The following is a 71173-nucleotide window of genomic DNA, read 5'->3' as shown; positions in this document are numbered from 1 at the left end:
CATGTGTAAGGCGGTCGTTCCTGAGTGCAGAACTTGAACACTGTGGAGCAGATGCCCTCCATTTCCTAATGAGTCTTGAGTCTCAACGACTTTTGGTAAGAGTTTATTAAAATCTACGGGACTGATGTTCATTGGATATGGAAATTAGGTACTGATGGTTGTTTAATTCAATTTTTAATTCAAACAGGACATGATAGGTAGGTGGATGTATTAACTCCAGAGAATCAGTATGAAGCAAATATGGGTAGAAGAAAATAAAGAATCATAGAATCACAGAATGGTTAGAGTTGGAAGGGACCTTAAAGATCATCTAGTTCCAACCCCCCTGCCATGGGCAGGGACACCTCCCACTAGACCAGGCTGCTCAAAGCCCCATCCAGCCTGGCCTTGAACACTTCCAGGGATGGGGCATCCACAACCTCCCTGGGCAACCTGTTCCAATATGGCATTAATGCAGTCATGGAGCCCCCCTGCTCCTATAGCAGCAGTGCTCGAGCTCTCAATGGAAAAGCTTTGTACACTTGTTCACTTGTCTGAGATCGATCGGATTTACATCTGCAAGCATAATATAGAGTTTCTGCATGCTGTCCATAGGGATACAAAGAATAATTTAATAGTCTCATCTGCAATGGAAATTTTAATTTTGGACCATAAGACCTACTCTCATATGTATATATATATATATACACACATATACATATATATATATATATATATACACGCACACACCCCCCAACAAAAAAAAAAACCCAGCCATTATTAAGAGACCCTTAGTGTTTCCTAACACAAAGGAGGCCCTCACCTTGTATTGTCTCTTGCTGTCATCCTTTGGCTTAAACTTCACTTGTGAAGCTTAAACAGCTCGTGTCCCTCACCCGTCTCAGTTGCAGTGGGAGGAGAAGGGGACAGCCTAAATCCCGGCGCAATGGCCAGGGAGCAGCATATGCTGGCACTGTTGAGTTTTCTATGCCTTATGTTAAAGAAAAGAGTATGGTGTTACCAAGTAGCTGTTAATCCTTTCTGAAGTGGCTACCGGGGGAAGGCAGTTATGAAACACAGTACTCAATGTGAAAAACACCAATTAAAACATCCATTTCGGCATTCCATCTGTGCAGGTTTTTAGGAGCGTAGCTTGATTAACTGCCTTTACAGCTGTGTTGTAACCCACCAGGGTTTTGTGCTTTTAAATAAGAACTGTGTTACTATATTTTTTTCATCAGCATGTTGTCACGGTGGTAGCATCCGATATAAATTCTAGTTAGCTTTCTGCAATGATGGGTGTTTTGGGTCTTTCTGTTGACATTTCCCCTTTAAAATTGCAGTATTTCACATTGCAGTGCTTCTGTTGTTCTCTAATATTCCAAAGCTCAAGAACAGTAGGATGAGACACACTGGCTATTTAAATAAAAACCAACGTTGGTCTGATTTTTTTTTTCCTGGTCTATGCAAGAATTCATATTTTCTATGTATCATTTAGATTTACCTGAAATAATAATTCTTCATCATGTCTAATCCAACAGTATTCAGCAAATAAACTAGCCATTAGGAAGTGAAGGCTTCTTATCTTCAAGGAAACAATAATTGTAGTAATTAGTCACTGTCTTAAGATTTGCATGTACTGCGTTTCCAGAATACTTTACCAGGAAATTTTGTTTTGTAAACAAGGCAGAACTGTTTTGTGTCAAGCAACTTCTAGGAAGAACAATAAAAATCTGTTTTCCTGAAATTTCTTAAGAGAGTTAATTTAGAGAGAACAGTAGTTTCTACCTGCTTGTTTTAACACAAAGACATGGGAACTCTTGTCATTATGTCATAAGACTGAGTTCTCAGCCTTTTCCTGCTCTTGCCCCTGCCTTCATTAAAAAACAAAAAAGCTCTCCAAAAACCAAAACCAACCAAACAAAACCCCCACAGCCAAATTAGGATAGAAGACCCCGGGGAGCCCGCTCTGCTGAGTGTAAAGCTGGCTATATAACATTTTAAATTACTTGTCAAAAATAGTCATATCAAATCAGGGTCTGTCCCTTTTCTACGCTGCGTGTTACAGCCAGGAGGAAGTTTCATCTGCTCTTTGTTTTGGTTTTGTAACCCAGCACAGGTAGGATCTACAGTAAAAAGGAATAAAAATAAAACAATTCTCCTGACTATTTCACCTTTGCAGCTATAGAGTCCTTTGCATAAAAGGTTAATGGCTTAAAACTCAAAGCGCTTGTTGGTCAGATGCAGCAGCTCAGGCAACAGTTGGGTATGGCAGCTCCATTCGGACGTGTCGGGTACCAGCATGGAAAAGCTGCTGCTGCGTTTTTGCTTCCTGTTAATAAGCAATCGATATCTTTTAGGAAGGCACCAAAACTGTGTTGAATAAATAAAAAAGGAAGAGGCTTTCTCACCCTGCCTGCTTTTTTTTTTTTCCTGCTTGCTGGGAAGCCCAACAGATTGCAGCATTATCAAGATAGCATGGGGGAAATCCATGCATGAATTAATAACAACTACTGTAATTCTTAGGAGGTTCCCAGCCCACTTATTGCCCTGTGGCCTCACGTGGGGCTTTGCTGGCACCGTGTAGGGAGTGACCTGTCTTGCTCCTTGCCTGCCCCGTGCCACCCTGCCCTGGCACCCATCTTTCCCCACACTGGTACAGAGATGACAAAACTGGGGGACCCAGTCTGTGGCTGGGCCTCCTGCCGCATCTCCTTCTGGGAACGTGCGGCACAGCAAGAGCTGCTTCTCCCCTGCGGGGCAGGGGAAGGAGGCTCGTGTGCCTGCTGGGGGAGGCAGGACTGCATGAGCTGTCGGAGCCCTATTTCCAGCTCTCTCTCTGGCCTGATGTGTCTTCTCTGCTCAGTTCCTCTTTGTACATGCCACTTGTCCTTTGGTGTAGCGCCCGGTGCTCATGCTCCGGTTTGCGTTCTGACCTCTCGTATCACGCTAACAGAAGTGACGGGTATCAGGCTCTCCCCGCAGATCACAGAACGGTAAGGGTTGGAAGGGACCTCTGAAGGTCACCTAGTCCAACCCCCTTGCCAGAGCAGGGTCACCTGGAGCAGGTTGCACAGGAACGCGTCCAGGCAGGTTTGGAATGTGTCCAGAGGTGGAGACTCCACCACCTCTCTGGGCAGCCTGTTCCAGTGCTCTGCCACCCTCAAAGTAAAAGTTTTTCCTCATGTTGAGATGGAATTCCCTGTGTTCTAGTTTGTGCCCATTGCCCCTCATCCTGTCACTGGGCATCACTGAAAAGAGTTTGGCCCCATCCCCTTGGCACCCACCCTTTAGATATTTATAAGCACTGATGAAGTCCCCTCTCAGTCTTCTCTTTCCTAGGCTAAACAGACCCAGATGTCACTGGCATAATACATCTCACGGAGCAAGGTGTGCAGTTGCACACCAAATAGCTCAGTAATGAGAAATAGAGAATTCACTCTCCTGTTAGGGCTCTCTGAGAAGTACGTCTTCCCATTCCCGCACTCATCCGTCATTACTCGGTGAGAGATACCACGTCTTTCTTCTGCAGGCATAGTCAGACCTGCATACCTTGTGTGCATTTCCGCTCTTTTTGTAATTGTCATTGAGAATCCAGTTGATCTTACTTCCCTGAGACCAATTAACAACATGCACAAAACCTATTGGTCAGCCTATGTAAAAACTGTGATTTTTTTAAAAAAATAAAGTATTTCTTAAAATAGATCACATCAAAGTTGCAAGAGATGAAGAAAGGGTCAGGAAACAGTGCTGCCTGGTAAGCAATGAGCGGCATTGCAAGCGTGGGTGCTGCTTTATTCCCGAGCGGGAGGCGTTAGGGCTGAGAAGCTATTTCACCGCTTGGACGTTGGGTCCTTTCTGCTGCCCTGAGGAACAGGGTGGTGGTGAGAGGGCTCCCCGCTGATCAGGGAGTGAGCCTGGCAAAGGCAAACACACCGAGACATGCCGACAAGCTGAGGGAGCTGGCTGCGGCTGGCCGTTGTGAGGATACAGAGAGAAGGAAGTCTTGTGACTGTGTTCCTAGCTTGTTTTTGACATCTCTTCCTGCTCCTGAGCTGCGGGCAGAGGAGCCAGGCAGGCAGATTGTGTCACCGTGGCTGGGAGCTGATCCCACCCTGGCCACCTCTAAGCCGCGGAGGACTTCTGTGGAAGCACATGCCCGAAAAGCAAGCCTGTGCTCAGGCTTTACTGGCAGGGCTGCTCCTGAGCTGGTCCACCCTGTTCTCAGCAGCGTGCTATCTATCTAAACCTGCACAGCCGCTGCCCACACCCAGCTCACGTCAGGCAGGCGCCCTGTCGGGACAGAGTGAGCTCCTATCTGCCTGCAACGTATCAGGTAGGCGCAGCCAAGTCTGCTCTGGCTGAATGAGGTCCCTCAGGGCCTCAAACCAAAGGCAGTTTAGTCCCGGTGAGCGCTGGCCGCTTGGTTTTAGCCCTGGCAGGAAGAAAGGCTTCTCCTTTGGGAAGAGACGTGGCTGCGTCACCCCTGCAGCGGGTGGTACTTTAGTGAGCCCTTACTCATGCAGGAGGTGGTAAGTCCTGTGAGCGTGACCCTGTGAGGACATTTCTGCCCTGCTCCCTAGGTAGAAGTCACTGATTTCCAGCTCACCTGCCCATGGTTAGTCAAGTACAGCCCCGTTTACAGGAACAGTCCTTCCTGGGGAGGGTAAAGGCAGCCTGGTTTTTGCCCCAGTGTGCTTTGCTTTGTCCCTGTGAGTTTTTTGCACTTAGCTGAGATGACCGCAGCGTTCCCAACTCAGCTCATCTGCTTACAATAAAATTATGCCATTCAGGAGGAAAGCTTATCTAAATTATCCTGATATAAAATCAACAGATAAGCTGAACAGACAGGAGTAACAAGGGGCCCAGCAAGATCCAGGGGAGGAAGGGGAAGCCTTTCTGCATCCGAGCTTCCAGCCAAGCTCCCCTGAGAAGCGAGCAGGCCGCCTCTGCGCAGGGTTACCCGGCAGGCTTCTGTCCAGGTGTAAAGGAGCTGCACCAGCCCCTGCGTGTGCTGCCATGGGTTGGGTTGGTGCAATCAGCAGATCTTTCCTGAACTACAGCAGAAGAAACATGCAGTGACCAACACTGCCACGAGCCAAGCAAGAAACTTCGGCTGAAAAAATGCAAATATGTTTGCACTGGCAAAGTCATTTTGGAGAAATGTAATTAGTGTTTCACTGATTGGGTTCTGCATCCCTATGACTCTCCTGACTTCTCCCTCAGATCTCTTGGTGACCAAAGATGTCACTGACGCTGTGTGCACACAGAGGTTAATGAGTAGGACCTACATGAGGAATGAGGGCAGAGGAGCCGTCTGCTGCTCCTGCAGAACATTCCGCATCATCAGAGTGCTGTCATCTGCTCACTCACCCTAGGGCGTGTACTGCGAAAAGCTTTATTCCTTCCTCTTACCATTTGAATTCATTTATGTCCCATTTCAGATTATTTGGCTAACTCCTTGAGGTAGAAACCATGCTTCTCTTAACATTTGCAGACTGCCCAGAAATTTGGGGCTACCACGGTATGAAGTCTTCCTCCAGCAGAAAGTAATATGTGGGATTAGAAGTGAAAAGAGAATTAATGCCATCTACTCTAACTTCTCCTAGGAAAGAGAGACACCCGTTTCCATGTTATCCTTACAGATGTCTGTTTCCTGGTGCAACGTGGCTGCCCATGGAGAAAGCTGGATGAATTTTAAACTGAGAAGCTTCCAGTGAAATGTTACCATGGGTAACATGGTATGTTACGTGGGTACGGCAACCCATGTGGATAACCACTGCAGAAGTGTCCTTATTAGAGCTAGGCTGAAGCAGCAGTGTTTAGGTTTGATAGATATAGTCCAAGATTTGAGGTCAGGGTTGCAACTGAGCCAAACCCATTTGGGATGCTTCACATCGGAGACCCTCACTAGGATCCGTGGTTGCTGGGAAATTGCCAACTGGTTAATCTCAACTTGATCTAGAGGGAGAAAATACCGGCGGTCTCAGTGTTGAGAGGGTAAGCGTTGGCTCCATCTTTAGCAGTCGTGGCTTTAGTGGCCGTGCAGCTTGCTCATCCCTCTGGGGAGCCGCATCTGTGGGGCCGCTTAGAGCTGGAGCCTACGGGTACATTGTACATTACTTACAGAATCGTATTCCTGGCAGAGACGTTTAAAGTGATCAGCAGCTTTTACAGACACACGATGGTTACAAAAGTTGTTTATTGCCAGCACCCTGTAATCACTGAGAAGAGTGGCTAACTGCTAACTCCTTAAGAATCAGAAAATGTAAAAATTTTGCACAATTTTCTTCTCTGATCCTCCCTTGGCAGTTCTTTAACACAGAGGTTGTGCAGTTGGGAGTGAGGAGACTGATGTGGGTGTCATCCAAGGGATTTCAATGTGTTTTGCAAAAGGATAATGAAAAAGCCTGCTTGGTGCGGTGTCTTCCAAAGATGGAGAGTCCTTTCAGATGATTAGTCCCCTTCACCTGTGAAAAGACAGACATCGTTAATATTCTTCTAGGACATTCTGAACAGTAAGTACCGGCATGAAAAGAAATGTCAGGCTCCTATGTGTTTCCTTCTTGTTATGGTGCTTTTACATAAATGAGAATACATTTAGATGGGCTAAAAAGGGGTTCTTAATGGAGTAGAGTAGATAATAATATAAGTCTGAAAAAATGAGAAACTGGAGAAGATAAAAGGTTTCAGATGTGGACAATGTGGGAGATGGATGGAGCTGATGCAAGCTAATGAATGAATTTTGGGGCAAAAGAGGGTAATAATCATGTCTGATGTAAACACCACAGCCGTCACGTAGCATAAAACAGTCACCTGGTAGGCCTGCGCATCTGCCATTCTTGCATGCGTTGAATGCTTAATTGTAATTTAGTCTAATGAGGCGGTATGCAAATTTGTATGCTAATCTAACTGCCAAACCTACTTTGTTAAATGCTGTACTGCAACTTGAAAAACACACCGGCAGCATGAAGGCATTTAACTCTTGTGTCCAGGTGGCCAGTGCTTCTTATTTTCTGTGTTGGTTACTTGGCAGTAGTGCCCAGCACATTGTTCCTTAGTCAGGGCCAGCGCAGTCCTCAGGTTTATTCTTTAAACGCAAAGCCCAGGTAAGGGGGTACCGGTGCCCCTTCTCTCTCTGGCTTTGTAGTGCTGTGGCACTGCCGTGGGAGGTGCATGTTGCATGGACCCCATGCAACAGGAGGTCCTCAGCAGGGATTCTGCTGCCCTTCCTGAGCCTGACACCCCGCGGTCTTAGCAGCACTGGCCGAGCAGAGGTGAGCAGCCTCAAACCGGGGACCCGTTCCCTCTAGGAAGGCTGGGGATGAAGCTGGGGCGATGAGATGGGGATTTTGGGGGTGCTGGGTTTGCTTTTTCCATTGCTCTAGCTGCATCCCTGCTGCCAGCTTCCCTAGCTGTTAGTGTGGACGGCAAGTCTTGATGATTAGGGGACCGGAACATCTCTCTTATGAGGAAAGGCTGAGGGATTTGGGTGTTTTCAGTCTGGAAAAAAGACAACTGAGGCAGGATCTTATCAATGCTTATAAATACTTAAAGGGTGGGTGTCAGGAGGATGGGGCCAGGCTCTGCTCAGTGGTGCCCAGTGACAGGACAAGAGGTAACGGGCACAAACTTTAACACAGGAAGTTCCACCTAAACATGAGGAGGAACTTCTTTACTTTGAGGGTGGCAGAGCACTGGAACAGGCTGCCCAGAGAGGTGGTGGAGTCTCCATCTCTGGAGACATTCCAAACCCGCCTGGACGCGTTCCTGTGCAACCTGCTCCAGGTGACCCTGCTCTGGCAAGGGGTTGGACTAGATGATCTCCAGAGGACCCTTCCAACACCTACCATCCTGTGATTCTGTGAAGGTCACAGCGGTGCTGCCATACCTAGCAGTATCATACCTTGGTCATTGTCATGTCTATCACCCCAAAAAAGGTGAGCTGTGCAACTGTGGTGCTTTCAGGGGGCTGTCCTTGCTGGGAGTGCAGACTGGAGCACAAGATCCCCTTTTTGCAGACCAAAATGCTCTTGCTGTGCCCTGAGGGAAATGGTAACAGGACTTGGCTGCTGATTACCCTCTAATGCGTACGGTGATACCTCCTCCCTGTCTGCTGGGCAAGGAAGGAATGGGGAGCCCCACAGCACAGAGCATCCATGGCTATGCTGCCAGTCACCTGGTGGTAAAAATATAGCGACAGTTGGGATAGTAGAGTAAGGGCAGCATGTGCACACATGCCCAGCGCTGATGCAGGCACTCTTATCTGCTCTTGATTATCTGACTTGTTTACAGGGAAGCTGATTTTCCAGGCAACAAGTTGGAGGCACCTGCCCACAGCTTCAGGAAACCTGCGCAGTCTAAATGCACACTCAGAGGGCGAATTCTGGTAGAACTTAGGGTGGTGAAACTGGCTTTTTACTGAGCTCTAAACAAGGCAGGGCTCAAAAAAGAAATTTAAAAAAAAATCAGGCAAACCCTTTCTGGCAAACAGGCTTTGATTCTGACACCACTGTATGGAGAGCAAATCCTCCCGTGCAGCGCAGTGCAGGATTCATCTCTTTTTTGAAAGAATGTCCCAGGGGTTGTTATTCTCTTTTACAGTCTGCAAACACCATTCTTGCTCTGTAAACTTTGAGTTCCTCTTGTAAGTCACGCTACCAAATCCCCCTCCATGTGCAGTGTGTCCTTCAAGGTGATTATTGTCTCCCTAGTTAAATTTTAACAGCTGGGATGAGAAAAGACCTTTGTCCTAGAGATAAATTCAGAGGTGTTATAAGGTTATTACATGGGAAATAATGGATTTAATCTCAGTTTTGAAAAAAGTAAGCCTCCTATGTTAGCCTGCACAGTTGATGTTTGAAAGAAAGAGCTGTACCACACTAACTGGTGCAAACTTTTTATATCAATCATCTTCTAACTTTTTCAATTTAATTTTATTTATTTTCATGCAAAAGGCACATGTTGAGCCTCGATTCCGTACAACGCCTAAAGGAAGCTATTCAGTGTGGTTCAAAACTGTGGGTGCCACTATCTGTGTGTTCACAATTTTCCCCTTAGTCAAAACAGTTACATAAATACGTAAATAAAATAAGATGAATGCATTTTTGCTGCTTTTTAAATGTACTTGCCAGCAGCTGAAGCAGGGTGACCTGTCGTAGCCCAGTCTTTCATGAAGGTGCTTGGCACTGTGCAGAGATCGGGCAGCAGCTGATGCTTTCTGCATGGATGGAAATGGAATTGTGAAGCACAGGTCAATGAGTAAATCACCATACAGGACGAAGAAATGAAACAGCCGGTAGGATGAAATGAAACACTATAAACAAAGGGGAGATTCCTGTACTTTTTCTCCACTAAATCCTACAAACCAGGATCCCTCTGGATGCAGGCTGGCTTCCAGATGGAGAGGAAACTCGCCGCTTTTCTCTGGCAGAGCATGGCCAGCCTCCGGCAGCTCTGGGTGATGCAACTTTGGCTCACCTTTCCTAAAATGAGTGGCATGTCCTCTGCAAGCAAAGGAGCTAGGACGAGTCACTGCAGCTGGAGATCTGCCCTTGGCAACACACACAGTAGCCAGCAATATGAGAAGGATCAAAGTCTTGAGTGAGGAGGAAAAAAAAATAGAGCCTGGAAGAAATGAAATTGTCATTTATGACACGCACATCGCCCTGGTGAACTTTCTGAAGTACATGGTGTTTTAGACTTGTTATCCTGTAACCTTTGGGAACATATTTGTCCAGCTCTTCCCCAAGATAAGCAGCTATCTCCCTGCAGCCAAACCCCAACGGCCAGCCCTGCTGCGAGTCCAGGTGCCATGGAGGGTGCTGGGAAGCAGTTGGGGGATGGCTGCTGGTGGGAAGGGAGGCCCCAAGCTCCTGCTGCAAGTGGTGTTTGGGCCCACCAGTGCCCGTCTCAGGCTCTTGCCCACCTCCCCTCGTGTGCAAGGTGCTTACCCGCTGCCAGCACAGCTCCCACAGCCTGAGCCCCATCCTCTGCTCCCCACCATCTTCCACAGGGTCCAAGGGTGCCGGAGGAGGGATCCCAGACGCTGCTAAGAACCACCATGGCATTGCCTGTGGGCTGAAGTAAATTGGGCAGGTTGTTTCCAAGCAGGGCAAGGAAACACAGTGGAAAACATTTCTAATGGGGACATCATGGGTTTGTTTGTTTCAGGAATAACTTCACCTGAAATTAATAACATTTTTTGGAAGGGAAACAACAGCTCAAAAATGAAGCAACACGTAAGCATTGCTCTGAATGTTCATTTCATTTAGCTGAGGATTTTTTAGTAAAGAAAATGAAATTTCAAGTTTTCAAGTTAGTACAGAATATTTTTTTTGAGGGGGGGGAATTTGCTCATCAAAACGGAAAATCTTTCCACCTTCCTAGAGAGGCAATGGGTGTCCCATGTCTGTCAGCATTTAAGAGGCATTTGGAGAATGCCCTTTATAACATGCTTTAACTTTTGGTCAGGCAGTTGGACAAGATGATCATTGTGGTCCCTTACAACTGAAATACTCTATCCTTCCCTTCCCTTCCCTTCCCTTCCCTTCCCCCCCTGCCCCCCACCCCACCCCCCCCAACACTTTTCCCGAAGACATGAGATGGCCGGCAGAGAGTTTCTACCCACCACTCTCCTCCTTCCCTTCATTTACCAACCCGTGTGGCTGAGCGGGAAGGCTGGGGCCAGCAGCCAAGAAGCTCCCATAGTGGCCTAGAGGCACTCTGCTCCCTGTGGTCCCCCAGGGGGCTCGGTGCCTGTGGCAAGGGCTGTGCTGCCACCGACGCCACCCTGTCTGGGCTGCTGCATGGCCTGGGCACTGGCTCTGCCTCACCACACGCTTTCCAGAGCCACAGGCCCACTTGTAGGCTACATCAGAGGAATGGAGCACCTCTGCTATGAGGACAGGCTGAGAGAGTTGGGGTTGTTCAACCTGGAGAAGGCTCCAGGGAGACCTTATAGTGGCCTTCCAGTACCTAAAGGGGGCCTACAGGAGAGATGGGGAGGGACTCTTTATCAGGGAGTGTAGTGATAGGACGAGGGGTAGCAGATTCAAACTGAAGGAGGGGAGATTTAGGTTGGAAATTAGGAAGAAATTCTTTACTGTGAGGGTGGTGAGACACTGGAACAGGTTGTCCAGGGAGGCTGTGGATGCTCCATCCCTGGCAGTGTTCAAGGCCAGGCTGGATGGGGCTTTGAGCAGCCTGGTCTAGTGGGAGGCGTCCCTGCCCATGGCAGGGGGGTTGGAACTAGATCATCTTTAAGGTGCCTTCCAACACAAACTATAAATTAGACTACAAGAGGGGATTTCGGCCTCCGGTGCCATTTTATGTGGCCCCAAATGTAAAGGCCCGACAAGCTTTTGTGTGACAGAAGGCCTGGCTGATCCCCCGGCACTGATGGCAGCAGTACGTGAACATGGCCGCCACGTTTCCAGCACGTTAATTTGAAAAGCAGACCAAGTGCTGCAGGGCCAGGTGGAATAGTGCTTGAAAAATACCAACCCATCCAGCCCAAAAAAGAAGCTCCCCTTCAAAAAGCAACCTCAAAGAGCTTCCCTGATACAAAGCCGGAAGGAGCAGAGCAGCCTCAGAGCCATCGTCCCCTTTGTGTGGCCTTCACTTTCCCAGTCGTTTGCATTTACGTTGAAGCCCTTGCAATGCTGGCTGAGGGTGGTCGTGCCTGGGCACAAGAGTCACAGTGGTCAGAGCCCAATGTGTCCGTCAACAACAGTCCTTTGTGGGGGGACATCTTCAGCTCTCAGATGTGGGGAAGAGGGGAGGTCAGGCAGCAGATGAACAGCTGGAGGCACCATGCCAGGAGCGAACCACGCACAGCTAAACACTAAACCTAACTGGGAAAGCCTGAAAAAAAACCCTGTAATATATGAGGCTGAACAATTAGAAGGGGATGCTATGTCCCCATACCACGCGGTGACCTGGCTGCCCATCCCTCTGACTTGGTGTGCTCTCCTGGTTTAGGCCAGGCCATGGACAGGTCTGGGTCTGCCTGTCTGCTGAGATGCATGCGTATCTAATGGCTTACAGCTTAGTTGTCCGTACACAGGCCCGTTTGTTACGGGTGCCTTAGAACATCCTTGTGTACTCTGGGGTGGCTGCGGAGCCTGGCAGCCCTCCGGCGGCACGAGAGCTGTGGGACGAGCTGGAGAGGCATCTGGCTTGCAGGGGTTAACCAGGGGAGCTGTTAGCTCAGCATGCTAGAAGGCATGGCTTGGGCACACAGATTTGAGGAGGATTTATATATTTTCGTGTTGATTTTCTTCTTGCGCTTTTCAGCCTGGAGCACGTCCCAGCTGTCCTGAGCCCAGAACACCATCAGCGGGCTGAGAGCAAGCTATTTTCCTCTAGAAAGAAATTGAGCTGCTCCAAGTGCCTGTCACCTTGGAGCTTCCTTTAGGGCAGAGGATCTACCGGGTCTGTCAGCCAGGCAGTAAGCGTGCTTCCACACAGTTTGGAAAACAGAGATTTTTTTTTTCCCTCAGAGACATTATAGCAAACGTTGGCTGTGACTAATTTACACTTTCCAAACCCTCCTGGTTCTAAGTTTGTCTTGCAACAGAGCCAAGAGTGGTATTATAAAAGTGTCTACAGATAGCCATTTTGTGTGTGTGTGTATGTGCCTGAGTACACCTGTAATTCCTGATAACATGCCAAAATAGTCAGAAAGCTTTTTGTGTGTGTGTGATAGTGAGAAGCTGTAGCAAAGAGCTGTATCTACTACAACATGCTCACAAAGAAAGAGATTTTTTACTTGTCAGTTACAGTTTCTTCATTCGTGAGAACCTCTAACAAGTCTTTTTTGGCTAGAAGTTTCTATGAAGTAACATTTTCTGAAAATAGTAACTCTTGGTTCTTGCAGTGAGGAGCTTTTTACATCCGGATACCACAAGGTGCTTTACAGAGGTGGGTCTGTGTTTGAAAGGAGAGGAAAGCCCTGGCTTGGTGACTCGCCCCAGGTGGTATTTGGAGCCAGTGGTAGAGCTGGGTTTATTATTAAGACTTAGTGGTTTCTTGTGCTATCATAGCACCCACACACAGACCAGGACCCCAATGCGCCAGTTTTTCAGAGTACAAACTTTACCTCTGCCTAGACACTCCCCTGGAAAGCTGAGAGGAAGGAGAGGTTGCCCGCTGCACTGCCATGTTCCTAGAAAAGCAGCATCCAAGCAGTTTTAAACACATTTCGGAAAGTCTTTGCTTCACTTTGCCAGCACTGAACAGCCTTCATCGCAAGGGTGCTGCATGGCAGGGGGTTGCACACACAGGGGAGTGGCTCAGGAGAGCAGGACCTGCCTGGTGTCCTCTGGACCACAGCCTGGAGCTGGGATGTGCCTGACTCCAGAGCAACCTCTTGGGAAATAATTTTTTTACCTTGGGAGTCAGAGCAGCGGCTGGATGGCCCTACATCAGAGCTGTCCTTTCACATACGTCCTTCCTGCAGGCTGGGGCTGAGTGCTCCTTGTCACCTACAGGTGTGTTTTATACCCCAACTTGCCACAGGGAAATCGAGGAGATGATAGTGTGGGAAAGAGGTAAATACGGGGAGATTTTGCATTAGTAGGGTGGGTCATTTGCCCTACTGTGTCTGTGCTCTCACAGAAACCTTCACAAAATCCCCCAGCACAATATGCTAGAAGGATAAAATGAAGTATGTGTGTGCTTTTAATACTGCAAAGCAGACGGAAAGGTAAGACTTGTTCTTCAGGTGTTTCCAGACAGAAGGGGTAGTTTGCAGTAAAAGCCCACTGTTTAAACAGGAAAATGGAATACTCCTTGACAGTGCTTCTCCTGATGGGATCATGCTCTGCACCAGCACTTTGCTTCACTCCCATATGGAACAGATGCTGTTATTATTGCTGCTCAGAGGCAGCACTGAGATTAACAATCTCCATGTACAGATACTTCTTTGGCATTACATAACCCGTGTATTTAACACACACTAAATTTTCATTGCAAATCGGCTGCTGTGGGGGTATCCACATTTTTAAAAAGCTGTTTCCTTCCCAAGACACGCAGTTATACTCTAGCCTTAGTTTGATCCGATTATGAAAGCCATACTGAAAAATGAAGTGAGTATGGGGCTGTGGGATCCCGTCGTTTGAAAAAAATCAGTAAAATCCCAGGGCTCATCATTAGCTTTCTGAGCTAAATGGTGTGGAATAGTTATAACCTGATTCATGTTCATCTTTGATCACAAGTGTAAGAGTAGGGCTGTGAGGCTGGGATGCCTGTGGCACTGTCATGATGCTGAAAAGATGCATCCAACAGATCATAGAAAGTTCTTTGCAAGGCATCTACTGTAACCTGAAACAACAACGCTGAGATATAATAGTCACTCTTATTCATTGGATTAGGGAGAGAAAAGATTAAATCACACTTGAGACATCTGTCTGGCTGCCTCAAAAAATATTTTTTTCACGCTAAGTGTAGTTTTAAAATGTCAGCCTGAAAATGTGTCACATTTTAATGGGCTGATTGCCAAGATTCTCAAATCTGTTAATTTGCATATGAATCACTGCATCAAATATTATGGAAAAAGTGTAAGAAACTAGAATTATGAGAGAATGCCTTGCATTCCTCTTGGTTAAACATATGTTGGGAGGATTGTCTCTTAGAAATCTAATACTACAAAGGCAAATGAGATTAAAAATGCTGTGGTATTCCCATTTATACCAATAGCTGGTTGTGATTGCATGTAGTCTTTTTTACAGCTGTCTCTGAAGAGCAGCCTGGATGTTGCCTATTCTTTCAATAAGCTGCACAGCGCGTTACAGCGTCGTGGCAGTCACCAGTGCAGCCCTGAGGATGGGTCGCGTTCCCTTCTCCATCTTTCTGATGCAGCTCCAATAAAGTCAGCGGGATTTCACCAATGTCTTCTGATCATCAATAAACTGATTTCGGGTTACCCTTAAAAATGATGGAGCCAAAACAAGCACCAAGGGCCATCAGTTCTCAAACTCCTGCATTATGCAATTAGCTACTGTACGCCAGGGTCCGTGACTAGGCTTGTGGGAGTTAAGCACATGCATAAATACTTGTTGGATTAGGGTTTATGGTCCGAGAAAATCCTTCCAACTGAAACAAAACTTCCTATCAGGATCTAACTCAAACACTTTTAGTGGGAGGAGGGTGCAGTCAAGCTCCTACAGCAGGTTTTCTCATCTACTGTAACTAGCTCAATGCAGGACTTGGCATACCTTAAGCAATTGTTTATAGCTCCTGCACAGCTCATCTGCTTTGGGAGCTGATTTGTGTCAGAAAATTGCCTGAATGGAGATGGTAAATTTGATTTACTTGTGAAAAAGAAGTGAAGAATTCCACAGCAGAACAATCTGGGTCACCATGTACTTTGGATTTTAAGATTTAGTACAGAAAAAAGGCCCAAACCACATAATTCAGATCCAACTTTCAAGCATCAAATGTCTGAGGTTAAACAATACTAGGGCTTAGTCCATCCATTCATGAAGATATCTGTGTAGCTTGGAGCTGACCCTGTGCCTGGTTGGATCTACCCATCTCTCTTGGAGTCCTCCAGGACTATTCAAATCCAGGGATCAGATGCCTTTCTGGTTTGCAGCAGAAAGCCCAAAACCATACACACACAAAGCTGTTTAAAGGAGAAGGCAGCTTGGGCAGAAAGAGGCACCAGCAGAGAGAACTAGCTGGGGGGTCTGTCCTGAAAACGTGCAAGAAGGAATAGGGCAGAGGGGTGAATGTTTCAAGGTAACATTGATCTCCCTGAGAGACTGGAGAGCGGCTGAAGTAATACAGTTTTGTGCAAAGGAAAGAGACCAAACACAGGAAATGGCACTGGGGGGAAATAAGAGTTAAGATTGCAGTTAATGTGCAGAAACAACAGGAGAATAAATCTGAATTTCCAGAGGAGGAGGCAGAGTTTGTTGTTCAGAAGTGAGCTTTGTACTAGACACCTGCCAGAGAGGCTGAGCTTCCTAAGGTGTTTCATGGAGGGCAAGATTGTCCCCCACCTGCTTGTCTCTTTCTGAAAAACAAGCTAAGACAACACAGGCGGCTTTGGCCTTTGCAGAGGCACAGCACTAGTGTTACCTTTACTGCTGGCACACCTAGCAAAGTCGATGTGGCAGCCTCAGGAGATGAGCCAAGGAGGACTGGAGCAACATGTAGGATGCTTCGCTGGCTGCATGCCTACGGGGGATTTCTCCCAGCCTCCCCTCTGGCGAGGCAGTGCACAGGAATCCATCACAGTATTGCCTGCTGGCCATTTGCATGACTGCAACTGCGGGCAGAGCTTGGCTCCCAACCTTTACAAAGTCATCAAGGGAAGTGAAGCTCTTTCGGTATTGTGGCTATGATGCAAGTATAACACAAAAAATGTTTCTAAAGCTTCTCCTCTTAAGGAGAACTGACCGTCCCCTCTCCTTTACAGCTCCTTACCTTGTATTCATTGTGAAAGCATTTGTTTTTAGGAACAGAGCCAGTTCTCACCTGAATGCATACGCAAAAGAAAACAAGTACAACACCCGTTTCTGTAGAAGAATATATTATTTAGCAGATCAGTTTAAAAGTAAAAAAAAACAACTGTACATATTTGAACGTTTTTCTTGTTGTTGCTTTTTGCATCCATGAGGATAAAAATATGCTTGCACAGTGGTTTCAGCTTTGTGCTCCCTGCTTTGCTCGTGCTTGAGGATCCCGTGACAACTAGCTGCACCAGGCCACAAAGCGAACAGCAAACTCATGAAGGTTTCTTCTGATTTCTTCTATTGTACAAAACAAAAAAAAATTGCATCCACTATGCTGGGCTTCTGCATGTACTATGAACACTATAAAATTCAGAGAATATTACAGAGAAATGTGTCATTAGGGCCTACTAGGCAAAAAAAAATAAAATGCCAGTACCCTGGTCAGAATATAAGCATCTGTTAAGCTATGCTGTAATTAGCATACTGCTGTACATATATATATACACAGTATCTTGACTAAAACAATTTTTTCTTTTGTTTTTGGATGCCAGAAAAATTTGCATTTTCCAGAAAAGGCTCCTTAGCTAAACTTCGCTTTGTCTCTACAGACTGTGGTCAGTGTGGTCACAGAAAAGGCAAATCTGCTGAAGACTTGAGCATTGCTGCAACTTCTGCAATGTCCACAGGGTTAAGTCCTGCCGGGGGGGGCTGCGATGGGCCTGCCGGAGTGAGAGGAGCCCTCGGTGCCTGATGGCTGGCGGCAGCGCCTGTGCGAGCAGGCTGTAGACAAGGTGCCTGGGCAGGCAGGCGGGCAGGCAGGCAGGGCATCCATGCCTGCCACCTCTCCGCATACATCGTCCCAGTTGGATTTTGACATAGCCACCATGTCTGTTTGGCAAATACAGCATTTCTCAAAACCAGAATAACCTTAGGGCTTATGTTTTGCTCAAAGGCTTTTTCGTCTCACTTTTCAGTACTGCTGGTGGTCAGACTTTCGCTTTTCTTTTTCTGCAACTGAAACAAAGAGCAAAGCAGGATTAATACCCCGACTCACACTGTGCTGCTTTACACCACTGCTGAGTCAAACACCCATCTCTTTACAACGCTTGTGCAACATTTCCTGGGAAATAACAGGCAGAAGCTTGGTATATCACTGGCACCTTTTCATCTAAACAGCTCTGGATGTACGTCCTGAGTAAACAGCACTCAGTCTTTCTCATCATCTGCTGTGCTAGGCCCTCAGATTATTAACTAACTCCTCCTGTTTCAGGATATTTACGAATTCAGGCATCTCCTATTTTCATGAGGCCTTTTATGCCCATATGCCATAATTAAAGCTCCCTCAGTTTGTGTAAAATTTCTGTTTTGACAGCTTCTGTAAACCAGAAGTAAAATCTCGGCTCAACTTGAAAGATGAATGGGACTCAGAAAGTGTGGCAGTCATATTTGAGTAGTTTTCTCTCCTTTGTGAAAAGCTCCACACTAAACTGAAGAATGCCTAAAAGACTTTCTTCTCCTTTATAACTTAGTGCCCTCAAAGCATGTGCTTTTTTATAGAATCATAGAACCATAGGGTTGGAAGGGACCTCTGGAGATCATCTAGTCCAACCCCATCTAGTTTTTTGATTAACCAGCCTTAGTGTTTGTACTGCTGAGGGGCTTTTCCTCCAAAGCACTTGGGAGGAGGTGGGAGCTACACCAGAAAGCTACTATTCCCCGCATCCAGCCAGGGATGATCAAGTGAATGAACTTTCATTTCCCACCTATGAAACAATACCAGCACAACTAGTGCTCCAGGGCACTTCCTAATTTATGTTAATGACAGAGTGACTGATAGCATCCTGTCTCCATGCTTAATTTGCTCATGTCAGAAAACCCCTACACGGTGATGCCATTTGAGCAGGTTTTGTCGTGTGCCTTGGCACGGAAAAGGAGGGCTGGAAGAGGCGTGCAGGCCCAGCGTCACAGGCTGCAGGGCACTGCAGGACCCAAGTCAGCATGTCGGCTGCTGCACTGTGGGCATGGGGCACCTGCGCCCAGGGCCTGGCCTCAGTCTCCAGCCTGTCAGGCAACACAGATGTAGCCGGAGAGACCAATCGTGGTTACATGTACATCCTATCTCCCCTAAGCCTCATGTGTCAAAATGAGAGACGCTCTGCAAATGGAGGTCCCCACTCAGCCTGGGACATAAAATGACTCCACTGGTCGTGTCTTTAATCCTACTGGGTGCTATGCATTAGAGGGTAATTCCTTGTAGAAGTTCCAGCACATCCTTGATGATAGACATGTGAGCGGAAGTTTCTGCCCAGAAAATAAACTTATGCGTTGGTAGTGCAATGCCTTGAACTGCCCAATCCCCGGACAGTTTGCTGCAATCTAGCCCAGGATAACTCTGTCCCGGGGGAAGGCAGCTCCCTCCAGGAAGAAGCTATTTGCTAACACGCTCCCCTCGGGTGGTTATCCCCGGGGTTTGTCTTGAGGTCTCTCTCTTGGAAGCAGCTCCCTTCCCACATCCATACTCGTGTGGTGCCCGGTTGACTCTGCAAGGGCATGCTCTTGTGCAGACTTACTGCAGACTTACACACGCCTTTCTCCAGCCAGGTGTAATGAATGTGTTTCTCATGATTATGATTATGCCATAAACATTCCTACGGTTTTGGAATTAAGTGGCTATAAAATGATAATGTTTGACTTATTCAATCATAACCTTTGCTTTATCAAAGAGATATTTAGATCTTACCTCTTTCATAGCATCATCTATCTGTTTTAATTCCTCATAGCGGTCCCTGGATTCCCAAAGGGGCTGGAGCATCACCTCCTCCACTTCTGGGAATAGCTAGGTGAAAACAAGAGAGTCTCAACACTTCCTTTTGTACTCATTAACTTGTACGTGTTAGAAATGGTGTGAAAGACAGGGTGTGAACTGTACATCCCCATTTCCCTGGCTAATTAAACACCCGTCAGAGCAAACACTGAAGCGCTGCATTCCCCCACTTCTGCTTCTGGCCTTGGGTGACTTACCTTTGTTACTGTTTCGAACATGGGGATGAGAACGAACTTCAGGAAGCCAATCTGTGCTGTCGGCTTGGTCACTTTATCGCGGTCCATGAACGGTGCCACTGGAAGCCCCTCAGATTTTTCTCGGTCGCTCTGGAACAAATCCAGAGTTAACAAATATTAATCTCAGCTAGAAGTCTGTGAGGAGAGTAATGCACCAAGTAGATCACTAGCAAAAGAGCAGTAGCCTTCAGATACAGATCTCAGTGGTGTCTGAAGATAGCACAGAATAGCAATATGCTTCCCTCGGGCCGATGTATCCTGCTTTGTCAAGAGCAAGCATCTGAATAGAGAGAACTCTGTTCAGTTAGATCTGTGCAGTTCTGGCATGAAAGCATTCACCTCCAGGCTTTACAGGACAATGAGGCCACCTGGTTCCCTTTGCAAACCCATGGGACTTGTGAGGTAAAATACTTCTGAGCATTCAGAAAAGTGGTAATGGCTTATGCCATTCTGGAAGAGAAGTTCTTTGATTTCCTCATCACTCCCTAGAGGGTGATTATTTTCAGTTGTTCAACCAGAAATTACATATCCTTCTGTAATAATGATTAAAACTAGTTCTGGCTAGCTAGGTCAATGGAGAACAGTTCCACTGACTGCAATGAGTTCATCAAGCTACCTACTTGACTCATGTGGGTTCTATGTGGGTTCACGTGCAAGGAGGTCACAGACTGTGCGCGCAAAACGGATATCCTGTAGCAGACTTTATCTCTCAATGATTGGATCTTTTGGCACATAGTGCTTTTGCTGGGTGGCCAAAACAGTATGGCACACAGATACTGCACTTTTGAGTAAAAAGCTGCAGATGCAGTGAGCGAGGAGTGTTTCTGACACATCATTTAAGGTGTCCGTCTCATGTGAGAAGACCTCCTCAGCATGCACCTATCAACGCGGAGACAAAACACACAAGAAAGCTCTGGCATCTCCTCCTCAGAGCACTGCAGCTGTGTGTCTCTTGAGATCCCACTGCTGCAGCACGTACACACTGCTCGGGAGCCCGAGTGCAGGAGGCAGCTGAGGGATGCTCTTCCAGGGATCCCTTTTTAAGCAATCAGAAACTGTGTCCAGCTGGGAATCCAGTGAGGAGCAATGGTTTGGGGACCTTAAAGCGTGACTTTTCACACCTCAGCAAGCCATCTGCTTTCTCTTTAGGCAAATGTTCACACACAGTGAAAATGATCTTAAGTAGTTGCTGTGTAAAATTTGATATCATTTACTTGACAACTTTCTCTTGCCAGTGCTCTTGCCCTTTCAGCTCAAAATCATTTATACGTCAAATGAACTTGCAAAGCAACCACTTTACAGAGAACAAGCTTCAGCCTGCTAGCTTTAGGATTTCTAGGTTGCTATTGTCTTTCATCTGCAAATTACAGTCAATTGCATTCACTTGTTTTTGGAACAGCTTTTCTTGCTGACATCCTTCTCCCAGTTTCTGTAAAAGAAGCCTTTCCATCCTAGAGCTAGACTGGGCTGTCAGACAGCACAGCACCTATAGCTGAGGTGGGATTCAGGAAGAGCAGCAATTTGTGCAACTGCATTTCTCCCTCATTCTTACCTGCATAAAATATTCCTCTAGTAAGCAATCTACCCAGGGCTCCGCTACTTCCATCGGGCGGACTTCATTGGAGATATCACAGCATTTTATCAGTACCATCTTCAGCTGAAAGAGAATAATACTTTAATACTGCAGTCTCATCACCAGCCCTTTTTCCCCTATCCAGAATCTATGCCTTTAAAATGCAATGGGAGGCAATATTTGCAAGCAGAAAGGACAGTTTTAGAATTAAATCCGAGGCCTTAAATGATCTGGATTCTTTTGCACTCTCTCAATTACCCTGTGTAATTACCCTGTATCCCCTCTCTGCCTCGCTTTCCCTGTCTGTAGCCCTGGGATGTGTCAGAGTAGGACACGTCCTTATCTGCTGCATGAAGAGATTCAGCCACAAATGACCACGAAGTTGCTTGTGGAGCACTCAGAGGCAGCTGGGGAGAGGCTTCCCTGGATGTCAAAGACGACTGGGTTAGGAAGCCGAGGAGACTAGAGTCTGTACTCTTGTGGATACTTTTTGCCCCACAGTAATGGACAATAAGAATTTGTTTCCTGATAGAGTAAATTTATTTTTTTTCTCAGTGGGACTCCAGGATTTCTAAAGCTGGAATAATCTATTTTATATAGAGCATTTCCAAATTGTAATTCTTTTTGGTGGGGCAGAGGATGTAGGAATGATTAATTTTTGATAATGTATATTGAATTTTGGTTTTTAAACAAATGAATGTTAATCTACAAGCTTTAACATTACGCACAGAAAAATAATAATCTACAAAACCTCCTTACACAGGTCATGTGTTCTTCATTTGAGTAATCAAAATTTTCCATTTTTTCCTTGAAAGAGTCCAGTATTTCTGCATGTCTCGCCATGTCTGTAGCCAGGATTAACGTAATTATGCCCTAGCAAAGAAAACGTGTTCACATATTAACTTGACATTCTTTACAAAGTCTACTGTTGCAGAGCAAAGTAGGGTCTTTCTTACACACAAAAAGCCTCAAATGCATTACATTGTTAACACTGAAAGGGGAAGTGTCTGACTTGAAACTGCCAAGCAAACTGGAAGAGGGCTACAAGGAGTTCATGGTATATTAAAATCATGGCTGGATCGATCTGTAACACTGGTGTGATATTCAAGAGGCATTGAGGTTTTTCCTTTCTCATTGACTAATTGTGGAAAAACAAACTGTACAACGGGATGTTAAAAGCTACACTCTGTTTGCCAAGATCCACTTTTGGCTCCTTGGAAAGCACTATAGGTTTTGCTGCTGACTCTTAGTGTCCCTAAGAAGAGACAAAGATCAGTAGATGTGGATATCCTCTGTGCTTATCCTCCTTGGATTAAGGGCTTTGAAATACCCAGATGCAGCCAATGTGTTAGGAGCTCCATATCCTCCTGCTAGGCAGAGTTTATGATGGGAAAACATGTGGTTAATTTAAAGTTGTGCGTTTTCATACCGGTCTATCCATTTTGGGCCCATGCCTGCTTCCCATGCACTGTCAGAATCAGTAACTCCAGCCAGACCAGTATCTGAGCCCTTACATTGGTCTGCTTTTTCATTTGGTGTGTAAGGAAGGTGTAACGTGGAACTATGACTGAATTTTGGCCCTTAGTGCTCTAATGGGAATTGTAGCATAGTTCACTGTCTCAAAGATAGCTGTGATGACTCCCAGTCCACCAGAGCCTCTTCCAACAGTACAGTGTTCTGCTGCTGCAGATCTTTTCCCATTTTGAAGCCCCTGTTACAATTAATACAATGTTCTCTTAAAGCATAAACTTCTGCCATGAGAGCTTAATCCTTTCCCAGTCAGAGCTAATTGGCTCCTTCAATAATATAAATATCTACCCCAAAAATGTCATAGGCTTTAATAGTCAGGATGCACTCATTATTTCTCAGCAAGACATTCCAGGGAGTGCTGCTGTGGAAGTTTTCCAAGAATCCCTCTTGGATCCTTCCAGTGTGAGGGGCTTTTTCAGTCCTGCCCTCTAGGGAGAATGATTCACTCGCATCGTACAGCAGGGAGTCTGTGCGTGCTTACATCTTCAGGAACAGTTTGTATGACACAGATGGGAGCAGCATTCATACCTGTCTTATCTGTTTGAATTGGTCCTGGCTGACATTGGAGAAAATGTTGTATTCTGGCTGGGAAATGATCTGGAAAGCCACAGCACAGTGGTGGTTCTCCAGTGGGGAGATGTCATTGTAGCGTACCGCAAGCTCAGTTCGTGCATTTATCTGATAGCTGATGTGAAGAAAAACAATGAGAACTCCTGCAGACACACACCAGCTGCTCTAAACCGTGCTGCTTACTTTTATTTACATTCTTTTCAATATTTATTCAATTAGCTGCAGTTTATTTTTTGATTGTTAATACAAAATCAGATTTTTAGAGAAGATAGATATTACTTTAATATCATCTCAGGCATTTTTCCCCTGTAGTTTTGTAGTTTTGTTGTTTTCTTTTTAAATTTTACCAAGTCTCTGTAGCTTAAAATGACATAGAACAAACACAGAAGGAACTGTCTGGGCTTCATTCAACCCCCACTAATGACAACGGAGAGATTTTCACTGATCCCAGGCAGAATTTGGTTCTGCCCTTATTTAATGAATGGCTACAAATAAATTAGATTCTCTCTCTCTCTCTCTCTTTCGTACACACATACACACACACAAAAGTGTCCATGGGTCAACAATTCTAATTTCCTCACATGATAATAAATGGAATAACATCCACTTCATGATTTATGACATAATGTTTAAGATAAATCACTCTTTGCATTTCAGTGTAATTATTCCATTTCAGTCAATGGAACTATAATCATTTATGCCCTCTCAGCTGAAAACATTTCACCTTGTTTTCTCAGAGGTGGGAGAAAGTGTTGGAATAGAAACCTGAAAAAGCATTTTCCTTTACAGAGCCAAGGACAGCTGGTAACCTCAACGCAGACCCGAGTTTTCTGCATGAAGCTCTGCCTTGGCCCACGTGTGAGTGAACAGCAGGGCCTTGGGGAAGGTCATGGCCAGCTCAAGCTGTGAGAAGGAAAACCTGATCTACCAAAAAATGCCAGCTGGTATTACCTTCCCAATATATTATAAGGGAAAAGCAAGCAAGGGACAGACTCACGTATTGTTGTAGCCTGGATGGTCTAAGTCGTGGCATACGGCTGCAGTCATGAGAATCAAAATGTCAATTTGGGAGAATTTCTCCTACAAAATACAAAACATTAATGTAGTATTACAATTTCTACTTCCTTTATCCCCATAAATGAAAATACATGAAAAAACCCTACATTTACTTTTTAGAGAATGCAAATCAGAGCAAAATGAAGTATTTTTTCATAGATCAGTTTACTTCAGTCAAGACAGAATTCTGCCTTCCCTTCCAGTAAAAATGAGTCAGATTTGCTTTTGTTGCATTAAAATAACTGCAGCTCAGAGGAGGCAATTTGCTTGAAACTTACTATTACTGCAGAGATCATGTAAAAGCACTGAGATATTAGTACAGTCTCTTACAAGTCATTTGAGCATCCTGATTAGTTAAGGGAGGGTTGGAAGATAGCTTAGTTGCCATTGCAGTCTGCATTAACTAAAGTTATGAAAAGAGTAAGAAAAATTAAGTAAGTGTTGCATTCCCACAGGTTCCGGGTAGGATGAACTTCCATTAAAGCAAGTTTTCCTTCATAGTCTTATTGGCAAGAAAATGGACTTAGTGACTGAGATGTTTAACTATGGAGAAGAAAGGGGGTTTTTAACTGCTTAAAATCTGTTTTGTACAGAAATGAAATGAATATATAAACACAGGTTATCCAGTCAGTGAAAATAGATGATGCCTATGGTTTTGGGCAAAGTACAGGTTGAATGTGAATCTTGCATACAGTACATGCAAGGCGTTATTTCCAGTAGCTCAGCCAGGTGCAAGCACACATTTGGAGATAACCTCTAATTGGAACATACAGTGTCACAGATGAACACCATATCCACGGACCATAATTCAGTAGGCTTTTAGATATGATGCATAGATGTTTCGTACTATTGGAGTGCCAAAAGATCTTCAGTGTACAAATTGGAGATACCCAGGAGGTGAAGGTAGCTTCCCAGCACCCTCAGAAAGCTGGGAAGGTGCTTGGGGTCTGGGATGGGATGGATGAGCGGGCAGCCAGAAATGGAAATGCAACACCTCACCTCCTCTCCTCAGGCACTGAACATGTGCAGCTACTGCAAAACTCATCACTTGCCACAAAGCCAATGGCCTGTTTCGCAAGAAGAGTGGCACAGGTGTTGTGGTGCCCAGTGGACGAACGTGTGCCCCGTGATGGAAATGGAGGGACACTATTGAGGTGGGGGGCATACCTGGAGGCTGCAGAGTGAGATCATGCTGTACATCATCTGGGTCACGCAGAAGCAGTGACGGAAATTATGAAAGGGGTTGTTTCTGTAATTGTCATGAATACACAGCTGCAGAGAGAGGGAATGAAGCAGTCAGAGACAGGAGGGCGCTTTTCAGAAAAACATGATTACATACACTTCCCAGCCTCCCTGGAAGCACCGTAAGAATCCCTACAGAAGTCCTATGGAGTCCAGTATTATTTTCTGCAAGGACAGAGCGTCACTCTGAGGGTGGGAGATTATTGCCTTTCAAGAATCTGTCAGCAGATAAACCTCATAGCAACTTCTTTCTCATACCAGCTAGCAATGGGTAAACATCCCAGCACAGCCGCAAGTGCATCTCGGTCTTGAGATACGATTCTCTGCTTTCATCCTGAATTTGTATTTCAAATCATGAGGTGGTTAAACGGTGACTTTGGGTTGTGTAAAGAACCCCAGGTTACTAAAGATGTAAAGTACATCCCTGTTCCCCTCTCTTGCTGAATGCAAATTGCAGCTTTGAAATCTGCAAGGCTGAAGCCTAGTTGCTGTTTCGTTTGCAAACGCTCAGAGGTGGCACTTTGGGGAGTGTTGCTTGGCAAAGTGAAGATGTGAGTGTATATGCACTATGCAGTAGCATACCTGTGTGGATTTCCTACGCTAGGCAGCATGGGAAAGATTTAGCCATATAGGCACATGGGAGTGATTTTTGTGTGTTTTAACTTTCTACAGATCCTGGCTATGTGTCCTCATGACAAATGCAAGCTAAAGCTTGTCTTTCCGTGTGTCCTCCCTGCTGTAAGCCAGGCTTGCTGTGTGAAGCTGTCACAGCTGGGTTAACATACGCCACAATCATTCTACCAACGCACTGGTGTGTTTGGTGTCCTGTCCTGCACAAAACAGCCAAGCATCAGCAGCACTGCTGGTCCCCTTCTACTGAATCATCCGTAGCCTGGACCCTAGAGAGCCCTTATGCACATGCTTTCAATTACTGAGCCTGAATAAATGACAAGGACAGAATCAGTGTCCCGTTTTCCAGCTAAATAGTGAATTTATATTAAGAGTCCTCAAGCCCCATCAGGATCGAACCATTCAACCTGGGACCTGACTTCTAGGAAGCCTCAAAGTTCTGGATGAGGTGAAGAGAACTGTGGGTTTTCAAAGCTTATTCAATATTTGGGGACTTCATTGCAAAAGCTCGGACTATTCTGCAGCAAGGACTTTAGAAATATATTACGTTATTTAAAAATGAATAACTAATGGCACAATATGGTTGACAGCCAGGCTCACAGGTGGTGGGCAGTATCTCCCAGCCTCCACACGGACACTGTGGTCATGCCCAGGCACCATACAACACTGCAGGGATGTAACATATACATCCAGCAGTGGAGCCCAGAGCATCCCAGGGGACTCCTGACTCAGAGCACTGAAGGGCTGGAACGACTGGGTTGTATTAGTCATCCTTTCCTCCCCTTTCTGGAACATTTCTGTAGCCAGTGGATGTGGGAGCAAGAAAGTAAACATATGCATGAGGTGGCTTTTTCTCTCCCACTTAAGTTCAAACTGGTGCCCATACTGTGCCTGGGGAAGTATCATAGTTTGAAGCAGAGTCCTTGGGGCTTTTTTTAACCGCCTTTCTTTCTGTGAAGCTAATGTTTAAGAAAGGAAACCTCACCCTGTCTTACCTATGTAGAAAATACGTAATAAACTCGCATTGTTGTTCAGAACGAGGCTGTCTTAAATGCTAGTGGTAACAAATTACTTGGAGATAGAAGCTAACAGGAAACTGCCTGCAGTAATGCTTGTGGGTGGCATGTTGGTGTGTGTTGACATATCACCTTGTTTCCCATGTTTTCAGGCTGTGAGACAGGAGGAGGAAATTTTCTGTTTTATCTACCCTGTGTTTGCCTTGATTGTATTGGGTTTCATCCCACCCCTTCTGTTCAGCTGCTTTCTAGGGTCAACAATACTGAGCTTTTCATCCACCTTCTTTGGGGAGAGATTTCCTAGGTCTTGATCATTTTTTATATCTCCTTTAATGCAGTCATACAATTTTTCTAAAAAGACTTAACCAGTCCTTAACCCGGCATAAATTCCAGGTAAGCCTTATGCCTTCTATGGACACAGAGTAACATCGGCCCATTTTATCCCTTATTCCAGATCAGCCTAATGCCTTGTTAGCTTCAGCTGGCAGCAGCACACCAAGCAGTGACTGTCACTGCCCTGCATATGCTGGTGCGCAGGTGCTTTTTGCTCTTGCTGTACTTCGTGATAGGATGAATCTAGTGTTTTGCTTTATGTCTTCTAGCCAGCTTCTGAATTCGTGGAATTTGTTCAGGCCTTTCTGGGAGTCTACATCAATCATGTAAAACAGTTCCCTCTGTTCTGTCCATACTCTTCAAGTAATTAGAAGAGATTAGTGAGATATAATTCTTCGCTACGGGAATCATATGAGACATCTGTATAATGAACTTCATATCATGATGTTTTTAATTATTGTTTCAACTGGTTTTTCAGGTAGAGATGTAAGTTTTACTAACTATAATTCTTCAGTTTTACTAACTAAAATTCTTCTTTTTATACAATGGGTAAAATATTTACAGTTCTACAGTTCTCTAGGAACATGGTGGGTTTTTCTGAGAAAGCAAATATGTTATTCAGCTTTTTAGCAAATTCTTTCTTATGCTCTCCCGTGGACCTGATACCTTATTGATTTTTAAATACTCTAGTGTTTCTTCCTTAGGCATCATAGTTTTGGTATGATCTCATCTTTATCATGTCTTGCAGTTCTGCAACTTGCTCAACATTAATAAACCAAGGCAAAGGAAGTTATTTAACTTCTCAGCAATTCCTTTTCCTTCCTGCCTTGCTCTTTTACTCCCTGTGATTTAGCACACCTAATGATTTCTGCACATACTGGCTTTTTTTGGCCATGTCTGAAGACACTTGTCTCCATTTACATTAGGTACCAAAAGCATTCACCAGAAATGAACTGCTTTCAGTAATAGAAAGCTCAGCAAATGTAAAACAGTTGAACATGTAAAACAGTTAAAAAAAAGTCATTTGTCACCACAAGAATGCAAACATTTGCTGAAGTACTTAAATTTTAAGAATTTGTATAGATTGACTGCTTTCAGTGGGATTACTCATGTGAGTCAAGTTAATTCCATGACTAAATGGATTGTTTATTGATTTTTGAATATGAAAACTTGCAAATATCAGTAATTTGAAATACTTACCAACCACCTCTTCAACGTGATAGGATTGATGTTGAAGTCTTTTACCAACCCAAGATCATGGTACATGTGTTCCAAACAACTCAGCATCTGCAGCCAGAGACCGATAGATTATTGGCTTGGTAAATATCACTTCACTTCACGATACATTGCAGAGTGAATTTCCTTCTTGCAAGCATCTAATAATTGCAGAGCCCTCTTGTTAAGATGAAAGAAAGATGTTCAAAGATTGCATGATTAAAGATAGTGCAAGAGGGGAGATAGAGAGGTTCTGAAAGCTTTTTGAAGTAGACAGATTGCTGTTGACTTCATAGGTTTTGTGCAGGGCTTTGAATCGCACCAGCTCTCTTTAGTAATTGTGATTCATGTGTATCATAGAGATTCCTTCTCACAAAAAAGTATTGCCATTTTTCTAATTCAGCTGGGATATGTTCTAATGCTCAATGAAATCAGAGGGAGTTTTTCCTCTGACTCCAAAGGCCCTAGCTGTATAGAAAATGACAGCAGAAAATAAGAGATCCTTGAAGAAATGTTTATTCTAGACATGTATCAATGTCTTCTTTCTTTATGACTTCTACTGAGTTCCTAAATCCACTACCTTAACTGACATTTCTTGATTAACAAAAGAACTCTCGTCATAACACTACACAATTGCAACAGGTTTGTGACCATCCACTCCCATAAACTGTAACTATGAAGTTATCTGTATCTGAAATGCAAAGGCAGGCTGCTCTTTTGAGACAACATTTGCTTTGTGGTAGGAAGCAGGGTGCAAGTAGTTTAGCACTACCATTCCCGGTTATTCTTCTGGGTTTGAAAATACCGCAAGAGAAAGGTATTGACAATCTGAGGTGTCTGGGCACTTAACAGCTGGTCAGGAATGAGCAGGCTTCCAGGAGTTCAGGAGTTTATGTATCTGCATTCCCATTTCTGAAGGCAAAATCTGGAGGGGATGAAATGTAGCCATTACATTAGCAGATGCAGTTCTTAGACTGTAGACTGATCCAGGAGTTTTAATGTGATGAGTGTAATGTCACAAATATGGCCTTGGAGACATTTTTAGTTAGGGTTCTGTTATTTAGGCTCTTAAAAACCCTCCAGAAAAATGATTTCATCTAATGAAACTTTATATTTATCCAGGGAATATACATAGTTCATGCAGTAACAAGGGGGCTGGTTTTGAGTCAGCTGAACAGGAAGAGACTTTCCTGCAAGGCTTGAGGGACAATGTCACGAGCTGAATTGTGCTCAGATCACAAGGCCAGCATTTTGCTGTAGACCACCTTGTCTTGTTCCTAGTCCCTGAGGGAGAATATGTTTCGCAATAGTTTCAGAAAAGACTTTCTGAGACAATAAACTTGATCCAGAAGGGCTGAATTACCCTCAGAAACGCCTGTCTCCCTCCAGCTGTTGTCAAGAGAGCTTTGGGTGAGTGGCAGGGTGACTCTGAGTCCCAAAGCTCCTGCCCCTGAACACAGGAGAATCTCAGTTTTCATTTTTAGCTTTCTTGGTCAACAACAAAAGCTTGAATATCGGACTTTTCTGAGGCTTGAAAGTGAGTGGGTATTTAGCAAGAATGCAAGCTTGCTGCATAGCTCTGTTTACTGAGATGCTGCAGAGCACAACGTTATTAATTTGCTTACAGAAGACTATGGTTTATAACCTGCCCCCCCACATTGAGCATGTGGGCAAACATTCATTGCTAAACAAGCACTGACAGAATTGAAATATTCTCTGTAAACGTAAACCAGAGCTTAAAGGGTGACATAAACCCATATGGTGCTTGGTTCACCAGAGTCTGTGCGGTATCTTGTTTCTGAGCAGCACTCCTCCTTGCAGGGCATGTCTAATCTCTGCACCCTCTTGTTAACCTCGTTCATGCCACCATATAGTGTTTCCTAGTACTCTAAATGAGTTACTGTGCTAAAATACTATGCCTCAGCACACAAGAATCCGTGGGTAATGGTTTTTGTGTCTCCCTATTCTTTCTTAATAGTCAGAACAACAATGAGCCAACAGTGTTATGGTCCACCTGGCAGGTCGTAATTCTCTCTTGCTGCAAAGACCTGACAGGCATTCAAGAGCTAGGGGTGAGTAATTTTGCCTGAGCAGTTGTATGGCCACGGTACAGAGAAAAGGGGATGGAGAGGGAGCAGTAACTGCAGACCGCCAGCCTCTGCTTGGCATGGTCCGCACAAGGGAAGATCTGCCAGCCTGTGTGAATGAGAGATGGAGCTAAAGCCACCAGAGAGTCCTGCCAGATGAAATATCCTGAAGGAAATATGCTGTTACTGTGGGTGGGGTATGGGGTATTTTTCCTTGTCTTGTTGATCTACAGGTGCTGAGCCAGAATGACACTTGTATGCACAACATCTGATCGAGAAGGTAATTAAGGTGATTGCTGCTGGGAGTGCTGCTAGAACCACCCAATCCTTCCCTTGGGAAAAACCCATCACTAAAATCCTGGTTTAGTCCTGTTCTCCCTTACATTTTTCCTAGGTGAGATTTGCTGTATTTGCTGAATCTCATTTTACATTATAAACTGGCCATTACAGAAACTTCCTTCTCCTTCATGTTTCTACAGAGGTTTACACATGGGCTTTCCAGAACCTTCTGCAGTACAAGTGATGCGCAATGAATAATTCTAATAGCAATAAGAAAAACAGCAATAGCAATAAGAAAATACTAATCGGCTCTGCATGCAGCTTTGCAACCTCTTCAGAATACATCGCAGAAAACCCATTGCCTAAAAGGTTGTGAATGAATGCATGCACCTCTGCCTGGCTTCACACAGCAGCACGCTGCTTTATTGATTCGAGCGGAGTTATTGGTGATATGCTTAATCATACACTTTGCTAGGGATTGATTTCTTCAGGTAAAATGACACGAGAGAACTTATGTGGCGATAATAGTGCATCGGTTGTTGTGGGATGTTACTAGGAAGAGATTAAAGAAAAAATAAAGAGGAGTCAGGATATGATAATTAGCATAATCTATCTGGCATATGTTAGGAAAAAGTACTGTATTCTGTTGCGATATGAAAATTTCAAAAAAATATAGAGAGTAAGGGGCAGAAAAGGGGGAAAGCCCTGCAGACCACGTCAAAGGGCTCTTCTGGCCTTGCTGGCTCTCAGGAAGAGTGCTAACCCAGCCAACGTGGCAACCTTACCTCGTTGGGCTCCCACAGCCAGACATCAAAGGTTGGTTTCCGTAGTGCTTCGATGGTCTCCTGGGACAGCATGTACTGCAGACAAAAAGGCAGTCAGCATAAGTAAGGGTCCCCCACCCTGGCATGGAACCTGCTATTGGCGTGTCCTTGGGCATCCCGGGGTCCCATTCACACAGGGTTTAGACATATTTCCCAAGGAGAGAGCAACTGATCTCTCCCTCTGCCTGCCCAACGCCCCTCAACCCTCCCCAACGGGCTGCTCATGGTCATGGCAGGATGCCCAAGCTTGGTGGGCAGCAAGCCCCCAGGTGGCCCACCGCCTGCCACGGCACCAGCTGGCATGCAGCTGGAGATGCTTGCAGAGTAGGGAAGTGGAGGATTTGGGAGAAAGAGGAGGAGAGCGGAATTGTTATGGATGGGGTTGTGGGTAAATCCAGCACAGGGATTTAAAGGGCACAGACCTGTCCCCAGCTGCACTGGTTCTGCTGCCTGCAGAGCATCAGCGTCATTCAATGCAGCCAGTCATGGCTGCATGGTGTGAAGTGTCTATGCTTACAGTGTTAAATTAGCTGGTGGCTGTGATATATTTACTTTCAGATGATTTATGCTCTCATTTTGAGTATTTTTCAAGAACGCCCACATTTTCAAATTGGTTGCCAGCCTGGAAGATTCAAGTGATTTTTTATCATTACGTTCAGAGGCTTAAAACAAAATCAATCTCATCGGCCAGTTACAATTTGTATACAAAATGAAAAAAAAAGAATGTGGAGGGTTAAAAGACCAAGGGAGATCTGGACTCTACCGATTCATCTTCTCAACACTCTATTGATCGGGGTCTTTCTGGGATACAAAGACCTTGTAGCTTTGATTGGCCCATTTACCATGGCTGTCTCTAATTAGTTTGGGCTTACTGTACTAAGCAGGTGTATGAAATTTTCTGAGCCATCCAATTGTTGATACTTAATCCAAGGAAGAATAACACTGAAGATTAATTTTCCTTCTTGAGAAGGCAATGATTTTTGCATTTGCATATAGAATGTACATTTAATATGACGTTCTGCAAGGGAAATGTGAATGAGCAGTACAGATTTGTTATTTGATAACAGTGCTGTAATGACATCTTTCAGTGTACTTGAAATCCAGCAGCTGACAACTGATAACAAATTTTGCAAATCTGTCAAACAGAACCCAAACTCCTAAAACCAAAACTCCTATGAGCTTTGGTCAGGGATAATAGAGAAATACAGACTACCAGTTTATTCCGCAGCCAGTCTGTACAACTCTTTGTAGCGCTTGCTGTTAATTCAAGATCCTAATATCATAGCAGTATATCAAAGGCTGATCTGACATATCTTTTATCAAGGAAAAAATCTGGCTTAGAATTGATACGTTTTGTGAAAACATATGTTAGCATCAGGAGCACAAGCCTCTTGGGCAAAAGTTAATTAAAAGAAATGTAAGTCTCGTGATGTCTGTTTCAGAGACCTAGAGGTCACTTTTGCTAGGCAGAGCGGAATAAACAGCAGAACTTATAATTCGTTGCTCTGTAACGTTCGGAAGACAAATATGCAGGGGTGCACGTCCATATCATACACCTGCATCACATGGGGCCACGTGAACTTCAGAGTGGCTGAACCAGCTTTGATGTGTGCGAGCAAACGCCCACTGTCGAACTATGATTTGCACACGTGTGAGCTGGTGTTTTGTCAAGGTGTGAGCTGGGCACCGGGCAGACGTAACCTGGTAGCTTTGAATAATTCCTGTGGGCAAAGACTGCCGGTGCTAGGACCAAAGGTCCTGTGTGCTTCACGGTTTCAGCCTCATTCATCACTGTGGATTTGTGCTCGTACTTGCCCAGTAGACATTTTTCTTTAAGCATTACTGTTTTCTCTAGCAAATACACTAAGTCATTTTCACAGAGACAATGAATCATTCTGGAGAGAATCCAATGTCGCATTTTCCCTTTTTTCCCCTAGGTGATGCAACCCCATAAATTACTTTTTAAATTAAAAAATAATCCATCAGGAGAAAACAGGCAGCAGCACTATTTTCAATTTGAGTACAACATCATGGGCTATTTTTGATTGTTCACTATGAGCATGGAGAATAAACAAATATAACTAGACAAAAGAGCATTAAATGTTGACGAATGCAAAATGTTCATTAACATTTCAAACACTAATGAGATTTCAAGTATTAAAGACTAGTGAGGATCCAACTTTAAGTCACTGCAGGCAAGGACAGCTTTTTCCATCAGCTTCAAGGGATTTTGGATCAGTCTGTGGATTTACAATAACTAGGCGGTCGATGGCTAGGGAGTCATGAATTGTAAACCAGCACTTGTCGGGATGGCAAGCACGCAGTAAGATTCTGGGAAGAGCAAGCGTTGAGTGGTACCTTTGGGTAGGATGGTACATCCCGACGCGGAGTCAGCCTCTTGTTTTCATCCAAAAAGCTGTACTTGCAGGGACAGTTAGTCCTGAAATGAAATATTCAGCTCTTAACATTGCAGGAACAGAACTGCAGTGCCTCGAAAAATGCCGGAAGTACTCTGGTCTCTCAGGAGGCATCGCTTGGAGAATTACCCCACTCCCCAGCCTCTTCCTGTCCAATGTGGTGTTCCTCAAATGCTTTAAAAGTGGGATCCTCTTTAGGATTTTCTCCCCTTGTACAACACCCTCGTCGCCCCTTCTCTGTCTATTTGAATTCAAGAGAGGAGCGTCTGTCTTCAGGCGTGTATCCATGGATACCCAATCACTTCTATTTAAACAAAGTAACTTTCCTTTCTTTGCTGTCCATGGCAGGCATAGTGGTCCTGGCAAAGCCCTGCCAGGGGCCATGCTGCGTATGGACACTGGCATGCCTGTGCTTATTCACTAGTGTAGGCACCCACTGAGCCCATGGCTTATTGCAGCCCAGCTCCAGGCCTCGTAAAAGCTTGGGTAAGACCATCCATTTTGATTCCATGACCATCTTGTCTGCTGCCCTTCAGGCAGGACAACAGCAGTGAGGCACAGGCTCAGCAGACACAGTCTGCTTGGCTCCCCGGTCATGGAGGAAGGGAGCTGCTACCAGTAATTATCGATAATTAACACTTGCCTGGTTATTAACACCAGCACCCACTGGCAGTTTTCTGGTCTTCCTTCCTCTGCGTGTGGAAGAGCCAAGCTGATGCTATCCCATCTGAGCAGAGGACCATGACGGTGGGAGGTGCACACCAGCCTTACAACCTTTGCAGAACATCTGGGTTGCTGCATTGCAATGTGAGAGCGGCTTCTTGCCTTACAGCCACAGGGGGCACAATAAAACTAAGAGGTCTGTAGGATCACCCATGGCATTTGTGATACTTTAACTCAGCACGTGTTCTCCAGGTAGTTTGTCACATGGACTTTTAATAACTCTCATGTGAGGTTGATCTGCTTGCATTTTGCATTTATGCCTGTAGTCCTAACATTTGGATTATCCTTTCTCATTTTTCGAGCCTCCTGACAAACGAAGCTAAAAGAACCCCCCCCCCAAAAGAAATGAAACAAATTAGTCCATTAACTTTATTTGTCCCTTTTAAAATTATTTTGCATATTCTGTATTCCATCTCTTTTTAATGCTTCTCTTCTCTGTTGGGAATTGGTACAGGTCTCTTTTCTCCTCTTAACGTTGATGTCTGCTGTAATTTCTGATGGTGTTGTCTGAATCCTGCGAAAGTTATGTCATCTTACAATTCATGGTGGTCAGCTGGCTTCAAACCAGCTGCCATTTCCTGCCCTGTTTAAGGAGATTCTCAGTTGGTGAAAAGCCATCTTAATCTTTTCTAAAGCTGTTTCCTCAAAACTCCACTGTGAGGGGTATTAGTAGGATAAAAATAGTGAGATTGGGGCATTCCTTGCCCTAATTGGAGCAGGTTGCCAGGGTTAGCTGAGGGTCAGCCAACTATCTCTAATTCCCAGCTGTAGTAAGACATTGAAGCCTTCATCCTACCACACTAAGGAACACACTAGAGCCAGGATGCATTAGAGCTTTACAAATGTAAAACTGTATTTGCAAATGATCATGAATTTAAATGACACTATAATGTTATTAGCATCTGCTGGTGGTAAGCACAAAAAGCAGACTAGCAAAAAAAGCAGTTTGAGGGGATGTGAGTGGGGCTGCTTTGCTCTTCTGAAGAGGAAGATGCACAATTCACACTGCGTGGTGACTTTTATAAACCTAGCTGTTCATCCTTACTCTGTCGTTTGGTAATGTAACAGCGAATTTAAGAATATGTAAACATACAAGAATACAGCTATGTACACTGGGATATTATTGAAGGAATCTATGGACTCACACACTTCTGACATTAATTAAAATTAAATGTGATCCCTAATTGCAACTGTAATGCATTATCTAGCAAATGACATTGCACAGGGGATGACAAGTCTAAATAGCAGCAAAACCATTTCCACTTGTTCTGGGATGCCCCTGTTCCCCCCCACAGCATGGACATATCTCACGCCAATGGGAGAGAGCTTGCTCAGCCGCTCTGGGGTGAAGCACCTGTAGGCTGGAGTCACTGCGGGCTAGTGGCATGGCTCCTGTGGAGCCGTGGTCACTCGGGAATAGAGAACCACAGCTCATTCTTTATCAGCTCCTGATGGGGTCCCTCTTAATGGCCAGCCACCAAGGAGCATCCTCTCCTCACTCCTACAGCAAAAAGAGGTGACTCGTAGCCATCTCTGGTTACACACTGCACCTAGCCACATCTAGCTGCTTGCTTTGAGACCCAAGCCCTTAGGGTACAGATAATCATGGGCAGAATTGTGTGCAAGGAAGAGGAGCTTTTGTGCAGCAGGGAAGAGGAAGATCCAGCTCAAGGCAACCAAGAAGAGCTGTGACAGGTGGCTCCCACACGGATATGGCACAAACTGATGCTGAGCAGAGCAAGTTAGGCTCCTGCTTCAGCGAAAGCAGCTACGCGGTGTGAGCTCAGAGCAAGCTAGCTTGAGCATCTGTGCCTAGCACTACCTGCTGCTGAGCACTGCACCATTTTTTACCACAGCTTTCCAGCATCACGCTCCATGCTGGTCTCTGTCTTTTGGCGGCTGTCATATCTCACTACAAGCCCTTAGTGAAGACTACACCTCAGCTGGAGCTGGCTGCACTGGGCGAATGTAACACTCCCCATTCCTGTTTTTCTTGTTAACATATTGCTGTTTATACTACAAAAAATAGATTGTAAGGTGACAAGATCTGGAACAGGAATGAGTCATGGCTGCTGCTGGGACAATCTCATACTTCCTGATGTGTGTGGCAGCAACTGGGCAAACGTGAAGTTGCTGTAACTTCTTTTTTTTTTTTTTGGTTTTCATTCCCTACCTGCCTGTGTGTCATTATGCTTATAAATGCAGCTCTCCCAGCTCCCTACAACAGTTGAGGAAAAGTACGGGCACACACGTTATTCACACCACACCCAGCACAAATCAGCGTACATGTTTTTGCATTTGCTTCCCATCTGAGCTCTGATTTTTCTAATGATTTTTCCTCCCACACCTGAACAAGAAGTGATGCAAGTCACAGGGCAAACTGCAATCCATCCTACTGGTATAAGTCTGGAGCAAATCTGAGGTTAATAATGTTACTCTGCATTTATGCTAGTATGACAGCTGAATTTGGCCTTAGGGATGTATTAAGACTGTGCCTCCTGACATATCTGATAGCAAAATTTATAAAAGAGTGATTATAAAGCCTAATTCTTTTAGCAAATCCCCCATTGCCCTTAATAGGAAATAGCTTTGATTAAAGGTCAGAGAATTTGACCCCAAATGAAGAAAAAGAGAGAGGCTGTCAAGATAGCATAGTTACGTTTGCTGAGAAAAATCCCTTTCACCCGCACTTTGAGCACCGCAGTATATCCCTCTTCAGCAACCTTCCCAGAAGTATTCATAATCTCACAGTGATGGTTTGTTTGTCCTAACGGGGTATTTCAGTGACACAGGGGGCAGACTTTCCAGCCGAGACCGCATACTGAGCAAAATGCAATTTTTTCTGCTGTTGTTTTAATAATTACAGCAAAACCAAGCTTCACAATCACAGTGAGCCCTTGAATTAGAAATTAAATTCCCAATTTCTTGTTGAAATTGAAACGTATGTTTTATAATAGCATGAGATCATCATTAGAAGAGCTGCTACATATTTATTTGATATTTTCCCAGAATATATTTGAGCTGATTTGAGCTTTAGCTGTTTCCCAACCAAATACCACACTTTGCAGAAGTTCTTTTCCCTTTCCCTCTCTCCTAGTAAATCTGGATGAAGAATTCCCATTCTGTATGGTGAAAAATAACTGTCTTTTGCAAGACCTTTTTCTCTACTCCCGCGGCCCCAGCTATGTTAACAGATGAATGGCTATAGATGTTCAAATGTTAAATTAAAGCCACTGTCCTTAATGGTTATTGGTTTCCTTGTTCCTTTATTTCTAAGCCCAGAAGGTAACTCAATTCTGCGGAAACGCATTAGGGTTTGAAACCAGATGCTTATTTCTTTGGTTAGGTCCAAAGCAGAACTTACCTGCTGCTTCTTGCTGCCATTTCCTCCCTCATCTTTTTAATGTCGCTCTTGCATTTCTCAATCTCCACTACTTTCAGGCCTTCCACTGTCAACAAAGGAAAACAACAGGGGTGTTACCATGGCGAAAGTCGAAGGATCTCGTTTCACAATTGTGCAAATTTCAAAGGGCTTTAACAGTGGGGTTATCCAGTGAGCCAGCAAGCTCTTACAGTCTGCCCCGGTTCTCACATATGCAGGTGCTGCCAAAGCCATATATCTTGAAAACCCATAGGAATTCTCTGCTGCCAATTTTAGATAATAGCTACAATATTTTAATTCACAGAACGGCTATAACGTCTCAGCTTTTCCACAATTGTTAGCAGCAGTCAGCTGTTCTAGTGCCTTCACTTCTCTGCTGTAGAACACGAATCAGAGGAAATCCTGAGCAAAAAAAACCCTCCGGTGATGGGATGATAAGCGCAGCTCAGCAAACATGTCCCAGTAGGATTAGAATTCCCATTAAGATAGAATGTTTTAATTTGGAAGTTCACGCAGAGCGTTAAGGAGCTCTGAGCAGCATTGTTAGATACAGAGAAATCAAAGTGAGAATGCAGGAAAGAGAGACAGAAATGTTGAAAAGTTTTGCTCTAATGATTGATTTAATTTTTTTTTTTAACTATTGAAAATCTGTCACTTCTTTTTGCCAATCAATTTTGTAATCAAAGGTTATTTCTGCACAGGGCACAAAAATCCTATATTCCCCTTCTGTATGTAATTATGAGGGCCACAAGGCAAATAGTTTGATTGTCTGTTTATGCAGCAATGCACTTCATTCCACATAGCCGTGAGAACCTAACGCAGTGCAAGTATGAGAATATTCTCCCTTTTCTTTCCCTCTCGTTGAACTATCAGCGTGCTCAAGGACATAATACAGCACCATTTATTAAGTACATGTCACTCACATGCAATCATTTCACAGCTCATTTGTTTACTGAACTCATTGTTTGCACGGAGAAGCTGTGGTTCAGGGAACTCGGAATGTGCAATCGTACAATCAGTATTCAGTGACTTAGAAAATAATAGTAAAAATCACACTTATCTGGAGGGTAGCATGTAAGTGATAAAAAAACTGCCTCGGAAGGGCACAACTCTGTAGATAAGCAGAGACCTCAGTTTTGTTTTCTTTATGCTAGTAACAACAAAGATTGCTGTTGGAACTGGGAAAGGGGAAAAACAGGTATATGAACCAAGTCCAAAATGCCACATATTAGGAGAGGAAAGGGAAAGGGTTTTGATTTATACTTGACTACAGGAATACCCTCCACTTAAAAATCCCACTTCCAGATAAATGCTTTTTTGTCTAGCATAATTGCAAGCAATTTCTTTGGGTGATCACAATGTGATGATACAGGCCAGATGCTGTCCTGCTTATTCAATATCTTCATTCTGGATATCTGTCTGCACTTTTTTGGGCACCTGTTCAGCTGCTGACAATCAGCTGCCACTACCTGCAGGCCCCGCGCTGCTATGTACCACCCTGGTGCATTCATCCAGGAGAAGTTCATGGGTAGCCCATTTGCCAAACTGTCTAAATGGTGGCTGGTGCCTATTTGAAGCAGTGAGAGCAAAGCAGAATTATCAGACTGACAGGGTAGTGGGGCAGGCAACTCCAGAGAGAAGAGGAGTGATAGCGCAAAATGGCAGCCCTGAGCATTTTTTCGTATTGTGTCTCTTTAGTTTTCTTCCAAAACCTCTCCAGGGGAGCAGAAAATTTACATAATTATTTTCTTAAGGTAGATGTGAGATGCTTACAAATTGTAAAGGGGTTTTGCCAGCTTCCATATTCGTGTGTGGGCTGCTGTGTGAATACAGAGTAAGTCAAGCCATGGGACCAAGCATTCCCATTTTCCAAGGGGAAGTCACAAGCTTTAGATGGGATTTCAAAATCAGTTGAAAGATTTGGCTCCTTGAAAACACATCTCTGTGATGCGGTCTCTAGACAGTAACGGGAAGGAAGCTGAGAACATTTTATGCGAGGTGCAGATGTAGCGCTGTCATGAGCACTTATCCCCCCACACACGCCCCCTCTGGGGAAGAAATCCTGGAGGTCACATGTGAAAGTGGTGGAAAAGGGATCTCTGAAGGAGGCAGGAGAAAGGCAAAACAAAAGCACAACTCTTTTCACTTTTGGCTTGTAAATGATAAATGGCCTTGTCATGAACGCTGATTAAAGGCCCATTATATTATTCTGCAGCAAGAAATACCTTCTGAAAAGACCCTGTGCTGTCTAAAGAAATCCTTGGGCTGAATCCAGCACTGAAGCACAGCTCTTAAAGCAACCTCTAGGAACCCAGCTCGAGGACAGAGGCTGGACACTCCCTTCTCTCACAGTTTTGCTTTTTAAACATGAAAGCCTGCGATTATTTCAAAATGTTTCAGATTTGGCTCTGTTGCAAGTTCTGGAAGTCTGATTTCGGGCAGATGGGTGCACTTGTAGACAGGCAACCCAGGGAGTTCCTTCCCACAGGCTGAGGCTGCTGGAGATGGGATCGCGAACGCTCAGGCAGAATGGCAGCAGATTGCTATATCTCCTGCTATTTCCATCAGCGGTGAGACCCGCTTACAGAAAGAAGCCGCATCTGGGGACCAGTGAATTCAGTTCACCCGCATGGCACGGCAGCTCTGGGTAGGCTGCCTTCCCTAAACCAGCCAAAAAGTGCCGGAGAGTGCAAGTGCACAACTCTTCCCCACCTGCGGTGGCATGCAAATCTTTGTTATCTCCAAATCTTTGTTATCTCCCTCCACTGTGCCAGTGCTGAAAGGCAGCGTGTGTGCAAGGGTGCAGCTGAGGGTCACTGGGGAGAACAAGCGGCCAAAAGCAGCTCCTAGCTGGCTGGGATTAGTTGCTTGCCTGGGCTGCCAAGGAGATAGGAAGACCTACAGGAATGCTTGCCTCATTTGCTACAGCCCGTGGCATTTAGCCCCGAGGACTGGAGTTGGTCAGAAGTTTCACAGAAAATGCAGAGTGACGGAGCTAATTTTTTTTCCCCTCCTTTTTTTTTTTTTTTTTTTCCTCTCTTTTGGACAAAAGAATAAATTAGCGGAGCCTTGGGTACACTGCAGCCAAGCAGACTGGGACGGGTTGCTACCTGGGCTCTGTGCAGAGGTCTGTGCTGGGGGTAGGCGCACCATAGGGTGCCCACTTCGTGGACATTGCCAGAGGGCTCCCACCGCTCTGGGAGTCTGCGCCTGGGGTGGCCCCTGCGGGGGGGTTCCCCTGCAGCTGCTCTTTGAATAAGGACATTTTTTCCTCTCATGCTGACAAAGGCATCAGTCTCACTGAGCAGCTGCAGGGTCAAGGTAGCTTCTGGTCAGGGGAAATTTCAAGAAAACAACTTCTTCCACGAACCAGAAACGTTTTTTTTTTTTCTTCCCCCCAACCAGCTCTAGTGAGTAAGTTGTCACTGCAGCTGTAGTGCTGGGGAAGATCCTGCCTGATCCTGACTGAAATGCTGCGTATCCGTGAGGATGTGGCCTTTGGTATCAAAATGGTGCTGGGTGACAGTGCTTTATCCATACCCCCTCCCTGCCTTATCCACACCCCCTCCCTGCCTTTCAGGGACCTGTGCTCTGCATAAGATACTGAGAAGCAGCAAGTCAGATGCTGCGTGGTGGTGGTGGGGGGTGGAAACAATAAAAAAACCCCAGAAAACCAGAAAGGGATCTCTTTGACCAGATGAACTGAACTTGGTTGTTGCACAGTAACTGAAAAGGGTTGTGTTACTGAACAAACAAGGAAATTGATGCTGCCAACATCTGCAACATGGCCAGACAGGGGTGAACCCCGCGTTTGCAGCCCAGGAGCCGCTGCCTGGCCCGCCCGGCTGTATTTCCACAGGCGCTGGCTCACGTGTCGCCTGCCCATGGAGGGCTGGGCGTTGGCGCCGCTGTTTGTGCCGCGGGGAGCGGCCTCGCCCCATGGCGGGCCCTTTCCCGGCAGAGGAAGGTGGTGCGACTGGCACTGAGCAGAAACACGGTCAGGTATCAGTGCTGGCCGCGGGGCCTCAGTCAGCAGTAAAGGACCGACCCAACCGCTTGCATAGATGCCTGAAGGGAGAAAAGTCCCTCTGTGAGACGTGTTCAACCTGCGCAAATGTCCAACTTAAAGTAGAAGGCAGGCAGCGGCGTTACCCTCCTGTATAACTAATTACAGGGTGCAGGAGCCAGCGCCAGGGCCCGGGCGTGTGAGGGGGGAATGGTGGTGAGGGCCTGGCTGTGTGAGGGCAGTGCCCCTGCCGAGGCATGGGGGGTCACCCCCTTGCTGGGGCATGGTGGGGACCTGGCGGGGACGTGGCGGGGACATGGCAGGGCTCGGAGGTGGGGGACGGGGAGGCGGGTGGTGGAGACCCTCTGCTGCAGGGACGTGGGAGCAGGAGGATGTGGCCCCCGACCCCAAAGCTTGGCGGAGGGCTCGGCGGCCCCTCAAAGAGGAGGCTGGGAGGCGCTCAGATGCCTGCAACATGGTCCCTCCCCGGCCTCACCCTGCCGGTGGGTGCCACCACGGGCTCCCGCCTTCCCCATGCCTCACCCTAGGCTGGCCTGTGGCCTTTCGGGCTCCAGGCTGGCCAAATTACAAGTGATTGGAGAAAGCGGAGGGGCTGTGAGGAGCGGGACAGAAGCGGGGTGCAAGGAGGGCAGCAAGGTGGGGGAGAGGGGGGTCTGAGACACCGGTTCCCACTGCAATATGAAGAAAGGGACACTCACATTCAACCTTTTTCTCCAGCATTGCCAAGTGATTAGCTACTTCCGTTTTCAGTTCATTGATTTTAAAAACCCTGAAAAGAAAACCCTCATGTATTAATGTTATACATTCAGTGCCGTACCTACCCTAGGTACAAAGGACTTTTGCTAGAAATGTCTATATTTTTCAGAGGACTGATCTGTCCAACGCGGTTGCCGTAAGGAAAAGAAAATTTTCCGTGGAATTGCTAAAATTTGTGCAGAAGATACACCCGGGTTTAATTTTCAGAAAAATTAACAACAAATGATTTTGTTATGGCCCTGGGAATGTACTGTAGCTCTGCAACACTTCATCACCCCCTCTCTCGGCAGTGACTTGTTATTGTACCCCCCAGGGAAGCAAAGCTAAATTGATAATGCTTCGCCTAACAGCAGCATCTTGGTGTCTGCACGCTCTGAAGCCCTCCTCCTTTTGAGTTACACTAGTGATTTGCTGAGCTGTTGTGGGATTGAATCTGACTTATTGAAACCAGCTAGAATAAACTAAGGAGTTGTACAGATGTTGAGAAATCCTCTTGGAGGAGAGAGATGTTTGGGTGATAAAGGGAAAAATGAAACAAATTGGATGATTGGAGGCTTTGAGCAGCCTGGTCTAGTGGGAGGTGCCCCTGCCCATGGCAGGGGGGTTGGAACTAAATGATCTTTAAGGTCCCTTCCGACCTGAACCATTATATGATTCTATGATTCTATGATTTGACTGTTCAATGAAGAAGCGTATCTTTTGCTTCCTAAGAGGGCAGGAGCACAATAAGAACATTTATATTTACTACTTGTTCTCCTTTTTAGATCAAAGATAATTGCCAAAATCACTTTTGGCTTAAGCTACGATATTGCTGTCAGCAGGAAATAACGGGTGTACCAGGTCTAAAATTGGCAGGAAGAGCAGGATTTGAAAGAGATATTAAATACCCCTCTGCCTCCTGTGAAAATTTCACTTCGGGCTGATAAAAGAAATAACATTTTAAATTAATAATGATGTTCAGCTTCTTACCTCGAGAACTGCTCGGCAATCTGTCCTAATAAATTCTGGAACAATTCTTCCTTCTCTGAAAGAAATAGGAGGGAGACATAACAGAAAATGATAGAGGAAAGAAGACACCCTCAACCCCCCTGCAAAGTGACATCCTGACTTCCAGCTGTGGTGGTGAGGCATTTAACCAAAAAGTTGTTCTGGTCGTTTTAACAGTGAACAGCATTTGTGAATGACTCTGCCTTCCTCTGCCTGCAGATTACAGCCAAGGTTTCTCAGAAGGTTTTTTGGGGGTGCTAGGTCTCTGAGAGGTGGCTTGTTTTAAGGCAGCACTCTCTGGAAAGGAGACCCCTTTCACCCAGAATCGCCGCCCACTTTTGAAAGGTCTGGATCACAAGGACTGCCTCTACACCATCAGCGCACTGTGCCAGAGTGCCCATCACCAATGCAACAGCTTATGCTGAAAAGAAAACCCAGCTTGCCTTTCAGATGTACACTGGGACAGTATCCTGGAGACCAATTTTTTGGTGCAAATTCTTAAGGATTGTACTGCTATGCATAAACTTCAGGCAAATGGGAAATGCCAAAGTGACTGCCTTTGCCGAATGAGGTCCGCCTTTCCTGGTTCGTGGGATGGACACAGCAGGGCACAAGTTTCCCAACCCCTTTTTCCTTGAGAACATAACTTGGACAGACCCACTGCGGGGATCCCATGGGGATCCCATTGCTGCCTGAGCTGCTGCGGCAGTGGGAGCGTTCACATCGGCAGCTCCTTGCCTCCCACTGCCAACTCCAGTGCTGGGGTGCTTCAGCCAGCACAAGAAAGTCAGCCTGGTGAAGCCCCAGCCCCTTCCCAAGACCATCACAGGATTGCAAAAACACTAATGCAGGGAAAAGCAAATGAGTCCTTAAACTAAGACCCCAGATTTCAAGGGACAGTACACTTCAGGAAGGAAGAAGTACGATAGCAATGTTTTCCCATCTTTCAGTCTGTCCAGACTGTATTCACACAGACAGGGGAAGCGTAACTCAGCCTTTGCTGAGCTGTGAGCTGCTGTTTCGCGATTGTTCCCACTTTCCCCCACCAGCTAATTTAAACTGCACTGTGCTGCAGTCGTTCTCATGCTTGCAATGTGGATGTACTCTTGGTTTCTCATGCTCAAGGAGCGGAAACGTTGCATGCTCTCATATACACGCTGCAGGTTATAGAACACCCATTTATACCCTACGTAGAAATACCCCGGTGGCATTTCTGAAGCTACTTGCCTGAGGGAGCATGATGTCTCACGAGTGCAATCGCCCAGGCAAAACATATCAGACAGAAATACAGCTCAGCATTTACAATGTATTGCTAAATAATAGCTCTTGTACCTGTTGAAAGGATTTGCAATTCCTCAGGCATTAGAGATGTCAGAAATACTTGTCAAGAGCATTCACTTTTCTGGTCAAAACAATTTGGCTGTTACCCCTGTGTCTCTAAAATGGAGCAACCACTCTGTGCTCTGAAAGTCTCAGATCTAATTCCCTCTTTTATTTTTTTTTTGCTGTACTCCGACTCCCAGCGGAGCGGCTAGAAGAGCAAATGAAGGGATTAGTTCTTTTCAGAGACCCATTTTTCAGTTTTCTCACAAAACCCATTTGAAAACCCAGGCGCTGAAACAAAGCAAACACTGCGTCCTATTTAAGACAGGAGGAAAGCTTACCGTATGCCGCACCTGGGATGGTACCCGAGTCCAACAGTGAGAATAAGCAGAGAAACCCGTGTCCTCTCACTTCGGTGCCGCTCAGCTCTCTGACAGTGGCTGTAGCATGCCAGAGACTGACAAGTTCCCTATAAACACCGTTCCAATAAAAAAAACCCAACCAATCTTACTTTCACTCCCTCCCCCTGTCAAAACTCACTTGGACTACTAGGACATTCTCATCCAGGGAACAGTCAGCTGCAATCTGATGTTTATGGATGTAATAAAAGACTTTCAAAACGAAGATGTATGTTTTTATAACCCTAGGGTGCAGTAAAGATATATGACTAAGAGTGGCAGTTCGTCTCATCTTAAAGAGACAAAGATCCATTTCTTTGCCCTGTTCCCTTCTGAGGGGAAGACCTCTGCTAACCCCTGATTCTGAAGAAATGAGACATCACGCCAACATCATTCAGTTGCGCTTGCCCGCGCCTTTGAAAAACAGGAAGACTAGGTGTCCTTTCGCTCCCTTCATTACCCTCTGCCTTCTTTTTTTTTTTTATACCTCTGGGCAGGGCTGATACCCCAGGTGCACGCAGCTACCTTTTCCCTCTGTTGCTTCTTTGGTTTTTCTGCGATTCCCTCTGGGAAAAGGAAATCCTACTGCACATAGCATGAGCAGAGGCAATCCGCTCACCTTGCTGAGGATCGCCAGCTCCTGCCTGCAGCAAGCCAGAAGCCAACAGCGCAGCAGCAACCCTCTTCTCAGCTTCACCCCCTGTTGTCACCGTGAATGTGCAATGTTTGCAAATACAGGTGTTCAGCAAGTCAGATTTTTGCACAATACACAGGGTGTTTTAGAGCTGACAAATGAAAATTAGGAAAAAGCCCTCCAGAAGACGCTGCAACAGCGTAATGCTGGGCAGGGGACAGGCCAGCTCAGGCGTCCCCAGGTTTCCCAGGGTTTGTTCCCGCTCTCGCTGCAGGCACAGGGACTTTGGCTCCTCACCTGCTGGCCCCTGCCGAGCTCAGCAGGGAGCTTGGCCAGGACATCACAAAGCAAGGAGCCATTTTGCCCTCCCCCCCGGCAGCCCCATCTCCAGCAGGTCCAGGCAGAAAGCAGGTGCGCGGGAATGGGGCAGCAGCATTTTTTTCCTGTGGCTCCTGCTGCAGCCGGATCGGAGAGCTGGCAGTGAGTGCTCACCTTCCCTGCCAGACGGGGACTAGGTACACGCTGGGGCAGCTCAGGTTATGTGGGCACAGACACAGATGGCACTGGCGTGCACCCTCTGCTTCACACCGCCCTGCTTGGCGGTGACTCTTCCTCTCCCATCTTACACGGCGGGATCACGGCTGGGGAGACACCTCCATCCTCCCACCCTCCCTGGCTCCCCTCAACATCCTGCCAACCTAAACGAGGTGGAAACAGAGAGTGTATGGGGTTGTGGGGGCAGGGTGGTTTCCACCCCCCACCCTACACCCCCCATCGTCTTTTCTGCAGTGGCCAAGCAAAGCTGCGAGGACGTGGGCGTCTGCCTTTCCTTGCCAGCATCAGGCTGGTGAATTCCTGACACACGGTCTCTTTCTCACGTGTGCCTGTACTCCTGGCTCAGGCTCCCGTCTGTATTTCCCTTTCTGCAATTTGTTTGAATCTGGGCAGTCAGAGGAATTTAAAAAAAAAAAACAAAACACAAAAAAACCAGCCAGGTGGACAAAAGCCTCAGGAAGGGGGGTGCTTCAAGTCCAAGCCCACATCCGTGAATCGCGTCATACCAAGCGCCAAATTCGCTTGGCAGCTCAGGTTAATTTGGGCTGCCGCATGGAAGTCCCTGCTTATGTGAGTAATCCTGAAGCAGTTGAGCAGGAGATGGAGTTGCCCCCATCCCAATGCACACATCCATGTGGGATGCGTGTAAGGAGCAGCAGGCAGGAGGGTTTTTTTTCCCTCTTCCCTGAGCTGTGAGCATGAATATGCCTCCAAAAGGAGAAGAGAGAGATCCCTGAATAAGAAGATTTAGACATAATGACAAGCATCTGTCACTTTACCAATAGCAATCTGCACAAGATCTTGTGTATTTAATCATTCAGGAAAAAAAAAAGCAGTCCCTGGAGACCTCTGGCGCAGCTGTACACATTGCCAGTGGGCTCAGCAGCGGGCAAGGCAGGGCTAGCACCCATTCAGATCATGGGCCTTCTAGCAGGTAGCCACACAGGTCTTGGTCGAGCTAGCTCTCCCACTACAAGACAATATCCCTAGGTAGAGACCATGGGATTTATTCTGTACTAGATAGCTTGTTAGTTGAAGAGGCAAAAAACTGAAAGGCAGGTGAAGCGGGAAGTGAAGTCTCTGCCTACAGCCTCAGCCTGGCCAAGCAGCTCTGACACTGGCGGGCTTCCCCGGCACTGAAGCTGCTGAGCAAGAAATGGCAAGTGGCGAGCTGTCCCAGCATGCTGGCCTCCATCCCAATCGGGCACCGCTGTCTTTGGGTTTCCTCACCCGTTTCATCAGGGATGAGGGGATGCTTGTGTTGATGGACCTACCAGAACAAGCTGGAGACAGAGGTGTAGACAGAGCTGGGGCTGAGCTTGGCACATGTCATGCTCTCTCAGGTCGCATCCCTGGTGAGATCCATAAGGGCTCGTTCAGCCACCTGCGTGCTTTGCTGCTCTAACTTTGGAGTGGTAGGAAAGCCCCTGCACATGTTTTCCCCCATTTAGGACCACGGTGGATCAGGCTCACTTGAGCGCCACAACAGCGCCTTTCTCTGAAACGTAACAGACTTCAATTGTATTTCTCAAGAGTGTGCTGCTAGTAGGATTTTTTCATTTAATTGGCATCTCCAGCAATATTGCAGAGTGCCTGAACCCTGCTAATTACAGACACAACACAGACGTCAGTTTGTGAGTTTTGAGCCTGTTCCACTGTGAGGACACAGACCAGAGCCATTCCCCTGTCGGGAGAGAGAAGCTGCCCGTTCGATGGACGTGGGAGTTTGAACACCCCAGAGAGAAGGAAGGGTTTGGCACTGGGGGTTTGATGATCTGCTCAGATAGCCGTGCGCCTTCTGGTCCGGGGCTGCAGGAGGAGGGACAGCACGTGATGCAGCGGCCTCACGGGCTCAGAGCCGGCCAGCTGGGCCCCCGCCTTTGCCTTGCAGACAGCTGACCCCGTGGTGATACGGCGATCGCTGATGCATCCAATGGACACTCACTGGAATAATAATTTCTTTTTAATTCCAACCCCCTCCCATGACTATGGCCAGGAAATGAAGAACGTTTTCTTAACAGGACTCCGGTGGATATCTGCTCTGCTGGATAAAAGCCACTGCTTATATTTTCCTCCCAAAGGATCGTATTTTCCAGTCTCACCTTTTACAGCCTTTGTTCCGCTGGAGCGTGCGTCACTCTTTTCCAGCTGCCTGGGATACTGCTGAAAAGAGGTGCATTACCTCCCACTGCTGTGAAAACTGGGGTGACCCCTTTTTTGGCATGTATTTGGTTGAGTTGCTTTGGGAAGCAGAATCACGAAGGCACAGTTGTTTAAGAAGTGAAGACTAGAACAGAGCTGTTTTTTTTTCTTTTAATGAAGAGGAACAATTTCCCACTCTGTTTATTCTTCCTACTCTCAGCAAAATGTCAGGAATGCTTAAGATTAATGACAATCCATGTGAAAGAGAAACAGATACCAAGGAACATTAGTTCCATCACACTTGGTTCAATTCTCCTCCTCTTTCCATAGCAGACTCTGTCTTATGCTTTGGCAAGCTACTTCCAGAACTTTTCTTGCCCTTTTCAGCTTAGATCTTTGGAAATCCTTATTTTATAAAAAGCAGGGAGGGAAGAGAGACCTTGCTGACAGAGTGAGCTGCGCTCTGCACAAAACAGAGCCATGTGCTGTCAGCTGGGGTGAAAAATGAGGTCCCTGGGAGAGTGAGAAAAGTCATACATGGTCTTATAAAAATATACGGTTAGCTTCATGTTAGGAAAAAAAAAAGTCAGATTTTCTAGAAAGCCCTTTGACCAGCTTCCCAGCTGGTATAACACAGTGGCATTCCCCGGTGGAGCCCCACGGGCTCCATTCACTGCTCTTCCTCCGTCTTGGGCCAAAAGGCTATTGGTTACTCACGCCAGCTTCTACACTGAGACACAGGCTGCAGCTAAAACCCCACCTTTTCTGATCTGATAATGCAAATAGTGTACTCCTGGACTGGAAGAGTGATGCTGTTCCAGCAGAGTTTGTTACAATAGGGAAATAATTTTGGAGACAGCTTCTTTTCCCTTAGCAGTTGCATATGTCCCTCGGCTTTGCCTACTTCCTTCTGGGAACAACAGCAGTCGCTGACATGGGACCTGGTTATGGCTTGTAACAAACTTACTGTGATAAAATTCTTCCTCGTTTCCTAGCTTCTTTGTTCTTTTGCTCTCCGTTTGTCTTTGCTCTCTGCATGCACAAACTCCCTGCTGTTGCCTCTCTGCCCTCTCCGCACATCCTGCTGCACTGCCTTGCTGTGCCCTTTTCCCACAGATGTTTCTGCCGCAGCAGACGTGGGTACCTCAGAGAGTGGCTTTGGTTCCCTCCGCCACCCCATCCAAAAAAAAGGCAGTGCTGTGAGACCCTGTGTGTTCTTGTGTAACACAGGAGCCTAAGCAAGAAGAGGTGGGACCTGCAATCAGCGTTAACAATAAGATGAGGTGGGACCAGCAAAACTGCCTTTCCCTAAATCCAAGAGCTTCACCCATTCCTGTGAACTCCTTTTTCCAGCCACAGACTTTCTGGCTCCCTCCTGTTCTTTCTGTGCAGTGTACATTTCCAAGATATCTTAACCTCTTGCCCCTTGTCTCTCCTATCTTCTCATTTTACCGCTCCAAACTGCGTCCCCAGCTGATGTCTGCTACCCTCCTGCTGCCTCAGCAGCCAACCTTTCCCCATAGCTCCACAGCGTACAGGCTAGGACTCTTGCTCAGGCTGCCTCGGAGTGAGTGGCAGGAGATAACTGCGGTTACACAGATGAGAGAGACCGTGAGCCAGATGCTCTACAGGAATTGCCCCAAGCAAGTGCTCTGCTCCAGTGTGTGAGTGCTACTAGCTGGAGCGTAACACTGGTAGGCAAAGAGAAATGGTAGAAGTGCTGCTTCAGTCCTGCCTGTGGAGTAGAACAATGCTGTACGCTGGGGAATGTGTTCCAGACATGTTCTTTCATCAAGGCCTCTTTAATTTTGTCAGGTGTATTTAAATATTTATTACACTTAGAGCTGCCATGCCCACAACAGAAATTATGCTCTCTCCTCAGCCATTTGGAAATAACATGGGGTTCAAATGTTGTGCTCAGCTTTCCAGCAGAGCTTTGCTGAGAGATAAGCAAGTTTAACAAAACACTGCAGGATAGGCTTTCAAACATTGCCTGCATTGCCTGGGAAAAAAAAAAAACGAAAACGCTGCTCCATGTGAGACTTTCCCCAGGACATCAGTGGTGCTGACTCAGACCAGAGCTAAGCACTGTGAAAGTCCCCTGGACCCCAGCCATTCCACACCATCCTCAAATACTTTGAAATCTGGGGACTTTTTCTTAGCTTTCCTCTGGAACATTGTGATCAAACACTTCCAATTCTGCCATAGCTACAACCGTGACACCATCATCTTTCTTTCTTGCATCATAGCCACATAATTTCCACGGGCAAATGTTTGCAGATTCAGCTTTAGTAAATTCAGTTCAAAAGTATCGTTTTACCTGAGAGCTGCCCAGTGGCAACAGGTATCACTTTGTATGGAGACCTGGAAGAGTCAGAGAAGGCTGATGTTTGCAACACTCAGAAAGCGGTTTGTATTTCACATGTGATAGCAAACAGCGTGGGAGGGGAACAGATGTTCTACATTAAACACTTAAAAGCGGTATTTTATCCTCACACAATTGCTCCTACTTTAATAACAAGCAAAACTCTTCAAAACCAGCAGACATTAATGTTATAAGCCAGCATGCAATTCTTGCTGTCATCTCCCTCCCTTCAGGGAAATTCTCACCTCCCGCTGCACACAAAAGGCACCTGCAGGCAACGACCACCCCTTCCCTTGGGCCTGACCCCGTTTTTAAAGAGCAGGTTGCAGCAAGGCTTACCTCTCTGAGTTTGCAGGCATTGTCGGATCAATGGATACCATACAATTGTCTGCCGTCAAAAGGGAGATTGTTGTGTTCCTGAAAAGCATGTTTCAAAGAGGTTTATTTGACCTAGAAATGCTGTCTGAAATTCTGTGCTGCTGCATATGGTGCGTAGCCACCTTCTCTCCTGCAGCACTCCTGGCCTGGCCTGGCACTGTCTTGGACCCATTTTCCCTTGGTGCAGAAAGGGTCAAAGCACAGGACGGGGTAGGCTTGGTGCTTCACCTGTTTCAATTACCAGAGATGTTTCTGGCAAAATGTTAAGAGTGATCATCTTTGGTCTCAGAGCAGATTTTGCTCCCTGCTAACTCATGTATTCTGTTGGCTCATCAACTAATAATTTCTATTAAAAAGCTATGTTTTGTGATACATCGACTCGGCAGCTGAGGGTGCGCTCAGTCTCTCTGTTTATGTCACTGACAAAGGTGTTAAACAGCGCTGGTCCCAATACTGACCCCTGAGGAACGCCACTTGTCACTGGTCTTCACTTGGACATCGAGCTGCTGACTACAACTCTTTGAGTGCAACCCTCCAGCCAATTTCTTATCCACTGAGTGGTCCATCCATGAAATCCATGTCTCTCTGTCATGCTTTTAGTTGGAATGGAGTTAACTTTTTTGCTAGCAGCTGGTGTAGTGCTATGTTTTAGATTTGGAACGAGAAACAGTGATGAAAGTGCACTGGTGGTTTTGGTTGTTGCTAGGCAATCAAGGCTTTTTCTGCTCCTCATACTGCCCCACCAGCAAGTAGGCTGGGGATGCATGGGAAGTTGTGGGGTGACAGAGCTGGGACAGCTGACCCCATCTGACCAAAGGGATATTCCATGCATATGACAACGTGCTCAGAATATAAAGTTGGGGGAAGAAGAAGGAAAGGGGAGAGGTTTGAAGTGATGGTGTTTGTCTTCCCGAGTAACTGTTATGCGGGATGGACGCCTGTGTTCCTGGAGATGGCTGAACGCCTGCCTGCCCATGGGAAGCAGTGAATGAATTTCTTGTTTTGCTTTGCTTGCCTGTGTGGCTTTTGCTGTACCTATTAGTCTATCTTTATCTCAACCCACAAGTTTTTCCTCACTTTTACTCTTCTGATCCTCTCCCCTGTCCCACTGCAGGGGGTGGGGGTGGAGGGGGAAGTGAGTGAACAGCTGTGTGGTTCTGGCTGCCATCTGGGGTTAAACCTTGACACTCTCCAATTTAGAGACAAGGATGTCATGCTGGACAGTGTCAAATACTTTGCACAGGCTCAGGTAGATAATGTTAATTGCTCTTCCCTTATCCACCAGTGTTATAACCTTGTAGACGCTTCAACGATGTAGAAGACTACCAGATTTGTCAGGCACAATTTGCCTTTAGTGAAGCCATGTTGGCTGTCACCTATCACCTCCCTATTTTCCATGTGCCTTTCCATGGAGGTTCTGCTCCATGATCTTGCTGGGCACAGAGGTGAGCTGACCGGCCTGTAGTTCACTGGGTCTTCCTTTTTTCCCCCCTTTTAAAAATGAGGGTTATGTTTCCCCTTTTCCAGTCAGTGGGAACTTCACCGGACTGCCACAACTTCTCAAATATGATGGATAGTGGTTTAGCAACTTCATCTGCCAGTTCCCTCAGGAACCTGTGGATTTGTCTCATCAGGGCCCATGAACTTGTGCACCTTCAGGTTCCTTAGATGGTCTTGAGCCTGATCTTCTCCTACAGTGGGTGGTTCTTCATTGTCCCAGTCCTACCTTTGCCTTCTGCAACATGGACAGTGTGGCTAGAGCACCTACCGATGAAGACTGAGGCAAAAAAGTCATTGAGTACCTCAGCTTTCTTGGGCCCTTCTTCCCTACAGGGCTTTATCCCACAGTACTCTGCCAACCAGATCCCTGAAGAGGTCAAAGTCTGGTCTCCTAAAGTCCAGGGTAGTGAGCTTACTGTGCGCCCTCCTCACTGCCCTAAGGATCTTGAACTCCACCATTTCATGGTCACTGTAGCCAAGGCTGCCCTTGAGCGTCACATTCCCCACTAGCCCCTCCTTGTCAGTGAGAACAAGGTCCAGCATAGCACCACTCCTTGTTGGCTCCTCTTTCACTTGGAGAAGGAAGTTATCATCAATTCATTCCAGGAACCTCCTGGATTGCTTCTGCCCTGCTGTGTTGTCCCTCCAACAGATATAGGGGTGGCTGAAGTCCCCCATGGGGACCAGGGCTTGTGAACATGAGCCTGCTCCTGTCTGTCTATAGAGGGCCTCATCCACTCAGTCTTCCTAGTCGGGTGGTCTGTAGCAGACCCCCACTGTAATGTCACCTGTCCCTGCCCTCCCTTTAATCCTGACCTGTAAGCTCTTGGTCCATCGGCTCCTCATCCATCCCCAGGTAGAGCTCCATGCACTGCAGCTGGTCATTGACGTAGAGGGTGACACCCCCTCCTCCTCTCCCCTGCCTGTATCCTTCCATTCCAACACTCGAGTCACAGAAGCCATGCCACCACGTCTCCATAATGCCAATGAGGTCATAGCCCTGCAGGCGTGTGAACATCTATGACTCTGTTTATGCTATCATGCATAGAGACATGCTATATATTGACTCACACTATACAAATGACTACTGGTGCTATGAATGTCTCTAGTTATTCCTTTACCAAAACAAACAAAAAAAATTCCTTGCTGAATATGAGGCCATTTTTTTTTTTTTATACTGTGCTAGGTGTGATCTTATAGGTGCAGATGTAAACCTTGGAGGTTTACTGTGGCTCCAGGAGCTTGCTTGAAATGAACAGTTCTGTAGAAGTCTTCTGATGAAAATAAAATGACAAATATGCAGTGAACACCCTGTTCATGAATGACTAAAACTGCTAAACAAAGTTTCCTGGGTGATGGAGTGGAAGTATTTGACTCTCCTATGCAAATGACAGTTATTAACCTCTCTAATGTCAAACTGGAGGAAACAGCCAGGATAAACAGCAAAGGGCATTAATTATGTCCAGCAGCTTATGCGAATTCTGAGTCAATATAGACAATTTTATATTTCAATTCCCAGAGGTGGAGTCATGCAATAAACCCATGATTAAAGGATTGGCTTATTTTTTTCCTGTGTTTTTATTCTGTATTGTAAACCTGCATATACAAAAGTAAAGACTATGGCTTACTGCATGCTGCTGTGCATCTGGCCTGTGCTGCTCAAGGCCTGTCTGCAGACAGCAGAGGGTCCCTTCTAGCTGTGACTAAGGACCCTCCCTCCCCCTGCACCACCACCTGGCTGGGTGCTATGCCATGGCACCCTCCACCACGCACTGGCCTCTCCCACCTCGACATACACCAACACCCAACCCTGTATCCCTCACAACACAGAAATTTAAGTCAGATGCTGTTCTCTAGGTTGAGGGTTAAGGTAAGCAAGCCCTACAGGAAATTACAGCAGGAGAGATGCATGGACTTTGCTGGACAACACAAATAGGGAAATGCTTGGCCTGGGCAATGGATTTGGGGATATTTATTTTCTGTAAAATGGTTCTGCTGGGATATCCCGTACCTGGGATTAGATTGTACTGTGTCTAAATACAAAGCTTGTCATCTAGTGGCAATGCTTCTCATTGGCCCCAAGTTTTTCCCTGAAAACCAGGTTCTAAACATATGGTTGCATTTCACTCGATATGGGCAAAAATGTAGTGCTGGGCTTCGGCACTTGCAGGACTTTATCTCTTCTATATCTATTTATACTACATCTCTTCTATTCTACTCTATTCCACTCTTGTTTCTCAGGCATTGAGGTGGTTCAATGCCTGCCTGAGCTTTGTGCGCATTTGTAGCTGGTGCTCTCTGGGTTGCCCCGATTTCTTCTTCCAGTACACTGGAACAAAAAAGAAGCCTGAATAGCAGGTAAATGCATCACTTGGGGCCTATCTTTAAATTGTCCCCAGAAGTAAAGCAACAAAAGTGAAATGAATGTCACAAATGAAAAGAAAGACCTACCTTGGTAGCCCTGTTGCAATGCAGAAGAGGTCCATGATATCTTTGGAGTTGCAATATTTACTAAAAATCACCTTCCAAACCGAACAGCAGCAGGGGATAAAAAAATGAAGACAAAGAAGAGAAAAGGACGGTTAGTTCCCAGTGAGATATGAACTCTATTCAGGCATGAACTGGGCTAATTTTAAGGCTTATCCTACTACTTCAATTATCTGATTTGACTTGTGAGCTGGAATATTTCTCTACTCCCGTGTAATACCTGTGCTTTTTTTGATAAAGCAAGCAAGCTCTGGAGACCTAATTGCACTGTTCAGAAGTAGAGCAATAAAGTATGTGAACTGAGAGCAAAAGGTATCTCATAATGCAGTATGGCTGCAGGATGATAAGAGCTGCAAATTTAAAGATGTAAGAGCCCAGATCTACGAAGAAAACAGCCCAGATCTGGGGAGGTCCTTGGATGGTATAAAAGGGCACTGCTTTCTCAACTACACCAGCATAAGCTAGCTTTAAACAGAACAGAGGGGTTTTGCCCCACCAGTTGTGCCAAATTTCCTACAGTCCGTCAGGCTATATCATTCCTGCTCTTAGAGCAGAGCTCTGACCTTGAATTACAAAATTTGCCACTGTGACTTTCCCACACCCCCAAACACCTTTTCATCCCCCTGCCCTTCCATGCACACCAGGCAGCCTCTATGTGGAGAAGACTGTTTGAGTGGTGGGTCTGGGAGAGCAACATCCCCTTGACCCCTGTTACGATGTGGCCTTCAATGATGTGACCCCATGCCACAATTTTCCCTGAGACTCCGATGTCCTTCAGGGCACATGGATGATGGTGATCCATGGCTGAGGAGCTCTTCTGCAGCCAGGGTGCAGGACAGAAAGCCTCTCTGTGTGCCTTTGATTGGAGGCTTTGAAACCACCATAGAAATAAAATGCCTCATTGCAGCTGCGCCTGGCTCATCATCTCAAAGCCAGGAACAACAGCAAGCGTTGGGGCTGATTTGTCTGGGAGCTGCTGGTGTCAACGGGGTGGCTGCAGGCAGTGGGGAGGTGTTGGTGTGGAGCAGGGCAGCTTTCCTGGCCAGCACTGGAGCTCAGTTCCCTCACACCCCCAAAGAAGAAATAGCCAAAGAGCTTCTGGGTTCAGGATGCAGCAGCTCAAAGGGACTTGTGGAGACCTAATGGCAAAACTCAGGAGGAGCAGGAAAGCTATATTTTGCAGATGAGGTCTGAGGCACAGGGACTTCAAGGTCAAAAGTCTCCTCTCCTTGTGGGTGCCTCACTAGAAACACTGTTTTCCACCCCTCACGACCACCCGTATCATCCCACATTCTCAGGCACGGTTTCCGTTGCTGTCCATGGCGGGCACAGGGGATGTGCATGCACACAGATCATCCTCGATGCTGCTGACCCAGAAAATGAGGAACATGTCACCCATGATGTCCTTCCAATGGCTTGTTTTCACTGCCTTGCCTCATGCTGCCAGGAGGAGGCAGGGGCTGCGGGCAGTGGGGGCTGCAGGCAGCGGGGGCTGCCACTGCCCTCCCCAGATCTGGCCAGTTGGGCAGGCCCCATGTGTTCTGTAAGGTGACGACCACGCTAGAGGAATAGCGTGTCATCATCTAATTAAAGACTCTTCCGAAAGGCGTAGGTGCCAGGAGTTAATTAAGCCTGCAGCCTCACTCCAGCAGTCTTGGCCTTTGAGCTCTTTAATTGCTCAATCATAATAACGCTGCAGTAACACGGTTCCCATGAGCCTTTTCTAAGGTGCCTTTCAGACCCCAGGGGAAATCTCTCATTCAGAGTTGCCTTGTGGTGCTGACCCAGACCTCTGACACTGGCAATGGCGAAGCCATGGGAGAGACTGTGGGACGCTCTGCCAGTGAGGAGCTGCTAATGCCTGCTCACAGCTCAGGACACCGCGAGCCTGAAGTAATGGGAGCATAAGGACAAAATGGCAAGATCTGACCAGAGTGGCTGTGTCCTGTTGTGCCTGGGCTGTGACACTAGAACTGATGCTGAAGGAAGACTTCAGACATCAGTTTTTACAGGTGGTGAAGAGCCCTCTTACTCTTGAGGGAAGCATCAGGGGTTTTGTGGTAGAGAAGAGGGCGATATTGGTCACCTCAAGAGGTGGCTGTGGCTGATACATGCATGCACACCCACCTTCCCTGTTTTCTGGCCCAGATGAAATTACGCCAGGTGATATCTTTACTTTATAAAACATCAAGGCACGTGATTGCTGAGGTAGCTAGTAACCGCTACCAGGGCAATGGGTGGGATTAATACCCGTGTGTGTTTTAAAAGCCTGCTTTGCCCAGTGATTGACCCTTGGTTATTAAAATACAGCAGTAATAATATACAAAGCAATAAAACATAGCCAATTGAGTTCAGATGGGGCTGAAACACCACTCCTAGCAGAACAGCATCCTACTGGAGTGATAGCTGCTAAAATTGGCTGACAGAGTATTGAAGGATACAACAACTGGTACATGCAGTAGCTGAGGAGATGATGTTAATTGCGGCTGAACAGAAGGTAAAGGCTTGTGATGTGCCAGGAGTGCTATTTCAGGTATTGAGGTTTCTTATTCTGGAAATCAATTATTATTGACCAGGCCAGATAAGAGAGGAAAAGGTTAAAAAAAAAATATTAAAAAACATTAAAGGGAAGAAAGCCGGCCTGACTCATAGAAAGCAGCAGGACCTTTCAATGCATTGAGGAGGAATTTTAATGCTTCCTTTACTCCATGTAATAGTGAAAGAGTGGGAAGCAAAACTAAGACTGTAGATACTATTTTCTAGATTATGAGCTGCCTCCATACATGGTTTTTAGCTTTCCATACTTGGTATTTTTACTTAAGTTTGCTAAAAGTGGATTTGTGAATCACCCACCACACTTTAATACTCATCTCAGGATGGTTGTTCTCAGCTGGTTGTGGTTTTTTTTTAATCAAAGAGCATATGGTACTAAAGTTTTCTTGATTCTATTGCAACCTGCTGAGCTTTTCTGACCAACATCCTTCTGTTCTAAAACAAAGCAGCCAGCCTCAGACATTTCCCAGCAATATGCAATTGTTCCTGTTATTGCCTGCAGGTTTATGTTCCCAATAAAGTTGATGTCAGTTGTGCTGATGGAACATGATTGGAATGTGTTTTGGAGAGACAGGAGGACAGTAATGCGCACTATTGATGTTTCTGGCACAGTATAGGAATCCTATTTGCCTAAAGTCCATTATCATTGCAGGGACATTAGCAACATGAAGGCAATACAGTGATATTTGGCTTGCAGCCATACTTCAGACAGATGGGACACATGGTTTCTCCTGTGACCAAGGAAGAGGGTTGACCTGCAGCTTTGAGGATAGGCAGCTCTGTTGGCACTGGGTGAAGAAGTGAGCATCTTACCCCATCCCGTGAAGATGTCCTTACTTGGGCAGATGTTCTGAAACAATTGCTCTTCAGCCCAGGTCTGCATGGGGTTCCTCCTTCAAACCTGTCTCAACTGTCTCTGACCCACAGTCACCATATTGCTTATGTCCCTGTTCCTATCCCTGGGTTCCTATCCCAGCTGAGACACTGCTGCAACATGTCTCAGCACCTCATTCTATGCATTAATGCCCCTGTCCTGGTTCCGGTGGGGATAGGGTTAACTTTTCCTGGTATTCCATGCCATGTGAGCCGTGCCCACCCTGAGCTGCCAGGGGAGGGGGCAGGAAGTTGCTGCTTAAAAGCGGGCTGGGGCGTCCCGGGTCCGGCGAGCGGCGGGGAGCGGCGGTTCCGTAATCGCGTTTGTATATTCCCCTATCCGTGTTGTTGTTGTTGTTTGCCTGTTCCCTTTGCTGTTCTGTTAAACTGCCTTTGTCCCAACCCAAGAGTCTTGCCTTTTCTTACGATCCTTCCTGTATTAGGAAGGCACGTGCGAGCGGCACGTGGTTCTTTGTTGCCATCTGAGGCTAAACCACGACAGCCCCTCAATGGAAGAAATCACTGCTTAGGACAGGACAGGACTGAGACCTTGCTATGGAGAATAATAGAGGTCAAAGGCAGGAGACCACAGCAGTTTCTACAGCTGTAGTAGTGGGCTAAGATCATGCATGTATAGGGCACAGGCAGGTTTCCCCATAATACACATCAAAAAAGTGCATAGTCATGCAGGTCAGCACAGCCCAAAAAAGCCAAAGGTGCAGCTCCTGACACAACTCCTGTGAGAAAGAGTGGACACAGGGACTCCACTATTGCCCAGTGGTATGAGAGGCTCCTGGAAGACTGGACAACACAAGACACTCATTTGCCAGCGTCATTTCTGACAGCAAAGGCAGAGCCAAAATCATATAAGCAGAGTCACAGAGGTGATACACCACATGGGAAAGCGAAACAGAGGCCTCTGCTTCAGCCTGCAGGTTGATGACTAAATGCCACAAAGAAAATCAGCCACATATAAACCCTGTTAATTGCATTTCCCTTGGATTTGTGCCAGGAGGAAAACGAATGTACTCCTCAAAAATGATGCAGCATCTGCAAACAATTCATTTCCCTTGTTTGAGAGTTAACATTATGTCATATTTCTGTCCATGTTACTGTTAGCAAAACTTCTACCCTGTGTAGAAAAAAATGACAGGAAACCATGTTCTCCATCAAGACCAAGAAGCAGCCATTTGATTTAAGTGGGGAACGCTGCCTGCCTGCCTTAGAAAGTAACACGAAGCAAAGGGGGGAAAAGCAGAATGAATAATAACTGAGGCTTTTTGGAGTGGAAATAATATTTTGATGAAGCATGCAGTGACTGCGAAGTAGGACAACGTGACTCGATGGGGATGCCTGGTTCCTGGCCCAGAGCTCACTTCTGTGGGACTGGTTTCTTTCCTGGAGACAGTTCTGCATTTTTTTGAAACGTCTTCCTCTGAAATAAGGGGCCATTGTCTCTTAATCCGTAGTGTCCACCTCTGGTTGAGGACAAGGATTTTAAAAGCCCTCTCAGAAAGAGCAGGGATTAAAACCCCTGCTACTGTGGCTGACTTTCGCACTCAGAGGAGCAGTTCAATATTAAGGATTGTGATGGAGATATTACTAAGGGACCATAGTGCATATACTCTGCAACCCACCAGCTTACAACTAATCACATTATATTTTCCTTTCAGATAGGATGGGTAAAAACACAGCTTACAAGTCCATTTTCTGTTCTATATTTGATCCTCAGAACAGCTAATCCCCTCTGTAAACTATAAACCCTGTCCAAAATGTTATCCTGTTCTGATCTGTTGTTGGTAATTGGGTTTTCTTCCAAGAATTTAACTCGTGTTTGGGTTTTTTTTCACCCTAGTAAAATTCCTAAATAAATAATGCAGACATATTTTCAAAGCCAGCCTATCCTCAGTTTCCAGTCCTACTTCCTTTTGCTGGTCTCAACTGGCTGTGTTCAAGAATTTTAGCACTTGGTGATGTCTTTGATTCAGCTCAGTGAGCAATGTTCAGAGTCGGGGCTGAAAGTGCAGAGTTGAAACAATCTAAAATGATAATCTTTCACTAATGAGACTGGAGGAGAGTGTGTCAGAAAAGAGTCTGGTAAAACTCAGTTATGTATCTTGCAGGGACTATGAAAATGCTGCTGCTTCTGTAACAGCAGCTTTCACTGAGGATTTCTGAATTGCTAAGGCAGAAGGCTAATGTGAAATTTTTCATTGTGATTTTCCCTGTCTCTCCAGTGGCCTTTGTTGTCCATATCAAAATGAAGCAGGATCCAGAACTGTTAGATACCACTCTGTAGAAATCAATGGAAGGAATTCTTATTTCTATACACGTAGTCAAATAGGTCTTCCTCAAAAAAGGGTGATAAATGACCTTATCAGTCATAGTTCCCAACATCCAACAGAGGTCTTAGCTAGAACCCCACATCTAAACATCTCCCAGGTTTCTCATTCTTTGAATTCAGATACAGGCATAGCATGAGCCCAGCTATATCCAAAATACCTATTTTTTATTTCTCGCACCAATTAACAGCTGATATTAGGAAAACCACTCCATTTATCTGAGCTTCAAATGTTTAGCAGTATTAAAAATAGTACTCCAGATTTGCCATCTGCCATGTGTGGGGACGAAAGCGTGAGAGCCCTCAGCTGAGAGTGAAAATGAAGGCTCCCCCGAGCTCTTCAAACGCTGCTTCTGTTAGAGGATGAGGAGTGTGGTAGATGTTTTACTTCCAACAGCCAGAGGTCTGCAGTCCTGCTGATTCACGCTTAACCTTCGGGCAGTGATGTGGCTTAACAACATTCATTTCAACACGACACCTAAGCGAAATGTACGGGTGGGATTCACCTGACGTAACTTCAAACATCTACAAGTTTGGCATCTCATGCATGGGGCGCTGCTAGACTCCCTCTCTTGCCAGTAGAGAAAGAGGGTAAATCAGCCCACACGTCTCCAAAACCCAGTTTAAGATGGGATGAATCATCCTCTGAAGGTACCACCCACCTCCCCAGTGACTACAGGGAAACTGTGTGACTAGCTTGGAGCAGTCATCACTTTTAGATGTCTATGGTTAACGGTTAAGTGGGGTGAATCCCATTAGTTTCCAATTATATACACTACCCTAAAATGAGAAACAGAAGCTGCCAGACAGAGCTAACGTATCAGGATCCCAAAGCACGTGGCTATATGGTAAGTTGCAGTTCCCATCCTTGTAACATCCTTGAACAGAGCACTATGGGAAAAGCGATTTTTCTTTTTTCAGGAAAGAGAAAACATCTATGATACACTCATTCGTGTGACCCTTGGGGCAATCCTGGACGCCCATTGAGAGGGACAGCATGGCAGGGGTTGGCTCTGTCACTATGATCAAGGAATGATCTCATTACTTTTTAGAGTCACTGGGGTTGCAGAGGAATCCAGGTTACATTAAAGAGAGCCTTGTGCAGCCTGGTGACTATACTAAGGAACATATTGCTACTATTCAGTCTTTCAGTACCAATGATTAATGGCAGAATGTAACCAGGAACCAGCAAGGCTGGTTATGAGAGGCTTGAGCTGAAAGTTTCTTATTTTCTGCAGTAGATGACTTAAAAGTTATTTCAAGCTTTGACAAATAACAGAAACGTTTATACTCTGGCTTTACTTAACACAAAAAGGGCACACGATTGCTGCTAATGGAGTACTAAGTGCAATTAACCCTGTAGCACATAAATGCATTAAGCTTGAAATGTTTCGTAAACTCGATAATAAGGATGCTTCAGCACCAAATGTCCTCACTAAATGTGAGTGAAGCTGGGCTGCTTGTTTCAAAACTACTCACACAATTAATGCCTGACATTACCGCAGGGTTGATAATACAGGACTGTCAAAAGGGTAATAATGTCAGCTAAGGGAGTAAGGAAAAGCAGGTACGGTGAGAGGCCTGTGAAAGGCCCATTTGCAGTTCACTAGAAAGGTGATAGAAACAAAATGGTTTTGTCTTGTTTGTATTAAGACAGAAGAGTTTGTATGTGAGGAGCATAGGTTGCTACAGTTGGCTTGTTTGAATCCATAGGTAAGGCTAGCTGGAGACCGTTAGGCCTACGCTTTGTCTTGGCTAACGTGAGCACAAACTGTAATAATTATAGTAGACTGCATGTGACTTCAGAAAGATAAACAGCAGTAAACAAGCCTTTTCGGGTGATGGCTGCAGGGGAATTATGGAGCTATGCTGGAATTACAGAGCTGTGCTAGGATTATGGTTTGGCTCTCTAAACACTCTGCAGAGCCCTCGCTGGGGAGGAAGGAGAAGGGGGAGCAGGAGAGAGAAAGGCCTCAAGTATGACATTTTCTCTCACTTTTTTAAAAGTCTGGTTTTAAGCCATTTTTACTCTTTAAAATGTTTATGTCCTGTAACATGATGGAGTTTTAGGAACCCGCTGTCCATTTCTTGCTGCTTTACAATGAGAACATCTAGCAGCCGCCTTGAATTCACCCGGGCCAGCTAAAATCAGAGAACCAAGGTGAGCTGAGACCACTGGCCAGACTCAGGCACCTTCCCTTGCCCACAGAGATCTGCCAGCACTAAGAAAATGGCCTTGATCCCACAAAAACATATGTGTGCCTCACCATGCTAAAGAGAGTTTTGGCATCGGCTTGTCCATGTGACAACGAGAGGGCTGGAGCACCTCTGCCATGAGGACAGGCTGAGAGAGTTGGGGTTGTTCAGCCTGGAGAAGAGAAGGTTCCAGGGAGACCTTATAGCAGCCTTCCAGTACCTGAAGGGGGCCTACAGGAGAGATGGGGAGGGACTCTCTATCAGGGAGGGTAGTGATAGCATGAGGGGTAACGGTTTCAAGCTGAAAGAGGGGAGATTTAGATTAGGTATTAGGAAGAAATTCTTTACTGTGAGGGTGGTGAGACGCTGGAACAGGTTGCCCAGAGAAGCTGTGGATGCCCCATCCCTGGCAGTGTTCAAGGCCAGGCTGGATGGGGCTTTGAGCAGCCTGGTCTAGTGGGAGGTGTCCCTGCCCATGGCAGGGGGGTTGGAACTGGATGATCTTTAAGGTGCCTTCCAACACAAACCATTCTATGATTCTATGTGCAGGATGAACCTGTGAACACTGGCCAGGCAGAGTGGCCCCCGGAGGTGTCCATGTCCTGACTGCCTGTGAACCCCCCTCTCTGTGCACCCGTCTGATGGCCAGCAGCTGAAAGAATATTGCCCTAAATCCCTGGTCCAAACAGACAGGGAATTGGGTCCATGGGCACCACAGAGCATGTTTGCCCTGCTGTGCCAAGAGAGTCACGGGGATGCAAAAATATTTAATCTCCTTGAACTGATCATCATACCGTTATTTTTCTGCTGTGTTTTGTTTTTAATCTGAATCCAGTTTGGCGTGTTAAAAATAGCATGGCGAGCTTTGGAAAAATCTGTTGGGTTTGCATTTATACCACAGTTGCTGTTGCTCTAATTAAAAATAAAAGCTCACATGACAGAAACGATTTCTATGCGCTGACATTTCAATGCAATAACCACAGCACCAAAGTGCAGTCTTAGCTTTGTACTGTTCATCGTGGGCCTTGGGCTAAGAGGAACAATGGTGGTGGATGGATCAGTGTCCTGCTCCACAGGTCAGTACAGTAGACCCCCAGAAAGTTGAATTCAATACATTTCTTTGAGAAAAAACTAAGGTCATTTCTCTGTTTGGCATCCAAAATGACTCAGTCAGCCAGCAAAATGGCTCCAAAATTCTTTACTTGCTCTCTGAAGAGAAAGAAAATACCACCAAGTGATTTCCTTGAATCCTTTACAAAGGCAGCAGTCCTTTTCTTTTTTCCAATCAGCTCAGGCTCTGTACCCCTCGGACTTTCCATTCTTTTACAAATGTGATGCTATGTAAGACACTGGAAACAGAAATCCTCTTGAATTAAGCATTTTTCTCAGAGGAACTCCTTACAGCTCTGTGAGCAAAGCCACTACCTGTGACATTTGAAAACGAGAGGCATGAAGCCACCCATCTGGGCATACAGCCACTGGCTGGTTTGGGTCTGCTACCATTTAAATCTCAAAGGTCAAAAGAAAACGTTCCCCAGTAGTGTCTTCATGGAAAAAATTTGGGCATGGGCTGGGGAACATTTTCTTGATGGTGGATTTTTAATTTGAAACAGATTCAATAGGAATTTTTCTTAAAAATGCAGCCAAAGGGTTAAAATGTTATGGAGGAAAATAAGACTCCAAATCCAGCTTAAGTTTGTCAGAGCAAACCTCTCTTCTCTGCCGGCAGGTTGGGGGTTTGGGTGCTTGACCCCATCTAGTGGCACTCCAGAAAAAACTGAGACTTCTTCGTCCACGGTGGTATTGCAAGATCGCCTTATCCTATATGAAACACGGCCATGGCTTCTTCCCCCATCCCACCGCCTTCTCTTGTGCCTGGCAGCAGACCAGGCTGTGGCAGGGGTGGGACAGGGACGTGTTTCCCGGGTGTGCTAAGCCCCAGCCATGCGTGTGAAGTGCAGAGGGAGGTGTGTGTCCAGGCAAACGTGTAATGAATTGCTGGGTGTCTCCAGGTGAGAGGATCCTTTAAAATAAATAAACCGAGTAGTGCTTGTTTCCCCCAGGCGTGCATCCCCTTCATGTAGGTGCTAGATAGGAAGCACATAACTTCATTTTTCAACCAGCTCCAAGAACAAGTGACCTCTTTGAAGCCGGTTTGCATAGAGCCCCAGTTCAGCATGCAGCTGTAATGCTACAAAGCCTTTGATCTTCCCTCTCCAGCAGCCCTGACACAGCTTTTCCCTTCATCTCCTGCCTCACCTTTGGCTCTATCTCCACTAGCTTGGCAGGTGGCCACCCCCATCCCCTGCCCCTTGGCCAGGACACAGGTACCAGCAGCCTGAAGCCTTCCCCTGGTGGACACAAAAGCCACCCCTTTGGGGATCTTGAACTCAGGTGCCTGTGGGGGGGTTCCATGGTTGGTGTCTGCTGGGTCAGGGTGGGTTATTCCATGTCCCTCCCAAGCAGAGCCCGTGCTGCCCAAGCATGGGGAGATGCTCAGACAACTCTGCCCGCTGGAGGAGAGCCCGTCCCTGTGGTCAGCTTTGGTGAAGACTGCCCATGCCTCTGAAAGGTCAGTTTATCAATCTGTGACAAATGACTGGGAGCCTTTGTGGGTGAAGGTGGGATGGGGCTGAGGCAAAAGGGCAGGAGCCGAGGACGTTATTGAGGCGAGAACTAGGCTTCCCCAGTGTGGTGAAGGAGTGATGCACAGCAGCACCGAGCTGGGATCCCTTCTGCTCCCAGCCTCCCACAGGAGGCCACGGGACTCCTGGGTGTTCATGGCGCTGGCCTTGCAGGTATGGACCTAAGCCCTTCCTCTGGGACATGATGGCCTCAGGCACGGTCCTGGGTTCAACCCCTGCTGTTGGTGCCTCCTTTATTTCAAGAGTTGCTGAGAAGGCTTCCAAAGCCAGCAAACTCTCCTCCGGCGATCACCGCGTTCCTTTGCTCTCCCCGCTGTGCCCCTCTGGACCCGCTGACACACAAACCTACTTAAGCTGAATTCAACGCTCCCGTTTGCAGAGCACTTTCAAGTGCTCGTCTGCAACGCGCAGGTTCCCGGGGGAGGCGGCACGTGGCTCTCTGCGCCTGCTGCGCCCCTTCGTTTACCCCAGTGCCAAGGCAAGACGCCTTCTCCCAAAGCCAGTAGCACGCCCTGCGGCCGCACCGGTGGAAATTCAGGATGAGGCCACGGACACACAGAATCACCTGTGAATACCTGCCATCGCAGCTAGTGCTATGGGGCTATGGGGGGATGCCCAGTTCTATTGCATGACTCCGCGGTGTCCAGCAAGCCAGTTGCGAGTTGGAGCTGAGCGCTTTCAAACTCAACAAGCGCTGTTATAATGAAGCTCATACCTCATTACTGGGTTGACGAGTAGCTTAGCATTGATTTAACGAGTTCCCTTTAGAAGCTTCCAATACTGCATTCCTTGGAAGATTAAGGGTTGTTTTTTTGTTTTTTTTTCTTTCTAATGAAGTTGTTACTGAGGAGGCATGAGAATCTGAGCTATGCCCTGCTTACCCCTGGGTGAACCCCATTTACGTGGCATTTTTACTGCAGGAATCCTTCCAAACATTGCACAGATGGAATTTCACATCTGACAAAAGAAACAGATAACGTTTATCTAGCAAAAGAACCTTACTGCCGCCTGGGTTTGCATTTGCTTGCTCATGTGTTTGTGCCTCTTCTGGGTTTTTAGTGTCAAAATTACTCTCCAGAGACTGGTTCTGCGAAATGCTACTTTTTTAAAAAAACAGAGTAGATGACAGACGATGTGCTTTACCAACATGTACGGAAACATTTGCCACCCTTTCAAAATACCGAAACATTTTCGCACTGAACAGTAAAGGTGCCAGAGAGCTCCGTACAAGCCTTGCTTTCGAGGGCTACCAGGCAACCAACTCATTAAGCCCCGGCAAAAGAGAAGCGGCGTCTTCAGCTCAGTAGAGCCGGCACGCTTCTGCCCACCGATACAGAGGAGCCCAGGGCGGCAGAGGGACCACCGTCACATCTAAGCCCCGAGGTGTATGAAGAGGAGCAGCCTGCTGTGGAGGACCTGGCGCAGATTTGGATTATCCGAGGTCTTGTTCCTGGGACAGGACTCTGGCAGTCGCGGTGGGTCTCCAGGGCAGTGTCAGAGGGGACTGTAGGCAACGGAGGCGTGCGTGGTGGGACAGGACTGTAAGTATCAGCTCTCCCTTTACCTCATTTCTGCGGTCACTCATACAGCAATGGGAAGGGAAGGGAAAGGGTATCTTTGCTGTTTCTTCTTAAAGCAGAAACAAAAGGCGAGGCTGGGTGAAATTAAAATTTAGAGCAGGAAGAAGAGAGAGAGAGAGAGAGAGATTTGAATTCTGCAAGTCAGAATTTACTTGCTCTTCAGCCCCGCAGCGGCTTTCTATTACAAAAAAAAAAAGGGCGCTTGGTTTGCGGCCAAAGAGTTGCTGACAAAAAGAAGAAAAAAGCGACTTGCAAAAATGCGGCGGCATTGTTTCTGTTCAAAAGCAGTGGGCTGTCAGCTCGACAGTGTGCGAGCTCTCCCTTGCAGCCAGAGCACACTTCTCCCGCAGTTTCCCCTGTGCTGTGAACCGTGGTTAAGCAAACAAGGCAGGCTAATGGAAGCGAAAGTTTTAATTAACATTTATCGCCGTTTACGGACAACTTGGCAAAGGGACCCTGCAGCCCCCCGGCGATGCGTCGGCACACCCCCATCGCACAACAGCCAGGCACCTGCCTGCCGGTCAGCTTGGCAATAGGAAAATGCCCATCGCTAAACCCCACTCCAGCAGGCAATCTCCAAATTACTCGGCACGCCGTGCTTTCCAGCTCCCAATGCTTGGGTGAAAACCTCTCCACAGGCAAAACTTTGTAAACACGTTGCGACTTTACTCCCACAGAGGAAGCCTACACGGCTGCTAAACCAAGGATCCCCACACCGGCAGCGAGAGCTGGCAGCGCCCAGCCCTCCCCTGCTGCCAGCCTCCCCTTCCCCTTTAAATAAACATCCGTGTACAAAACAGAAGCTACTCAAGATCTACCCCCTCCCCTTAAAAAGAGACGTGAAGCCCGCCACAACGCTGAATGCAAACACGCGTCTAACTCGCGTTACAGAAATAGGTCGTGCAGCAAACACAGCCCGCAGCCACTGCTGCGTCCGGAGACACTACTTTGTGAAAAACAGCAAAAGTACCTTTTGAATTCTTCCATCAATATCCAAATAAATACACTTGGGCCGGTAAGTTGAGGAGGCAGATCCCATCTTGTTACTGTTGGGCTTTCACTGGACCTTTTTCCAGTGTGAAACAGAGCAGAAAATAAGGTTTATGCTACCAAGCTGAGCCACCGCTGCCTGACAGTTTGGTGTCCCCGCTCTTCTGTATCCCACTGTACTCTCATTCTGGGAAGGTCCCTCCTCTAACATGCATGCATTTTGCTGTGCCTCTGTCTCTCTCTGCCACCTCCTTTTAGTTTTGCTTCCTTCCACATCCAGCTGCCTCGGACAGGGAAAGACACAGGCTCCAGATGCTGTCTGCAAGTGCCCTCTCCATTCCCATAGCAACAACCCCTCTTGGCTTTAGGGCTGGGAGCTGCTGGGCATCCGCATTGTGGCTCCGACCCTGGGGCTGACCACCTCCTCTTACACACAACACCAAGTGGTACTTATCCCCCCGGAAGGGGGGGGAAACCTCCTTCATCGGGTTGGCGAGAGATGTCATTTGGTTTTGTGGTGAAATAGGACCGTAATTATTAATTAGTGGCGACCCTTCTGGTGAGCTGCCCGCACCCTGCAAGCGGTGTGACAGGCTCCCAGCTGTGCCCTGTGCTGGGAGTGTCCTTTCAGACACCCGCTGCTGCCGGGGCTCGGACTGTCTCAGCTCAAATTCGGCAGCTTAATTTCCACATCCCTTCTGTTACCATTACAAGGACGGAAAGAAAAAGCAGCGGCTTTTTTTCCTCTGCAAGCTCCAGAAGCATGAAGAAAGCATAAAGCCTATGCTCTCGCCCAACACCCTCTGTGCCACCCCCGGAGTGAAGGAATTTGTTATTTAAGTAAGTGAAGTATCCTGGCAAAGGCTTCTCCCATGGGAAGGCACAGCCAAAAACCGGGAGGGAGAGCAAAGCATCCGACAGTTGATTCTCTGAGTGGATGCCAAATGCCATCTGCTGCATGTCTGTGCCGTGCTGCAGTGCCTGCGCCTGCGGGGAGCCAAAGCAGCGGCGGCGGGTGACGCTTGGTCACGGAGGGGGACAGAGCTTTCGAGGCAGCATCTCCTCCGCCCTCGCAGGGGAGAAGCTGCCTGATGGGCTGCAAGCACGCACAGCGGCTGGAAACAGCTCGTCCTGCGAGCATTAGTTCTGGGTGTTTTCTGCGGCTTCTGGAGGAGCTGCAAAACCATCTCCTGGCTTCTTTTGCGCTGCAGTCTGGGAGAGCTGGGCTTCTGGCAGTGGGGCTGGTCCTGCCTTCCCTGCCCACCCCAGGCCCTCACTGTGACATGAGGGAGGCACAATTGACCTGCAGAGGAGGCCAGTGTGGCCCTATGGGCTATGGCACAGCACGATGTGCACCCTCGGCTGCCCCCTGCAACACTCGGGCAGGGCTCGTTCCCTGGGTGAAGAGGATTCCTAAGAGCCGGCAGGGCTGAATAGGTCCTGGAGCCAGTCTGGAAGTCGGAGCCAGTGTGGAATCAAGAGCCAGGCTGGCCTTTCGGACCAAAGCCAGTGGTACTTCTGATGCCCTCAGAGCCAGCGAGCAGCAAGGTGACTCTTTTGGGAGGTGCAAGCCTTTGCTTCATGTCCTTCCTCTGCCAGCTTGGAGCAGGCATTTGGTCTTCCAGAAGAGAACCCTTGCCACAGTGGGGCTATCCCGTAAGCTGCGCCCTAGGCTATGTTACGGTCTGTCCCATAAGCTGTCCTGAAGGCTACCCACTATGGTATCCTCTAGGCTATTTTGCAGTCTGTCACATAGGCCATCCTGTAAGCTACCCTGGAGGCTAATCCCCTAGGCTGTGCTCTAGGCTATCCCCATGGCTATTCTGAGGTGGGCGCAGCCTCTCCCACCGCAACAGCCCTTCCACATCAACCCCACTCCTTCTGTGCATCAGTCGGGACTTCTGCAAGAGATCATTTCATTCCCTGCTCTGCCAAGCATTGCCTTAATCCTGTTTTACTATGGTTCACTCCCAAGTGACTTGATTGACCTTGACAAGCAGCAGGTACCTGAGGAAGATGTCCATGACGACAAAAATGCAGCCATTTAGAAGGAGGCAGCAAAAG

The 71173-nt window shown here is 46.5% G+C and overlaps 1 protein-coding gene across 4 annotated transcripts; it reads right to left on the bottom strand.

Annotated features, from left to right (window-relative positions):
- Positions 1 to 16505: 16505 nt before the first annotated feature.
- On the bottom strand, positions 16506 to 69387 carry PDE9A (phosphodiesterase 9A). 4 transcript variants are annotated; one of them, XM_074602708.1, is made up of 18 exons: positions 69090 to 69387; positions 55896 to 55966; positions 51906 to 51983; positions 51522 to 51565; positions 44132 to 44186; positions 43105 to 43175; positions 38362 to 38446; positions 34216 to 34297; positions 31819 to 31893; positions 28653 to 28739; positions 25399 to 25503; positions 24173 to 24255; positions 23134 to 23290; positions 21835 to 21948; positions 21055 to 21159; positions 19464 to 19592; positions 19183 to 19278; positions 16506 to 17456 (listed from the first exon to the last, which is right to left on the bottom strand). In XM_074602708.1, the coding sequence occupies exons 1-18, from the start codon at positions 69156 to 69158 to the stop codon at positions 17406 to 17408; spliced, it is 1557 nt and encodes a 518-aa protein (XP_074458809.1). In that variant the 5' UTR covers positions 69159 to 69387; the 3' UTR covers positions 16506 to 17405. The 4 variants fall into 4 exon arrangements, with proteins under 4 accessions (XP_074458809.1, XP_074458824.1, XP_074458818.1 ...); XM_074602723.1 differs by lacking the exon at positions 43105 to 43175 and having other exon boundaries at positions 69090 to 69277; XM_074602717.1 differs by lacking the exons at positions 51522 to 51565; positions 51906 to 51983; positions 55896 to 55966; positions 69090 to 69387 and adding an exon at positions 45814 to 46092.
- Between the last annotated feature and the right edge of the window lie 1786 nt (positions 69388 to 71173).

Source organism: Larus michahellis, chromosome 1 (assembly GCF_964199755.1).
Source record: "Larus michahellis chromosome 1, bLarMic1.1, whole genome shotgun sequence".
Lineage (NCBI taxonomy): Eukaryota > Metazoa > Chordata > Aves > Charadriiformes > Laridae > Larus > Larus michahellis.
The sequence above is the reverse complement of the archived record's forward strand: the minus strand, read 5'-3'. Positions and strand labels throughout refer to the sequence as shown.

Excerpts from the sequence above, each read along its gene's own strand:
- PDE9A (XM_074602708.1), bottom strand. The coding sequence starts at position 69,158 with ATGGGATCTGCCTCCTCAACTTACCGGCCCAAGTGTATTTATTTGGAT. Across the intron at positions 51,566-51,905 it reads ATGCCTGCAAACTCAGAGAG|GTCTCCATACAAAGTGATAC; the intron begins GTAAGCCTTGCT and ends TGACTCTTCCAG. Across the intron at positions 25,504-28,652 it reads TCACGTTGAAGAGGTGGTTG|CTGTGTATTCATGACAATTA; the intron begins GTAAGTATTTCA and ends CTCTCTCTGCAG.